We start from the raw sequence: 70,423 nt of genomic DNA, 5'->3' as shown, positions 1-70,423 counted from the left end.
TGACATAGGGCTCTGTTGACGTCTGCACACGGCCGGAAAGCGCCTTCTGCGCGGCAAGTTGGTGACCGTGGGGGTTGCCGAACAAGTCTCGAAGCTGTGTCTTAAGTGAATCCCAACTGGTGAGCTCATCTTCGTGCGTGCGATACCAAACTCGAGGTGTGCCGCCGAGGTAGAAGACTACGTTGGCGAGCATAATAGTAGGGTCCCTCCGGTTATTGCGGCTGACGCGTTCATACACGCTGATCCAGTCATCGACGTCTTCCCCATCTTTGCCCGAGAATACGCCAGGATCACGGGGAGCGGGGAGAGTGATGTAGGTCGTCGACGTGGCAGCAGGTGTCGGAGCCGGCGGGGTCGGGTTGTCATCGCCGCGAGCCATGAAGGAAGGCTTGACGTACCGTCCACTGCGAAGGTCCGTGACGAGGTACAGGTAACGTCCACCTCCACCAGATATGTTCTGTAGGAAGACGTAGACGAAAAGCTATGTACAAGTATATTTACAAGAAAATACGCTGCGCTTGGCGAAAAGGCAACAGCCCGCGCTAGCTTCTAATCGTCGTCGTCGTCTTCACACTGCTCGCATTTTCATGATCGCACATATTGTTCCGTAGCAATATTTATCTGCTGGGGGCAGTCTCGCACCGTTCCAAGGTGTTTACCGCCTCAACTGCGGCATTTAAGACCCTGGTTGGGACAGACCTCGTCACTGCCATGCTGCTGTCTGCCATTTGTGACACAACGAGGGCTGTTAAATGCGGACAATGCTGTTTTCCGTGTCCTAATTTGCGGCACGTTTCACAAGCGTAGACCTGCGCCTTGAACGGGTACACCCGTATTGTGAAATACTTGAGCTTGATTTTGTTTTGAAGGTGAGTCCCTTTAAACTTGACTACAGCTGGGCCTTTCTCGCCAATGAGGCGAGCGCTGATAATGTTGCATTCTCGGCAGTGCAGGTTCATCATAAGCTTCTCGGCAGTCATTCCTCCTGCATTGCGGATAATGCCCCGGATTTGATCCTTTTGTATGGCCTCGTATGCTTGAAATGCAGTTGGCTTGCCATTTATTCAAAACTAATAAAGTCAGAAAGGCATCTCGCGCGTCGCGATCATCGGTGTGAACCGCTTTTTGATTACTCCTGTCCAAGTATCTGATCTAAACGATCGGGTCAGCTTCCCTTTCCTGCCTTGAGGGAGCGCTGTGTATGTGATTACAGAATCTGCATGGCTCTTGAGGTTTTAGGATCACAATGTGATCGTTTGAATGGCATTGAACGCGCGCGTTCGCTTGTTTCTTCCCTGGATCGCGGCGTTTATATGTGACGGTCTTCCATGTTCCTTGTTCCCTGCAATCTTCGTGAGCAGCCGTCGAGTCCGAGTCATACGCGGTAAAGTCTGGCGTCACGTTGCCGCTGTAGCGAGAGATGCCATGACGAAACGCAGCTTTGGGTTGAGCTCCTGCAGCTGCAGCTATCACGGACAGTGTTCCGCGTGCGCGTTTCTGCCCATGCTTGGAGGTGGGTGCACTTAAGATTTGAGACGAGTAAATCATCGCACGTGCCTTTGCTTCCACTTTGTGGTTTAGGATCAGCAAGTGGATCCAACGGGTTCCCGTCTGGACGCAGCGGCGTCTTCCTTGAAGCGGTGGTGTCTACCATGGCGTCTGTCGAGGTGCTCGTTAGGGTTAGCGCATTATCTGGTGTGAGGTCATCTTCAAACTACTGTAACTCCATATCCTCGGGTAATGGAACGTTGAAAGCAGCCTCTTGGTCATCCATGGCTATGGTCGACGCCCCTTTTGGGCCCTAAGGCCCAAAGTAAGAGAAGGAAGGCAGTGACTGTCGGAGACGAAAAGGCGCACGTCCGTTCAGCTCCGCCACCTGGTGGCGAGCCCTCGGCTTCGTGTGTAAGGGTTCCTTCGACTGATCAGCGATGTCGCTGCTTTTCAGAGCCGAGAGACATTGCTTGGATGCTGAGCGAATACTGCTGTCTAAGAAATGTATGACTACGCACTTTTCGGCTTACGTCGGCTGCTACGGGTCATGCTCAGAAGAAGAAGAACAAAACTTTATTGGTAGAAAGGATTTCGTTGCCCCTAAAATGGGGTAATGCCGTGTGGTCGGGCCCCTATTCCAAGGCACTGCTGGCTCTCACCATCCTTTATGCCCTCCGGACCAGCCTGGGCTGATCCCCGAGGCCGGAGATGGATAGCAATGCCTCCCACCTAGTTTTCGTATTATTATTAGCTTGGCCGACTGTCGTTTGCGCCAATCGACTCCTCTGCGCTATGAGTTGGGCCTCAGCCAGCTCATGAAATGTATTGTGGAGGCCGAGTGCTAGAAGCGTCTCATTTGAAGTGTTGCGTGGCAAACTCAGGGCTGTCTTATATGCCATAGACATGGGCCTCCCTGTTCATGGTATGGTAAGGTAGGGAATACATTAGTCTGCTAATGAACAGGCTTTTCACCAGTCTGAGGGTGTCTTGTTCCCCCATTCCTGTCCGATTATGAGCCACACGGGTTATCATCTGGTTCATCTGTTGCGCTGTTTTTCTGATCGTGTTTAAATTGTGTAAAAATCTGACATTAGATTGCAGCCACATCCCCAACACTCGTACTATTGACCTCTCAGGAATGATTTTCCCTTCCAGCCTGATCTTGAGTTTGAGTTTGAGCGGAGGCGGTGCTGTTCAGACAATTGCAAACTGGTTCTTTACCCACCCCAGTATTAATGACTCATCTATACCCTAAATTATATGTGAGTGATGTGTGCCGCATGTGCCAGCGGGAGAGGGCCACCCTGACGCACATCCTATGGGATTGCACCAAGTTCCCCAATGAGGCTTCGACAAGTACAACGATTCCTCCGCGACTCGCGGCTGCGGCGGAATGCTACGACCACGAAAGCCAAACCTGGGCCGTCCAGCAGGTCTCGGCGGCTCTTGAAAGACAAAGGCCGAGCGAAACCGACGGAACGTTGCCCCACAGGGCGACCAACCGCGGGAGTAACACGCGCTGGAGTTGAGTAGAGACCACCCGCTGAGAAGACGTCAGGGCCCGCGTCACGGCACCATTTAGTCATGGTGTCGTTCTGCAGGCGACTACATGAAGTTGTCTCTCTCTCTCTCTCTCTCTCTCGGGTCAGTTCTCTGTTTTTTTTTTGTTTTTGTGAGGCGAATGAGTTCTGACTTCTCCGCCGAGCACTGGAGTCCTTTTTGTTGGATATAGTTTTCTATTATATTGGCTGCCCGTTGAAGCTTCTCCTCCTTCTCTCCCAAGTTGCCCTTGGTTATCCTTATCGTTATCTCATCCGCGAATAGGGAATGAGGGACGTCGGGGATTTCTTGGAGTTTTTTCGCTAGTCCAATCATGGCTATGTTGAAGAGTGTAGGCGAAATCACCGCAACCTGTGGTGTTCCTTTGTTGGCAGGATGGATGACTTCAGATTCATCGTTTCCTACTTTGATAACTGCTGTTCTCTGGTTGAGGAAGCTTCGGATGTACTGGCACGTCCTTTGACTGTAGCTGGTCTCTGCAAATATATCCAGTATCCCTTTGTGACTTACGTTGTCGAAGGCCCCTTTTATGTCGACAGCCATGACAATGTGTTCTCCTGCCTTGGGGACGTTCGTTAATACTTCCTCTTTTAAACGTAGGAGTACGTCCTGTGTTGAAAGATGTGGTCAACATATGTTGAAAGATATTGCCTGACACCAAACATGGTGTCAGGCAATAAGTTGTTTACTTCAAGATGACGTTGGAGTCTAGTGTTTACTAATCTTTCGAACACCTTTCCTAGACATGATGTAAGAGACATGGGCCTAAGGTAGTCTAAAGTAAATTTATTCCCTGGTTTTGGAATCATGATTATCTCAGCATGTTTCCATTGCCGTGGTATCGTTCCTTTGATCCAATCAGACGTAATAAACTCTTGCTACGCTACCACTATTTCGCAGAAAGTTAATTGTGTCATGAAGCAGACGCATTTACATTTTTCTTGTTTACTGTAACTAACCCACTAAGTTTTGGTCGCGAACGCTGGCAGTGTGCGAAGTCGATCCAGCACTCACCGAATGGCATGCTAATTTTGTAAAAGTACCCCACTAACTTTCTTCTTGCTATTCTGCATGAACGGTTTTGTGTTCATTAAGGTCTTCTTTTAATTTCAGAAAGGCAGGTCTCGTACGAGCGAGCATGTGAGTAATTCTGAAGACAGAACAGCTGCTCACTGGCGGTTTCTAAGCGCACAGCATCGTGGCTATATTTACTGGCAGCATTGTTTCTTTGTCACGTGTACGTTGGATGTCCTTCAAAGTTCTGCACCGGACGTTTCTCAAATGTTTGTTTATATCATTCTTTAAGTGCTTTCATTGACATTTTTCGCTGAATTTGACGCGGTATTTTGTGTATACTTCGAAATTTAACCACGAGCCTTTGCATACAAAAATCTTCATGCAGACTAACGCGCAGCGGTTGACGCTGCAGAGCTTCAACTTGCAGCCTTGCTTCTTTTTGATAACATTTTGTCTGTTTTGTAAAACTGCTTAGTTTGTTTTGCTACCCTGCGATTATCCCGATATCGGTATTGCAGTGCAATAAATAATAAAAATAAATACCTATTTTTGTAGTCCCGTTGCAACGAGAAAAATCTCCGTCCAGTGCAAAGTAAAAAAAAATTAAAGAAGACAGGAAAAGGAGCTCCCATGTTTCCACGCGAAAATTCGCTCGTACGGAGAAAAAATTCTACTCCGATCACACCGAATATAATGAACTCCCAACCGGGGGGCCGCTAGAGGATAGGCATTCTACACCCACCTGGAGCTATTTCCGTTTACAGTGTAATAGGCACGTCCTAGTGGCGGACGCGGAAAAATTCGCAGCCATTTCAATCTGTGAATGTGGGCCTCCAGCTGAATCGTAAAATAAATACACAAAGGTCACTGGGGGGGGGGGGCAGCGCCTCAACCGTGCTGTCACGTTCTGCCACGTCCCGAATGTTCGAAATAACCGATATGTCGTTTTCAAACCACAATCGCTCACACACGCGACAAATAAAACCAAACGTTTTGTCCACCAAGTCTCGGCGGAATCGCACATACATACATACATACATACATACATACATACATACATACATACATACATACATACATACATACATACATACATACATACATACATACATACATACATACATACATACATACATACACGCCGCATTATATCTCGCCTCTGTCATCTTCATCATTTCTACTATCACCAACGCACGAGACACGAAAAGTTGCAACCTCCGCACAGGACTTCTAGCCGCCTAAGCCATGACCATAGCATCGCACGCATCAACGGTCGCACCTTAGCTCTTAAGTCATCAATTTTCCGGACGCGATAGCACTACGGAATGGCCTGCCAAATACCATCGCAACATGCACTAACCGCAAATCATTTCGGGATAAACTAAACGACCATTTTTTATGAGGGCAAAAGATTCCTTTCATATTCAATTCGGCACTCTGAGCAGCTGATTATTTTTATTTTTACTTGTTTACCGCGTGATGCCTTTTTCACTGTATTTTTCTCGTGTATTAATTGAGTGTTTCATATATATATATCTTTTTTTTCTCGTGTTTCAATCCCGTGAATTTTACTTTGCATTGTATACGCGTGACAAGAACATTTAACTGTTACATACTCTTTTTTGTCATTGTTCTCTTTTGTCAATTTATTATTTCTCTTTGACCTTGCTTTCGCTCCCCCCTTATGTAATGCCTTCGGCCCTTTAAGGGAAAAAATAAATGAAATGATATGTATGTATGTATGTATGTATCTATGTATGTAATAATTAATATTTGGGGTTTTACGTGCCAAAACCACTTTCAGATTATGAGGCACGCCGTAGTGGAGGACTCCGGAAATTTTGACCACCTGGGGTTCTTTAACGTGCACCTAAATCTAAGCACACGGGTGTTTTCGCATTTCGCCCCCATCGAAATGCGGCCGCCGTGGCCGGGATTCGATCCCGCGACCTCGTGCTCAGCAGCCCAACACCATAGCCACTGAGCAACCACGGCGGGTGTATGTATGTATGTATGTATGTATGTATGTATGTATGTATGTATGTATGTATGTATGTATGTATGTATGTATGTATGTATGTATGTATGTATGTATGTATGTATGTATGTATGTATGTATGTATGTATGTATGTATGTATGTATGTATGTATGTATGTATGTATGTATGTATGTATGTATGTATGTATGTATGTATGTATGTATGTATGTATGTATGTATGTATGTATGTATGTATGTATGTATGTATGTATGTATGTATGTATGTATGTATGTATGTATGTATGTATGTATGTATGTATGTATGTATGTATGTATGTATGTATGTATGTATGTATGTATGTATGTATGTATGTATGTATGTATGTATGTATGTATGTATGTATGTATGTATGTATGTATGTATGTATGTATGTATGTATGTATGTATGTATGTATGTATGTATGTATGTATGTATGTATGTATGTATGTATGTATGTATGTATGTATGTATGAAACACTAACAGTAAAGGGGAAGAGAAATGCAGCCACGATGAAAAATGGATACAATAGGTAAGAGGTGCTGAGGGACATGTGGAAAGTGTAATGGTTCCAGGACTTATTTTTGGAAATGCGGTAGTCTGTTTGAAATCACGGGTACAATCAGGATTCGTTGGCAACCAAAGGTCAGTGGGACGCCACGCATTGGGCGCTCACCAAAAGACTACAAATGAAGCTATGCAGGTTATGACTGGACTAGTTTTGAAGCGAGGGAAGCTCACAGTAAAATTGCTTATGAAGCACAACTGTGGAATATGGAAGAAAGTAAATGGGCTGGGATGGTGTTGAGGTACCTGTACGCAGTAAAGCAACAAAGAACGTCAAGCCGAAAGTCAGAGAGGCTGAGATAATATCATGGGTGGTGCTAATGAAAAAGAAACCTGCCATGAGTAACTACTTAAGATGAAAAAAGTAAATCAGGAAAGAAACAATTCATGATAACTCAAAGGGAAGCTCATTACTTTTCGAAGCGTGATCAGGATGCCTTAGAACATGCACCTATAAAGCGAGATATAGGAAGGAAGAACAAGCATGCGCTTGCTGCGGTAAAGCTAGGGAAACAATCATGTTTATTAGAATGCGAACGTATTTGCCCAGCAGTCCATTTAGGCACCACTGGCCTCCTTGACGCCCCTGGGTTCAGCGAGAGCAGGGGGAATGTAAACATGTCAGCGATGGAGATTAGCAAGAGGCGATTGGAAGATTGGTGGAAGAAAAGTAGGGAAACGACAAAAAACGATAGAGGCGTACAAAAGCAAAGTTCACAATAGGGGTTCAGAAACTTTGGTTATGGGAATTCATCGTGGGTGTCTTCTTCCTTTTCTTCTTTAACATAGGTAGGACATTAGTCAGTGTATTAGCAGGAGCTTGGTGGCGCACTTGGCAGTGGCGACGGAACTGTGAACGTTGTGTTAATGTATCTGCTTCTGTACATGCTCACGTGCATTCGTTCACCGGTGACACCCAAGCGGCACAAGCTTGGACGCAAGGCTGGCGTGGAACAAGCCGCGCCAGCGTGCTACTACTGCCTCATACCACGTGACAAGCTACAGTCTACAAGGGGAGCATTCCCGTCAGCGGCTGCTTCACTTGGCAGTGGCGACGGAACTGCGAACGTCGTGTCAGTTTATCTGCTTCTGTACAGGTCAGTGTTTAGGCGAATTGCATTTCTTCTAGCGAATTTTTCTGTTAAGTGTTCCGCCGCTGCTGCCAAGCTGTCAGTGCTATTCTGTGTGTAGCCGCATCTATCTCTCATTTGCATACCTCGGTTTATAAAGTCTATACCTGATTTGTTATGGCAAAAATCAAAGAGAAAGTAAAGATTGAATGCCTGAAATTGAAAGAAAAAATACAGCAGTAGCTTAATATGTTCCGCGAGACTGTAGAAAGAGATTTCAGAAATGATATACGAGAATTGAAAACAGAGCAAAGAAACATGACGAAAAGTATCGACTATGCTCATGACACCATCGCGGACTTAAAAAAAAAAAAAAACTGGACGAAGCTGTCGCAAAAAACGTTCAACTCGAAACTCTAAATGCAACTCTGCGCCAAGAAAACGCGACCATAAAAAACTCTTTGAATGATCTAGAGCATCGAGTAACTAGCAGTGAGCAGTACTCTAGGAATGTGAATTTGGAGCTACAGGGTGTTGTCATTAAGAAGGAAAACGAATCTGTCGATGACCTACTGTGCAAACTTGGTGCAGCCATCGGTGAGCCGATTGCTAGAGGTGACATGGAAGCATGTCACCGCGTACTAAGTAGAATAGAGAACAAAAGCCACATTGTTGTTCAGTTCAAGTCTCGTGTACAGCGCGATAATGTACTGAGAGAAGCAAAAAAGGCACGCCTCACTAATGCAGACTTGGGCATAAGCAGCTGAACACCTTTTTCGCCACCTGTGTACGTCAATGAGTATCTTTGCCCGACGCTGAAAAGGCTGCTGTCACTTGCGGTGAAAAAGAAATATGAAATGAAATGGAAATCAGTGTGGTCCTTTAACGGAAAGTCATGTGCTCGACAGTCCGACGCAACACCTGTTGTGCACATACCAAGGGAGCGCGACATCGATAAGATTTTTGTAAGGCAGGGCGGTTGTTGGGCTATAGAGTAATGTGCTTGCCTGTATGTATAGTAACTTTTTTTCTTCTTGATATGGATTATCTGGAGCTTGCCCTTCCCCAATGCGTTAGCTCACATCACCAAACAAGTGACTCGGTTCTACATATTAATACAAGATCACTTAACCACAAGAAGGATGATGTCGCAATTCTTCTGGAGCAATTTCAGTTACCTTTTAGCGCTATCATGTTGACGGAAACTTGGGGAACAAATGATGATGATCAGGCACTCATTTTGGATGGTTACAATTTATTTTCCCTAAATCGTCCAAACAAGCGAGGTGGGGGTGTGGCCCTGCTCATTACAACAAAAAAGAATTGCCATATTGTCCCTCAATTAACTGTAGTAACTGATGATTATGAAATACTAACAATTCGTTGTAAGCTTGAGCTGTTTTCTGTACTGTATCGACCCCCAGGTGGAAGTATTGCCAATTTCTTGCAGTTCTTTGAAACTTCTTTTGGATATGTTTGCAATAACCGCTTACACCTGGTTTCTGCCGGAGATTTCAATATTTATATGATGGAAGAAACCAATGTCACCCGCGAACTAAACACCCTGTTATATTTAACTGAATTTACTAACTTAATTACGACGCAACCTCGTATTACATGATCCACAGCATCGACTTTAGATCTTATCGGGACAAATATTGACACTATTGTCTACAGCGCAGGTACTATTATATCTGATATCAGTGACCAGTGTCCTGTCTTTCTAAATTACGATATCGAGCCACTAAATAAAAATTTACGACAGGAGCAGCTGATTATTCAACAAATTGCAGCTGAGAGTATTGAATTATTCAAGAACGACATAATGAATCAAAGCTGGTCCACTGTAAAGGAGAACAAAACCGCAAATGACGCTTACGATGACTTCATTAAAATTTTTATTCGTATCTACGCGAAACATTTTCCTTTCAAAACTTTCAAACCTGTGATAAAGTCTAGAAACCTTGGGTCACCCGAGAGCACCTGAAAATGATAAAAAGTGAAAGTATATGTTATCATTCATTCTTGCGCACACGCTCTATAGAAGTGTTGAAAGAATTTAAGAAACATGGGAATGGACTAAATGCAGAACTCAGACGTGCTAAAGAAGCCTATTATCGTCGTATTTTTGAAAATGCTGGTCGACAAAGATTTAACGCCACTTGGAAGCTCATCAATAATACACTTGGGCGTGACAATAAACATGCTCTGCCAGAATCCTTAACACTTGGCGGTCGCGATTTAACTGGCACATCCCTCGCAAATCACTTCAACAACCACTTCTTAAACGCAGTAACTCCTTGTAATAAACATATGGAATTGGCTACAGGATGCGGTAATATGAAGCAAAGCATCTTTCTTGATCCAACAGATAAGAATGAAGTGTGTCACACATTTGTGTGCTTAAATATTGCTAAATAACTCGATGCCGATAATTTGCAGATCTTTCTTATAAAACACGTTATACATTTCATCGCAGAAGTTCTTGCACATATCTTTAACTTAATAATGGAATCTGGAGTTTTTCCAGAAGCTATGAAAAAAGCCAGAGTATCAGTCCTTTTTAAGGGAGGAGATCATAACATACAAAGTAATTACAGACCTATTTCTGTCCTTCCTGTCTTCTCTAAGTGCCTAGAAAAAATTACCTTTTTTCAAATTACGTGGTTCTTCAATAAATTTATTGTTCTAACAGACGCGCAGTATGGCTTTTGAAGCGGCAGGTCTACTGAAACTGCAGTGCTGACACTGGCAGAAGCTGTAGTTCATCGCATTGAAAAAAACTAATTGGCACACGGTATTTTTTTAGATTTCAGTAAGGCCTTTGATTCCCCCGACCACAGCATTCTTTTGCACAAACTAGAATCAAATGGCATTCGTGGTAGTTGCTTATCTTTACTAGAATCTTATCTTCAATATAGATTCCAGAGTGTACACATTAATAAATGTAGCTCGTCATTCTTACCTATCACTTGCGGTGTACCGCAAGGGAGTATTCTGGGTCCCCTGATGTTCAATGTTTATATCAACGATATCGTGAACATGGACACAACAGTTAAATACGTATTATACGCAGATGATTGAACGATACTTATCTATGACATTAACTTGTCTCATTTAATATCCAGAGCTAACGACGTACTCTTGGAGATTTCCTTGGGGTCAAAAATCAATAGACTAAAGATTAATCCAAATAAAACTAAAGCTGTGATATTTCATGCTAAACATATCATAGTGGCTACTCAGCAGCCGTTAATTCCTGATTTACAGAAAATAGATATTGTTGATAGGCATAAAATACATGGGGTTCACTTTTTATCAAACTTAAGTTGGGATGCTCACGTTAACTACCTATGTAGGAAAATCTCACATGTAACAGGAGTCATGTCTCGCTGCCGTAGTCTGATGCCACTCAAGGCCAAACTTCAAATATATCACGCATTATTTAACTCACATTTAAATTATTGTACGTTGATTTGGGGAACAACAACAAAAAGAAACATAAATAGAATGGTTGTTGTACAAAGAACCATAATTCGCCACGTTGGAAACATTGCACGTCTAGGAACCACATGCAAATAATTTGAAAGGTTCAGTATAGCTCGGGTGGACAACATTTACTCATACCGCTTGTTGAACACACTCTACTTTTCAAACAAAGAACTCTCTTACTTTTTTACAGCCTTATCATGTCTAGGGCGTCTAGGTATTACAGTACTTACAAGAAACACCCACATATGGTCTATACCTCGATTTCGTAAAACTTATAAGTATCAAACTATGGCATACAACGCCCCAACAACACTAAACACATGTGAAAACACAACCACTTGCAGTAAAAAACAGTTACGTTATTTCTTTTTTCATTATTGTTTGCTAGTAAAAGGTGCAGTATCTATAGATATCTACTATATATAATATATATGCTGCTTGCAAATCGGTTATTTAAAAAAATTAATTTTTTTCACTATTTTTTGCGTGTTTGTGTGAGTGGTAAATATGCGGTACTATGTGTCGAAATTTGCATATGCATTTTCATGTGCATCGTATTTCAAGTGTATTTGTGCGATTTATGAATGTTATATTATGCATTGCAATATGCATCTTTTTCATTTTTGCCTTTGTAACGGCGTATCTTAGTCCTTTTCCTCTGCACCTTGTATAGCTGCTGCCATGTAACGGTTACCTGGGCCCCCGTCAAGCCGTTTTTACGGCTTTTAGCCCAGCGGACCTTCCAGCATATTGTCTGGTAAATAAACTTGAATTTGAATTTGAACCCAGCGCCCCGCTCCAAAGGGGACGCTCATAACATCCATCCATTTATCCATCCATCCAGCCATTCATTCATTCGTCCATCCATCCATCCATGCATCCATACATACATCCATCCATCCATCCATCTGGGTGGTTTATTTCCCCTTGCTACGCCAGGTGTCACTTCATGCCTTACTGGTTCTGTTTGCCTTCTCATAGAGGGCGCCATAGTTTGGAGGCAAATTAAAATGTATGAGAGGATGGTCCATATAGAACTCCGCTTTCATAATTTTGGCCCGCTAGGATTCTTTCCCGTGCACTGGGTGCATGGTACATGGGCATATCTCCACTTCACCCTCGTTAAAATGCCGCCGCGGCATGGATTTCACCCGGGATCTTGGGCCTAGCACCGCAACGATAACGAAGCTCCCGGCAGGTTCGTGTACGGCGCGTTAAGTGCACTTTAAGAAAGTCCATACAGTAAAAATTATCCTGGAGGCCCCACTTGGACGTACCTCGTGATCAGACCGTTAGTTCGGCACATACAACCGAAAACGTAATTGCTTGCCACAACGATGCTTCTCGTGAGTTATGTATTCAGAATTCCCAAGCATCGCTTTTTCAGAGAGAACACTTTCATGGGAGAGCTTAGAATCAACAAAATGGCAAGTTTATGCTCGAATCAAATAGGCTGCGCAGATAGGGTGTGCAGAAATGCGCCAGGTTCGGGAAGCTCCTCGAAAGCGATAATTTGCATCCCCCGTGAGTCGGTTATCAAAACATTGATCGTTGTGGAAGAGAAAAAAATATTCATACTGTTGCTTTCAGAGGAACGCTGTACCAATCTGCGCCTCAAATGTCAGGAACACCTCCCTACACACTACAAACCATCCCCACACGACGAGAACGACGGAATCTGGTGAGAGTCAGTTCACGATCTTGACGCAAACATTTACCAGGGCGAAGAAAGCAAGACGAAGGTCGAGGAACACGAAGAGGCATAGTGTAGCGCTGACATTAAACTGCTTATTTTGAATGTCCAAACAATATTTATACCATAACTGTAACAAAAACCGAAGGAAACTTAACGGTCATCAATATCTGCAAAACTACAACGTTATAAAGGCTTAATAAAAATATCTACAAATTTTATCTCTTTATCGAGCAGCGACAGTGGCGGCGCAATGATGCATTTTTGCTTTACTTTAGAGTTTTAGTAGGCCTCTATAATCTCTCTCTCTCTGTAGTTTATCTGTGGCTCGCTTCCGGAGCTTAGTTTTTTCCAGCACTGGCGCACACTCGTATCTTTTACATTGTTCATCCCTGTGACCACCTATATTGCTGCGCACTCCAAGATTGTGCTCGAGGCTCTATCGTTCAAACATTCGCCCTGTCTGGCCAATGTAAGAAAGGCCGCAACTACGTGGAATCTCGTAAACTACGTCACGTGCAAAATCGTTGAAACATTTTACGCGCGTCTTAGAGCACTCCAGACGTGCTTCTTTCTTTGACAACAAAGGGCTCAACTTTTCCACCTTGCACGGCGCAGAAAGGAGCATGTTTACGTGATATCTTCCAGCAACCTTTTTTACATTTTGGGAGACGCGGTGAACGTGCAGGAATGCGCGATATTGTTAGTCCATTGGATGCCGCTTTGCACACATTAACAATTCTTGCCGGTCTAGATCGCCGGAGGCAAAGTTATCTATCTAGTTGTGCAGTAGGTGACATGCAGGAGCGAGAAACAATTCATACAGAATCACGTTCGTCGACTCCGTAACGTACTGCTGAAATATTCACGGCCCTGGCTCTTCGGCAGGATATTCAAATTTACATTGGGATGTTTATTTTTGTATACTATACCAAGAAAGGTGCAGAAGCTAAAGGTATGCCAGTACTTCACAGAATCCTCTGTACCGGCTCTATAAAAGAATATAGTACGTCAAATATAGAGTCATAAGGTCGCAACATGTAGCAGTTTTTTTAACAGAATATGAAAATGAAGATAAACAACTTCATAATGAAAATCTTAGTACATTCGCAAGTCGGTTTACTTGGAGGGGAAAAAAAGAACGCTACCTAACAACGCGACTTATGCGGAAGCACCCTGTAAGTAAGCACTCATCACCTTAAGTGAAAGATCTAGGCGCCCCGGAGGGTCATGTCGTAACTATCAGTGGTCATAGAATTGGCTACTACTCTCGGCAGGTTCTAATTGATGGCAGTTGTGTGCCTTAGGCGTAGCAAATTTCCGGACACGACAGAGCACTTTTGTAGTTTAATCAATTTTAACACGAAAAACAGGCGTGTTCATGATTTTAAGGTGCTCCCTGTAATGACAGTTGTTAAAACTGTTCCGTAAAATCGAGCAATAACGTATTCATGTGTTTTTTTTGCGAGGGGTGAACGATATGCGGTTGCTCAGTAGATAATTTCATCACGAGCTAATTAAGCCCTAACATAGACTGGCAAACCTGCATCCAAATGAGGAGTTAAGGTCTAATCAGCACATTGTTAGCTCAAAGGCATGTGCAACCTGCGCGTGGAGGCATAGGCTTGCAGAGACGCGCAGTACGCTTTGCTGCAACATCGGCTCAGCCGGAGCCAGGACAGCATGCTGACTTCCGCTGCTCAAATGAGCCGTGTGCATTCTTGGTGATGAGCTATGTGCTATGTAGCATACACTGGTATGAGCAGAATGGGCAGTAAACATTAAACTTATGTTTTAATTGGGCATCGGCAAAAGCGTCCGATATCCGTTGGTTTTGTCTCGTGCACCATCGAGGAGCGCTTCGTGTAAAGAGCGATTCGCACAGCCGTCATGCCGCCCGTCCCGTTACGATTAATGCGCTGGCGTTCGTTAGGAAAGAGTGTTTCTACGCTCATTACTGTTAAAAAAACACGAGGCGAAGCCGACGTCAAGAGTATCGGCAAAGGCCGCCGGCGTCCAGGTCTTCGCAAGCGGTGTCCAGATGCTTGCAGTTACTCGAGTTCTTAGCCTACATAGTTCCTGCAGACTTAATGGGAATTTCGGCGAGGTTCTTGGTGCAGCAGTATTACTTAGACGAAAAGATCGATCAAGAAATTCCGGTGACCAGCGTTCAGTATGGCAGAAGACATAGCCTCACGGTCACCGCGTATAACTTGGGTCTAGTGGCTTCGAGAAACAGATATTTACGTGGACCTCTCAAGAGGACACTGAAGTTCATTTCGTAAGGATGCCAAACGGATGGCCCATGCGACGATATCTGGCTTGCTCAATGCACTGCACTTCATTAAAGTTACGTCCACTGTAGACTTCCTGGTAATTTGCAATATAGGGCCTTCACATTTATAGTGTAGGGTTTAAGTCTAGAGGATTAAATGGAAAAACTGAAGAATAGGCAGATATCGAACCAATGGATGGCGTTGGCTGCTCGCAAACTGTTAGGGGCAATGATGGCAAGGGAGATACTACAACCAATTATTTAGGAAAACAGGATATTACACAGCATTGCCATATATATATATATATATATAATGCTGTGTAATATCCTGTTTTTTTAATCATTATTCTTTGTAAGTCCCTTGCCATTATTGCCCCCAACAGTTTGCGAGCAGTATATATATATATATATCCATACATACATACATACATGAACGAAAAGAAAGGGATCCGCGAGGTCCGATTTTCATTAATCATATCATCAGAAGCAAATAAAGCCACCAAGGACAACAGAGGGGAAATTCCTTGTACTTATTGGTTGAATTAAAGTTTTGATAAATTATTGCAAATAAATGTGGATGAAAAAGCAATTGTTCATTACCTTACGAGGGTCTCGAGTCCGGCAACATTGGTACCTTTATGTGGCATGTGTGGGTTTATTGACCAGTCGCTGTCACCCAAACAGTTCACGAACTCGTGACGTCTGAAGCAGCAAGGGTGTTCCACATCCGCCGCCCAGTTTTGTGAGTGGTGGCGCTGGCTAAAATTCCAAACGTTAGTTCTAATAGTAAAATATAAACACCCCTGAAAGGGGATCGGAAAACGGCTCCGCGGTAGATCCGTGCGTAAGAGCATCACATGCGTAATGCGAACAAGTGGGTTCGTACCCCACCGTCGGACAGTTGTTTTAATGAGAATTCTTTACTAACTGCGTCGAGCCGAGTTTCGCCGTCGCCAGCAATTTGACCTTCATTTGACGAAAGCTTAGCCGTAGCCTTGGCAACGCATCACGTGACTCGCCGCGCCGAGCTCCGCCTCCGCTGCCTGCTTCGCCAAGCGCCGTCTGACGATTCCGCGGATATCATCCGGCGAGCTGCTTCACTGGAGAAGGTCCGGAATGCATCAAGCGTTGCACCGTCCAACGATGTGTCTACCAAGCCTAATCACAGTCATGTCTAGCCACCCACCTAGGCACAGCCGTCATGCCTGGCTTAACGATGATTGTATAGTTAAGTATAATAGTTACAGGTAAATGAAAGCTTTACCAAGTAAAACCCAGACTTAACCAGACTAAACCAAGCGTTGCTTTGCATATCGAGGGTTAGCTGAGCTAAGCCGCAGCGATATTTTCATCCACGTTCATTTCGATTAATTTATCATTTCTTTAATTCATTTGGTAAGTACAAATATTTTCCCCTATGTTGTCCTTGGTGTCAAAGTTTTTTGCCTGCTTACGATATGTTTAATAAAATAGGGTCCCTAGGTTAACCCCCTTTATTCTCGTTTATTGCATAACGAGGGCCTCGTATCCGGCAACATTAATGCCTTCAAGTAGCATGCGTTGGTTTATTGACCAGTTGCCTTCATCCAAAAACATCACGTACTCGTGACGCCTGCGGCAGAAAGGATGCACCACAACCGCCGCCAAGGTTTTTCAGGAGTGGCGCTGGATAACACTCCCAGGCTTCTAGTAGGAAAAATAAATACTCAAGAAATTGGACGGCAATACGGCGCCGCGGTAGCTCAATTGGTAGAGCATCGCACGGGTAATGCGAAGACATGGGATCGTTCCCCACCTGCGGCAAGTTGTTTTAAAACGAAGCTTTCTTTGTCTCTACGACTTTCCCACAGCTGCTGCTGCTGTTGTGGGCTGCTGTCGCGCACACCACCTGGGGGATGGTTCAGAGCGCGTGTATAGATGACAAGCGCGAGTAAGAGAGGAACGGCGACGGCAGAAACTCGTTTTCACCCCACTACGTCAAATGTGCATAATGCCCTCTGAGGCTCCCTGGCCGTCCCCACGTTAGCCGCTTGACAGCTGTAATTATCCGTGGCTTCCCTCGGAAGCATTGCAGAAACTGCAGCGTTCCCTTAACGTGCGAGGACAGAGGGGACGCAGATAGAACTGTAGAACGGAGAAAAACGAGAGGGAGAAGAGGCCGTACCAATATAAGAGACGGGGGGAGGTGACAGAAGGCGAGGGAACCAGCGATTACTCTGGAACATTCGACAACTCTATCTATAAAAGCCGACGCGCTTGACACGGCGAATAGATGTTCGACGTTCGCTGACTGTGTTCTGTTTTGTGGGCACAGGTTCGCCCGATAAAACGCTAGCTTCAATAATCAGTTTTTCTGCCTTCTTCACCGTCACTACCAAGCCACACCTGGTGGAGGTGCTTTGCGTTCATGTAACGGACGCCCCCACAAAGCTGTGATCCAAGCCCGCACGCTCAAGACAACACCAACGTCGCCAACAGCCAGCGAGGTAGCCGCAGGCTGCAAGGACTGCCCCCGGAGCGCGGAGTTTTGCGTGAGACGACCAGGAAGATCGACACCAAGTCCACCACAATCACAGCCCCTGCGTCGCCCATCGTGCTGCCGCAGCCCAGGGATCCTCGGACGTTCCGCGGTTCAACTTTCGAGGACTCAGAAAGCTGGCTTGAGACGTATGAGAAAGTCGCTACATTTAACAGCTCGGACAGCGACGACAAACTGCGACATGTCTTCTTCGCATTGGAAGACGCTGCCTGGATGTGGGTCGAGAACCGAGAAGCCACCTTAACAACCTGGGACCTGTTCCGAAGCGTCTTCCTGCAGACATTCGCAAGCGTCGTACGCCGAGAACGAGCCCAAGCGCTATTAAAAACCCGGGTGCAGCTACCTAATGGGACAACCGGGATGTTCACGGAGGAATCAGCCGTCTATTCCGCCACGCCGAACCTGAAATGCGCGAGGAGAAGAAAGTCCGCCTACTCATGCGTGGTGTGAAGGGGGAACTTTTTACCGGAACGGTACGAAGGCCACCGAAGATCATCGACGAGTTTCTTCGCGAGGCCACCAGCATCGAGAAAACATTCCACATGCGAAACCGGCAATTCAACCGCGGCACAAACTCGACAAACTACGCCGGAGTTCAGAGACTGGCCACCGACGACCTGCGGGAGACTATCCGAGTGGTCGTGCGGGAGGAGCTACAGAAGCTATTCCCATCATTACAGACTCAAGTGGCTTCGATTGCCGACGCCGGACGTCCGCAGATCCAAGAGCAACTTGGAGCAGCCCCTGAATCGCCACAGCCTCAGCCACAAGCGATGACATACGCCGCTGTAGCTCGCCGTCACGTTCCCCCTCCACGCCCAAGGCAGGACCCAGTGACGACACAGTTCCGTCGTCTACCACCACTCCCGCCGCCAGCACGCCAACCGGTCACCTTACGCGGCGTTCCAAGGAAGACTGACGTTTGGCGCGCCCCCGACCGCCGTCTACTTTGCTATCACTGCAGAGAAGCAGGGCACATCTACCGTCGATGCCCATACCGGGAGATGGGATTCCGAGGGTTCGCCGTTATTGCGCCGTGGCCACAGCTTGGCGAACGACCTCGCGATATCGCAGACTACCTCCCCGCCACACAGTGGAGCCCTCGACTACCGTCCCGTTCGTCGTCACCATGCCGCTACCTGTCACCGCAGCGCCGACCATACACTGGCCCAGCCCGGGGCCGCTCTGCGAGCTCATATTCGGAAAACTAAAAGCAGCAACCGATGGAGGTGCGGTTGCTGTTCGTCGAACTGACGAAGATCCTCCACCCCTACGAAGACACCGAAGAAACTACCTCGACGACATAACGGCACGCCGCTGTCCCGACGAAGTGTGGAAGCAAAGAATACGACGACGAAAGACGACCGGACGACGTCACATACCAGCCACAGGTCAACGCGACGCAGCCGTGATCCAACGCCAAGACCGAACTGGAATGCAAGACAAAGAACCACCGACGTCGACGTGCTTCTCGACGGCCACGTAGTCGCCGCCTTAGTCGACAGAGGCGCTGATTACTCCGTCACGAGTGGACACATCACCGCCCAGTTGAAGGAAGTTAAGACTACATGGGAAGGCCCTCAAATTCGGACCACTGGAGGACACCTCATAACGCCCACTGGAATGTGCACGGCAAGAATTACCATTCACGACCGGACTTACACTGCCGCCTTCGTTATCCTCCAAGAGTGTTCACGAGACGTCATTCTCGGCATGGACTACCTGAACCAACACGGCGCAATCACCGGCCGGATGTCGAAGTCAATAACGCTGTGGGAAGATCAAGCCATACAGCCGGAGAGCCTTCCTAGTCACCGCGCCTTGAGTGTGCTCGAAGATAAAGTGAGCATCCCCCCTCGCTCCAGCATTGTTATTTCGGTCGGCACCGAAACATCTGCTGACGTAGAAGGGCTCATCGAAGGCGACCAACGTCTACTGCTCGATCGCGAAATTTGCGTAGCAAGAGGAATCGCTCTACTGCACGGAGGAAACACAAAACTGTTGCTGTCAAACTTCTGCCAGGAGTTCAAGCACATCAACAAGTGCACGACGATCGCATACAACGAGGACATTCTGGAAACCAGCAATACATTTGTCCTCTCGGATTCTGCCGCATCTACCCCGACGACCGTACGTCCTGAACCATACTTCGACATAAATCCAAGTCTCCCCATGATTAAGCAACAACAGCTCAGAAGTTTCCTTCGACGATAGAAAGAGTGCTTTTCGACGTCATCAAGGATTCGACAAACGCCAGTTGCAAAACATCACATAATAAAGGAAGAGTGTGCTCGACCACTCCGCCAGAGCCCTAATCTAGTTTTTACGCGAGAACGTGAGGCTATAAGGCACCTAGTTGACGAAATGCTGCGCGACGACATAACCCAGCCGTCAAAAAGCCCGTGGGCATCTCCTGTAGTATTGGTGAAGAAAAAGGACGGAACCTTACGATTTTGTGCCGAATATCGTCACCTGAACAAGATCACGAAGAAGGACGTATACCCCCTCCCACAAACAGACGACGCATTGGATCGGCTCTGCAACGCTAAATAATTCTTGTTGATGGACCTCAAGTCTGGCTATTCGCAAATAGAAGTCGACGAAACAGATCGCCAGAAGACTGCCTTCATCAACCCAGGCGGCCTCCGCGAGTTCAAGGTTATGCCATTCGGACTGTGCTCGGCGCCTGCAACGTTCCAACGCGTGATGGACACGGTTTTAGCAGGATTGAAGTAGCAGACCTGCCTCGTATACCTGGATGACGTTGACGCCTTCGCCGGAAATTTTGGCGATCACATTAGGCGGCCCGCAACAGTACTAGAGGCCATCAGGCCATCAGGGCTTACTCGGAAGCCAGAATAGTGCCGCTTTGCTTACGACCAGAGTCTGTTTCTAAGCCACATAATCAGCAAATCTGGTGTCGCCCCCAACCCGCAAAAGACAGCTGCCACCGCAAAGTTCCCGCAGCTCGTCGACAAGAAGGCAGTGCGTAGATTCTATGGCATGTGTGCCTACTACAGGCGCTTGGTCAAGGACTTGTTACTCATCGCGGAGCAGCTAAGACATCTAACCAAATGTGATGTCGAGTTCAAGTGGGAAACGCCGCAGGCGGATGCATTTTAAGAACTCAAACGACGCATGCAGTCGCCGCCGGTATTTGCACACTTCGACGAGGACGCTGATACCGAAATCCACACTGACGCCAGTAGCCTAGGCATCGGTGCCGTCCTAGTCCAAAGACGGACTTGAACGGGTGATATCTTATGCTACCCGGTCGCTCTCAAAAGCGGAAGGCAATTATTCTACGACTGAAAAGGAATGCCTGGCCATCATTTGGGCGGCAAAATTCCGCCCTTACCGATATGGGAGGCCATTCAAAGTGGTCAGCGACCATCACGCCTTGTCTTGGCTAGCTAACCTAATGGACCCTTCAGGACGTCTGGTGGGGTGGAGCCTCAGACTGCAGGAATATGACGTCATGGTAATATACAAGTCCGGAAGAAAACACTCAGATACCGATTGCCTATCACGCGCCCCGATGGACCCGCCGCAGCAAGATGACGTGGATGATGGCGCCTTCCTTGGAATAATAAGCGCGGAAGACTTCGCCGAACAGCAGCGAGCAGACCCGGAGCTAAAAGGCCTCGTCGAATATTTGGAAGGGCATACCGACGTTGTCCCTAGCGCATTTAAACGCGCATTGTCTTCGTTGACGCTTCAAAACAACCTGCTCGTGAAGAAGAACTTCTCACCAGTCCGCACCAGCTACCTTCTTGTTGTTCCGTCGGCGCTGCGTCCAGAAATATTGCACGCCCTACATAACAATTCGACCACCGGGCACCTCGGCTTCTCCCGGACGCTATCGAGGATACAGGAAAGGTATTACTGGCCGCGCCTAACCACCGATGTCGCCCGTTACGTCAAAACATGTCGAGACTGTCAGCGACGCAAGACACCGCCGACAAGGCCAGCGAAATATCTACAGCCGATCAAGCCTCCATACCGACCATTTCTGCAGAACGGGATGGACTTACGGGGACCGTTTCCGACATTAGCTTGCGGAAATAAGTGGATATTCGTGGCGACGAAGATCCACTTATTCCGACGAAGATCCAACTAAAGCTCTAACGAAAAACAGCGCAACCGAAGTGGCGAAATTTTTCGTCGAGAACATCCTGCTGCGACATGGTGCTCCAGAAGTCATCACCGACAAAGGAACGGCTTTTACAGCAGAGCTCACGCAAGCCATTCTGCAATATAGCCAGACAAGTCACAGGAGGACAACTGCCTACCATCCGCACAAGAATGGTCTCACGGAGCGCTTGAACAAGACCTTCGCCGACATGCTAGCAATGTACGTAAACGTCAAGCAAAAGACGTGGGATGCGGTCCTGCCGTACGTAACATTCCCTTACAACACGGCGGTGCAAGAAACAACACAGATCACGCCATTTAAGCTGGTTTACGGCAGGAATCCGACGACGACACTCGACGCCATGCTGCCGCATGTGACCGATGAAGAGAATCTCTACGTCGCTACCTATCTCCAGCGCGCCGAAGCCCGACAGCTTACCCGCCTACGGATAAGAACCAGCAGCGTACCGACTGCCGACAATACAACCTCCGACGACGCTGCGTTCAGTACCACCCTGGCGACCGTGTTGGGGTTTGGACCCCAATACGTCGACGAGGACTCAATGAGAAACTATTGCGACGCTATTTCGGATCCTACATGGTCACCCGACGTGTTAGCGAACTGGACTATGAGGTCGTGCCAGGCGGCATTTCGCCTTCACATAGGCGCTGCTCACGACCTCAAGTAGTTCATGTTGTGCGTCTTAAGCCGTTTCACCAGCGCTAATGAACTCTGGGGACGTCGCATAGCTGAACTTTTGATTCTTTCTTTTTTGGACTGTGTCACCTTGAACTTTGTTTCTTTGTTACTTTGTTTAACAAGTGTCCTTTTGTGTTTTACTCTCTTGTTATGTTTGCAGCACCGGGACGATGCCTTTTTGGAGGGGGAATTGACACGTGAACTCGTTTCTTTTACGGGTGAGCGCTTTTACCGTCCACCAAATGTTATCGCTCAGCGCAGGACGCATCTAAATGTATCGGAAGTTTCTAGAATGTTATCAATGCTTCTATCCGCTGTCTGTCGTCACCGAACCTTGTGTAATCTGATTGCATGCATGCGTGACGCGAATGGCGTAGTACTTTGTGGAAGGCACGCGGGTCCCAACGATTACTCTGGAACATTCGACGACTAATCTATAACAGCCGACGCGCTTGACCCGCTGATCAGATTTTCGACGATCGCCGACTGTGTGCGGCGCTGTCGTTGTGCTTAAATGTAGCCTCTTTTGTGGGCACAGGTTCGCCCAATAAAAGCTAGTTTTGTCTTTCACAATTTTGCTACTGTGTTCTTTAACGTCACTACGACGTGACAATATTAGGCGGATAATGAATACCTTCTTCCGCAAGCGGGATAGCCGAAAGTGGACGTGAACGAGCCCGAATTGCAAGACTAAAAATGAAATACTCTGCGCTAACCCTGGCATCATACAAGATGCGGACGTGCTCGGCAAGGTGCGCTGCAGTGACCACAGGCTGGTAAGAACACGAATTAGCCGCGACTTGAGCAGGGAAGGGAAGAAACTGGTAGATAAAAACCGATCAAAGAGTTAGCGGTAAGAGGGAAAATAGAGGAATCCCGGATCAAGCTACACAACAGGTATGCGACTTTAACTCAGGAAGAGGATCTTACACTCTAAGAACAGTTTACACCCTTTGGCTTGCCCCTTCTGCCACACAAAAATAATCGTCATCTGCCTTGATGCGTTTCCTTTCTTTATCGCTGCGAGCCCAGAACTTTCCAGTAACGAATGGCACGCGCGTTATCAGCATAGAACAGTTTACACCATTTGGAGTGCCCCTTCTGATAACGCGCGTGCCGTTCGTCACTGGAAAGTTCCGGGCATGCAGCGATAAAGAAAGGAAACGCATCAAGGCAGATGACGATTATTCTTGTGTGGCAGAAGGGGCAAGCCAAAGGGTGTAAACTGTTCTTAGAGTGTAGTGTTGAAGCAATGAACGACAATCTTGTGGGCATCATTAAAGAGTGTGCAATAGAAGTCGGTGGTAACTCCTTTAGAAAGGATGCCAGTAAGCTGTCGCAGGAGACGAAATATCTGATCAGGAAACGCCAATGTATGAAAGAATCTAACCCTACAGCTAGAATAGAAATGGCAGAACTTTCCAAGTTATTAACCGCAGTAAACAGCTGACATAAGTAAGAATAATATGGATAGAATTGAACATGCCCTCAGGAACGGAGGAAGCCTAAAATCAGCGAAGAATAAACGAGGAATAGGCAAGAATCAGATGTATGCGTCAAGAGACAAAGCCGGCAATATCATTACCTATATGGATGAGATAGCTCAAGTGGCTGAGAAGTTCTATAGAGATTTATACAGTACCACTGGCAGGCACGACCGTAATGGAAGAGAGAATAGTCTAGAGGAATTTGACATCCCGCAAGTGACGCCGGAAGAAGCAAAGACAGCCTAGGAGTCATGCAAAGGGGAAGATCAGGTAACAGCACATTTGTTGTAGGATGGTTAGCAGATTGTTCTACAAGAACTGGCCACACTGTATACGCTATGCCTCATGACTTCGAGCGTGCTGGAATCTTGGAAGCACGCTAACATAATCCTAATCCATAATCCATAAGCCATAAGAAAGTGGACGCCAAAGAGTTGGAAAATTATAGACCCATCAGCTTACTGTCCGTTGCCTGCCATATCCAGCTTTAGTGGACACGTACCAACTAGCGCCGCAAGCGGCCCCGGCTCGAAGCTAGCGCGTTTTCAATGGAACGAGCGAGTTTCTCGCGAATAACAAAAGCTGCAGGTTGATTATCGAAAAAGGCAGGTGACAGACTTGTTCTGGAAGACCATCCACAGGAGCCAAATGGAGTGATCATTCTATGGCACGTAAGAATTTTGTTCCTACAGCGGTTAAAGATTTAGCAATGGAAGCCTATGGAAACGACGAAAATTGTACTTGATTTTCGAGGCGAGAACGGTGCCTGTGTCGAAACTACTGCGTCTATCGTAATACCCCGTGCAGCGTATGTAGTCCCGAGACTCAGCTTTCGATTGATGCCTATCTCGACTCTCCACACATGGCGTAACACTGTTCCCAAAAGCGTTTTTGTAACACTGTCGTGAAAATTGACGTGGTATCTATAAAAGGATGAGCGTACCAGTGGGCGAAGCCTCGGAAGCCGTGGCCACGTGGTAGAATCGCGCGCACCTTTAATCCCGCTTCGCGGTGGCCGTGGTTCGATTCCCTCTTCGCACTTCCTTTTGAAGCCGCATAGGACCTAGTTTTGTAGTCTTTCACTAGATGGCAGAAACACAAAACCCAACATTTGCTGTCGGTTCTGGTTTTCAGCGGCGCAGTTTTTTAAAGCCGCATAGGACTTAGTTTTATAGTCTCACACCAGATTGCAGAAACACAAAACTCATGATTTGCTTTCGGTTCCGGTTTTCCAGTGGTTCTCTTGAAATATTGTGTTTTCTATTTTTCCTTCCTAAAGCATAGCAGTGTCGTGTTCCTTTGTTAAGTCATCGCATTTATGAAGACTTAATTCATTGGACATCATAGCTAGAAGCTTGCGCATACCTTTGTATTATGCAAAAAAAACTTTCGTGCTTTCTAGCGTGGCACCTGGGAGAAACAAAATGGCTATTCTTATTGCGTTCCTCTAGAAGGTCCGTTTTCTTCGACTTCCACCTGTCCTTAATGGCACATACTCCGAGCGAATCAGGTCCACCCGGTGGCTAGTACCATTCCTATGCAACATTCGTGCAGAACAAAGAATCCGCTAAGCTGAGTCGCTACCCGAACGTTAAATATTTCTAAAGATTCATCCAAATAAGAAATGCACCAACTAGAAGAAGATGTGCAGTGTGTCGATTAATAGCTGCTGTTAATGTGTTCCCTTAGGTGTCGTAGGTGTCGCCGTAAAAAAACATTTGAATAAATGTCCTGTGATGTGTCTCCCCGCTCGCTCTACAGAGAAGCTAGCTTGGCTAGCCGTCAGTATTTAGGATCAACATCTGGCGTCGCTCGTTCGGTGCAGTTGCTTTTAAGGCGCAGCATTCTTTGGCGAGTAGCGCAGCAATTTGGAAAGAAAATCGTGTATGTAACGCCAAAAAACTTGACGCATTTCCCACATAAATACATAGGTCTTTATAAAAAGGGTTGGGGTGGCCAACATAAAATTGGAAGTGGCATCAGTAAACTTTGGGTGTGATACAGGGATGGGCCAAGTTGAATTTGGTAGTGATATGGGAGTGGCCCATCCTAAATTTGGGGTGAAATGGTAATGAGCCAAGCTGAATTTTAGGCTGATATGGGGGTGGGTAAGCCTAAGTTTGGCGGAATATGGGGGGTGGGCCAGCCTGGATTCGGGGATGATACGGGGGTGGGAGAACCTAAATATGGGGGGAATATGGGGTGTGGGCCATCCTAACTACGGGGTTGATATGGGGCTGGGCGAAGCTGAATCGGGGGTGATATGGGGATGAGCTAACCTAAATGTGGGAGTGATTTGCAGTGGGCCATCCTAAATTTGAGGTGATAGAGGGGTGGGCGAGGCTAAGTTTGGGACTGATATGGGGATGTGCCAACCTGTATTTGGGGATGATATGGGGGTGGGCTAACCTAACTATGGGGGGGATGTGCGGCTCGGCCAAGCTGAATTGGGGGGGTGATATATGGGTGGACTAACCTTAATTGGTGGCTGATTTGCGGTGGGCCATCCTAAATTTGAGGTGATCGAGCTGTGGGCCAGCGTTAGATTGGGGCGGATATGGGGGTGGGCCAACGTCGATTTGGAGGTGGTATTGGGGTGGGCCAACTGAAATTTGGTGGTGTTGCGGATGGCGGGCCAATCTGTATTTGGGGATGATATGGGGTTGGTGCTACCTACTGCTAGTAACAGCGCAAAATGTAGACAAGGGACGAGACAAGAAGACACCACAAGCGCTGACTTTCAACGACGTTTATTCTGAAAGAAACACGGCTTCTTATAAACATTGCCCTCACGTGTCGCAGTCACGTGATCTCACATAATGTAAAACAAGCACTGTTTTTCTTTTATACACTCAAGATAGCGGTTGCACGTGCAAAAGCTCAAGTTATTTTTTTTTTGTCAGTAACAAGGACGGCGTGCTAACGCATTGGTCGCGAAGTCTGATAATCTCGGCCGCTTCAATTATCTCCCGGACCAGCTGGTCATTGTGCTTCTTCAGCACTTTACAGCGTCTAAATTCTGCGGCGCAATCTTTTGAGGGGCAATCCCTGATATGTATGCCTAGGTTCCTGTTAGCCTGCTCGACGCTAAGTTTGTGTTCCTTCAGTCTCTCATTTGTGCATCTAGAAGTTTGCCCTACATACCTTTTTCCACATTTCAGAGGTATTGAGTACACAACGGCTTCCGTGCACTCCACAAAACGATTCTGGTGATTAGTCGTGCACCCTTCCTGGTTTGTCGGCTCTTTAGCATTGACGCGTCGGCAGAGGCTTTTTAGTTTTTTCGGGGCAGTAAGCACTACATTAACACCAGCTTTGCGCCCAATCTTTTTCAGGCGGTGAGATACGTTGTGCACGTAGGGCACGGCCACAGTCCGTCGTTTTTCTTTTGGCTTCTCGCTACCTGGCTCGCCATGGGCACGCTTGAGTTTTAGGTTCTTGCTCATTTTTTCCGCAACGGACACAAGAAGGTGCGACGGGTAACCAGCCCTAGTAAGCCGGTCAACGTGCCGTCGAAAACTTTGTTCCATTGCGTGAATGAACGATTTTTTGAGCGCATTTGTTAGACAAAGGCTTGCAATTGCTCTCTTCACTATTTTTGAATGCGCTGATTCGAATGGCAGTGGCGCCTTGTCGCCTCTGGGTTCATAGGCCCAGCAGACCTTCCCTTTGGAGAACTCGAGTCGGAGATCAAGGAATCTCAAAGACCCTTGCGTGGGGACCTCGTGGGTAACAGCAAGCGGCTGAAGCGCATGACTAAAGCATGTTAGTGCCTCTGAAACTGCGTCATCTGAATTCGTGCCAGAGCCATCACATAGAACCAAGTAATCGTCAACATACCGAAAGACTCCCCGGACGTTTGTTCTGGTTAGAGCGTTCTGAAGTAATGTATCTTTCTGGGCAAGAAACAAATCGCTAAGTACTGGCGCAATACATGACCCTATACAGACGCCGCGTTTCTGGAGGTACACATTCCCTTCCCACGTAACATAAGTGGATTTCAATATACAGAAAGGAGTTCCAGGAACCCACCAGTTGAAACCCCGGAGGCGTTCTGAAAAGCGACAGCACCGTGTGCATCTATACATTCTTCCACGCACTCCAAAATTTCATGTTGGGGGATCGAATAATATAAATCTTTAACATCTATTGAGCATGCTGCAAAGGGAAGGTCTGCTGGGCCTATGAACCCAGAGGCGACAAGGCGCCACTCCCATTCGAATCAGCGCATTCAAAAATAGTGAAGAGAGCAATTGCAGACCTTTGTCTAACAAATGCGCTCAAAAAATCGTGCATCCACGCAATGGAACAAAGTTTTCGACGGCAGGTTGACCGGCTTACTAGGGCTGGTTACGCGTCGCACCTTCTTGTTTCCGTTGCGGAAAAAATGAGCAAGAACCTAAAACTCAAGCGTGCCCATGGCGAGCCAGGTAGCGAGAAGCCAAAAGAAAAACGACGGACCGTGGCCCTGCCATACGTGCACAATGTATCTCACCGCCTGAAAAAGATTGGGCGCAAAGCTGGTGTTAATGTAGTGCTTACTGCCCCGAAAAAACTAAAAAGCCTCTGCCGACGCGTCAATGCTGAAGAGCCGACAAACCAGGAAGGGTGCACGACTAATCACCAGAATCGTTTTGTGGAGTGCACGGAAGCCTTTGTGTATTCAATACCTCTCGAATGTGGAAAAAGGTATGTAGGGCAAACTTCTAGATGCACAAATGAGAGACTGAAGGAACACAAACTAAGCGTCGAGCAGGCTAACAGGAATCTAGGCATACATATCAGGGATTGCCCCTGAAAAGATTGCGCCGCAGAATTTAGACGCTGTAAAGTGCTGAAGAAGCACAATGACCAGCTGGTTCGGGAGATAATTGAGGCGGCCGAGATTATCAGACTTCGTGACCAATGCGTTAGCACGCCGTCCTTGTTACTGACAAAAAAAGAACTTGAGCTTTTGCACGTGCAACCGCTATCTTGAGTGTATAAAAGAAAAAAAGTGCTTGTTTCACATTATGTGAGATCACGTGACTGCGACACTTGAGGGCAATGTTTATAAGAAGCCGTGTTTCTTTCAGAATAAACGTTGTTGAAAGTCAGCGCTTGTGGTGTCTTCTTGTCTCGTCCCTTGGCTACATTTTGCGCTGTTACTAGCAGGATGGAAAACCAACAAGCCCAAGCTGCTATTCTAGTGGTGCTACCTAAATGTGGGGGAAATCTTGGGGTCGGCCAATCTGTATTTGGGGGCGTTATGGGGGTGGTCCACCCTAAATTTTTCGGTGCCTCGACTCGAAATTTGGACGACGATTTATGAAAATTCGTGCGTGGACCAACTTGAAAGTTAGGGGTGGCCCAATTGAAATTTGGGATTGGGCCAACTTGAAGGTTAAGGCTGGGCGAAAAGAAAATCGGGCGTGACCGACTTTAAATTTGAGGGTGGGCCAATTTAAATTTGAGGGTATGCCAATTGAAATTTGGGGGTGGGCCTACTTAATGTTTGGGGTGCGCAAATTAAAATTTGGGGGCCTGTTTACGAATAGTTAGACAACACCAGTGGTGTTTCTGCATATTTTTCATCGTCGCAAAGTACGTATATTAATAATTGTTACCCAATACCCCTCAAGGTGAGCTACCACTCGAGCCTTCCCAGCCCACATAGCTAGTAATGTCACAGGAGTGCTCTCATCGTGACGACTGCGACGTTCAATGTGGAGATCTACATGAACAAATCGCAGACCGAGCTGACCGTTTTCACACCAACGTCATCGCTAATACTACCTGCTCTTGCTAGACGCAACACAAGCTTACAACGATCATAATCCAACTTTCGATCGCACGCTAGTCGACACGGTCTCAGTGCACAATTTCGTCAATCATCTGGATAGGAATCTTGCTGGAAGTTTTACTGTTATGTTGCGTCGTTTTTCACGAAAGCCTTCTCCCGCAAAGAGAATACATTATTGAGATTGACGAGGCAAGCTAGTATATATCTCAGACGAAGCATATGTATAAATGGTTATAATGATATTTCAAAACATATGTATAAGTAAATGAGATTTCATATGGTATTGTTTCGACGGGCATGACAACGATTTCTTCCCGCCTGTCACAGTGCTTTGACCGAAAACCTAATCATTTTGCTCAAACGTGTTGCCCCAATACTACTGTGTAGTATTGTAGTACTACTACTGTTGCCCCAGTACTGTGTACTGTTGTTGATATTGTAGCAATGTGAAGTTTTCCTCTTCTAAGAGGACGAAAAGAAAAAAAATATTGCAGATAGTAACTAAGCGCAAAGTACATTGGAAGATCTGATACCAGCGATTATTTTTCATTTGCGGCTTGGTCTTCTCCGCTGGTAGATCGCTGTCCAATCACTTCAACGAATTTTGTTTGTGTGCAACTGCAGCAAAAACAAAGACACTACCATTTCATTTCCAGGACATTTATGCCCTCCATACATACAAGAAGGGCACCAGATAATTGACACTATCAGTTTATAATCTCATATTGTTTTGCTAAGTTCAGTGTAACGTGGTGTCTGCGAACTGAGTATTTTCTTATTATCAGTCCAGTGTTAGCAGTGAGCACTTCGGTCTACCATCCCCATGAGGGTATACTAGCCATTGTAGCGCTTTACTCTAGGACTAGTGCTAAAAACTTGGTGTGCTTTGTCCTTTCCGCAGGTCGTCCATCCATTCTGTTATGGTGACCATCAAAGTTGTGTCCGTCAGGCCTCCTCCTCATTTTAGCTTCTCCATCGCGAGAGCGGACAGAGAAAGGAAGCTTTCTTCACAATCAGCCTCAGCGGATTCCACCACTCGTAACTGCTGAAATTTGCATTCAGTGACTGGGCATGCTAAGTATATCCTTAGTTTCACAATGGCTAGAGCACGCAGAAAAAGTAGAGCTTTGGTCGCTATCACTACCACGAACACATGTCAATGCAGGTATAAGTACCTGCAGGGGCTGGGCATGCGAACTTCTGCGCTACCACCTGCCGCCGCCACCTCAAATTTTCTATGCATACCTGCTTCTTGTTTTCATCGCAGACGCATGCAGAACAAACGCGGATAAGTAATTGGATTGGATTGGGAAAACGTTTATTAAACCTGCAGTTAAGCGCGAAGGCGCGCTTCTGACGTGGCCTACGTCGTCATCGTGGCGGGTGCTCTGCGAGGATCCCCGCTCGCCGTTTCCGGCTCGCCAGGCTCATGCCTAGCCAACACCTCGATGACCTACTGGACGGCCTGGAGTTGTTTTTCTTCGTCGTCGCTCCGCGTTCCTTCCTCAAACTTCGGCGGTATACGTCCCGAGTTAGCTTCGTTTGGATGTTTGGAGCAATCCCATAGCATGTGCTCGAATGGGGCCGTCTCCCAGCAGCACGCTCTGCACTTGTCATGAGGGTGCGATTCTGGGTACATCCTACGCAATAGCGCCGAGCTTGGAAGCGTTCTCGTTTGTAGTTGCCTCAATAGCACGGCCTGCGACCTGCTCAGCCCTTGGCAGGGCGGCGGGAGAAGTCTGCAGGCCAGCCGAAAGCCTTGGTCAGTTCGTTATAGCTGGTCATGCGGTCTTTGGCGCTGAACCACAGCGGGCAGCCGTTGCCTTGGGCGCGGTCGGTTAGTCCTCGAGCTCGGGCGTGTGCCGTTTCGTTGCAATTGGCATGCTTCTCCGACGCTTGTCCTGCGTGCGCCGGGAACCACTTGATTCGAGTCCTCTTGTCGCGGTCTGCCTGTCGGAGAAGGACGCGTGCCGCCGTTGGGGCATTTCTTCCTTTGGCGTAGTTCCTCACCGCCTGTCTGGAGTCGCTGAAGATCATGTGGCATTCTCGGTCTACGATGGCCGCGGCGATGGCTATTTCTTCTGCTTCCTCCACTTGCTTGCTCCATGTGCTGGTGGTCGCCCGCACATTGCCTCAGGAGTCGACCACCGCGATTGCGAAGCCGTTGCGGCCGGCATATTCGGCTGCATCCATGTATCTGGCGCCGGTGTCTTCCGCGTGCAGGTCCATCAGTGTCTTGGCTCTAGCGTGTCTTCTGCCTTCGTTGAATTCCGGGTGCATATTCCTCGGCAAGGGGTCAATCCGCACGTTCCGTCGTACGTGGTCGGGGACGGGGCATTTTGGTCCTTGCTGTTGGTGATAACCGATTCTTAGACTGCACAGGATCTTTAGCCAGCCTTTGTTGATGACAGTATTTCCAACTGAGCGGCTCTTTGCGCTTCGGCGATCTCGTCGAGCGTGTTGTGTATGCCCAGCTGGAAGAGACGTTTCATGTTGGTAGTTTCGGGTAGACCGAGTGGTGTCTTGTGAGCCCTCCGGATTAGGATGTCTAGCTTGTTGTTTTCGCTTTTCACCCACTTGTGGAAGGCTGCCACGTACCCTATGTGGCAGAGTACGAAGGAGTGTATAAGTCTGATGAAGTTTTCCTCCTTCATTACTCCCTTTTTGGTGGTAACGTGCTTGAGCAGTCCGGTGGCGTTGGCCGCCTTATCATTATGCGGGTGATGGTGTCTTAGTTCATGCCGAGCGCTTCGATAGTCATGCCGAGGACTCAGATCTTGCTGACTGTCGGTATTGTGTTACCATCCCTGGTGCGGATCTTGATCTTTTCGTGTTTTCCTTGCTTCTTGATTCGGTGCGTTTTGATCGGTTGGTAAAGCAGGAGGTGCGACTTAGTTGGGGAGCAACGAGGTCCCGTACCTTCCAGGCTTTCTTAGATCGTGTCGAAGGCCGTCTTTAGTGTGGATTTTATGCGGGCATTACAGCCCCCTTTGCACCCACAGCGTAATGTCGTCCGCGTATATCGTGTGCTTCAGTCCTTCAAGCTGGCATAGTCTTTTGGCAACTTGAATCATAACAAGGTTAAATAGCATGTGTGAGATGACGGAGCCTTGGGGAGTGCCCTGGCTCCCTAATGTCTTCTCGTCCGTCTTCAGGTCGGCGGCTCTGAGCTCCGCCGTTCAGCCGGTGAGGAAGTCTTTGAAATATTTGTACGACCACTCGCCTAGGTTTAGATGGGACACCTGCGCGAGGATGGCACAGTGCGTAACTTTGGCGAAGGCGCTTTCTAGGTCGAGCCCAAGGATGGCTTTCGTGTCCCTGGTTCCGCCGTCGATGACCTGATGTTTGATAAGTAAGAAATCTGAGTGCCCTCCCACTCTGTGAAAAAAGATGACCAGCAGAGCTGTGTATGTGGGCCCCTCAATGGCGAACTGCATCTCCGCCGTATGTCGGCCCCGCATTCCACTGTCTTCGGCATCGGCCCACGTGTGGGGAGTGCTTCATGCCTGCTTAACCTCTGCCGCAGGTCGGCCTGGCGTGGCGTTACATTCCGGATCAGCCCAAGTATGGGGAGAGCTGAAGGCTTGCTTCACCTGCGCTGTTGGTCAGACCGGTATTACGCTATCTTCGAGATTTTGCTCCACACGCGGACGCGATAGTGGGGAAAGTAGCCCTTAAGAGGAACCTTTAGTTCTGGTAGTACTATCTAAATACATGTAAAAGGAGAATTCATTTTTCTCCACAACCACTGCATCAAATTTTACAAGGTTTGTTGCACTTAAAAGAAAAACTTAAAATCTAGTGAATGTTGGTTTAGCATTTTGGATTTAGGTCATCATTTGTTTATTCAAAATTTGCAAAAATCGGAAATATTCGGAAAACGAAACCATCAAGTTCACAACTCGGTCTTTCGGCAATGAAAACTATCACAATTCTGTACATTGTATCTAACAGCACACCCAAAGCGGTCAAAATTGATATATTACGCATGAATATAAAGAAGTTAGTAATGTGGAAATACAGCTTTTCCACAACCCTTGTTGACAACGTAACGGATTCACTTATATAAATCGGCATATTGGATTTGTCCGCTTTGAATTGTCTAAAGGATGCTGTTTACAGAACCGCGATACCTGTTCTTGATGCGGGGTTATTAATTTGTAAACTTCGCGCTTCTGTATTTTTCGCGCTTTCGAATTTTTGAAAATCTTTTACCAGAATGAAAGCTTTAAATAGAAATTCCGCTTCCAATAGTCACTGGAATTTACCTTTCTCTCCCGAATCCAGCAAATTTCATTAAAATCGGCCCAGGGATTATCTCAGAAAAGTGTTTCGGCGTTTTACATACATTTGAATAGGCCGCGTCGGAGTTGGGCCCGAGTTAAAGCTTACTATTAACGACTTCGTTGTAAAAAAAAATGGCTGTGGCTTAGCTAAGGTTAAGCCCAGGATGCGAAGCATACTAGCCTTTATTTTAGTTGTTGAACCACTGTTTAGCCTGGTGAACTGCTGTTGCTTGGCTATATTTGGTTCGGCTAGACGAAGAAACAACTCATGCGTTACTCTGCTTCGCCTTCAAGAGTGGAACGCGACAGCGTTCCCGTCGACCCGCCAAGGGGTGTAAGACAATGGGCTACGGCGCAGCGACTACGCGCCCCGCATTGGACGCGGTGAGCGTCGAGCAACGCAGCGTCCGGCGCGGCAACGAAATGTGCGCCTTAGCAAGCGACGCATGCCTGAGCCTTAGAAACAGCTCGTTTCTAAGGCAACACCGCATTCACTAGAGGCACTTTTGTACCGCTTTGAAGCATCGTACTCGTGGCTCAGTGGTAGCGTCTCCGTCTCACACTCCGGAGACCCTGGTTCGATTCCCACCCAGCCCATCTTGCAAGAGTTGAGCCAAAGCCACCTAGAAACAAGCGCAGCTGCTTATATACCGCCGCGACGCCGCGAGCGACGGCGCGAGTTGGAGCCCCGTTTCTCCTCCGTCGTGACGTCACGGTGTCACGTGGTCAGCCTTGAAGGCGACACCGCCGCGCCTGAGGAGCTGGGTTGAGCTCTAGTAATATGCTTCGCATAAAAAAGGAATAAAAGAAAGAAAACGCCTCAGCCTTCAATATCGCCGCCTCAGGTTTCGTCATGATGATACCGCCACCATCGGCACGGCTCCGGGAGCAGCTGCCAAGCTGTTCACTTTCGTTATCTTCCTTCCCTCGGCTGCAGCGCATTGTCTTGTTGCCAGCGAGGCGCTAAATCTGCACCATCATTCCGTCATGCATCGCTTCTGCGACGAAGCAAGCTTTCGGCGGCACACGTTCACTGCCGTATTGACACTAAACCTTTAAAATGCTTGCATTCGAGATGGAACGCGGCCATGGGGAACATGTTCACGGGGCCATACTATAGATGACAGCATCACAAAAGGCTAGATGTGGACAGGTTGACTTTACAGGTTTGGAAGGAGTGACCGACGCGCTAGGTGCTTCATATCACACAAAGAACAGCGCTTAAAGCTAGCGCAATTTGTGTGTGGTTCCTCCTTTGTGTCCCGTCGTGAAGTGCTGTTCTTTCTGTGACTTTACAGATGTTCTTTTTCATAGCTCCGTCTTCCAAGAGTGTTGGAAAATTTTTGTTCGCATGGGTCTTACAGAAGCATGTTTAGTCGAAATTTTTTCGCTTGGCTGCATAATCTCGAAGACGGGCTCCAAACTGCTCATTTTCTTTAGCCACGTAAGAACCATTACATAAAATTTATTTACCGTAGCTTCGTTAATTACGCAAACAACTTCTCAACTTACTCCGCATCTAGAGGTTACCAATCTTAAAACTCGAATGATAAAATGATGTTAACATTGTTTGTATCGTCTCAATACTTTTGTTTCGTGCAGTTCAAAGCGGCCGGCACATTGATGGTGCTGTTGACTTCTTATAAAGTAAGTGTGAAAGCTTGGACAGGTTATGAATAAAGGGAAAATGAGACATCCACCCGTTCGTAGCAATTGCTACAAAGGAAAACCATACGGGTTCCTCGAAAGAAAAGCCTCAAAGTTGAAGAAAAATTCGTCCTGGTCCGGGACTCGAACCCGGGACCATCGCCTTTCCGGGGCAGCCGCTCTACCATCTGAGCTAACCAGGCGGCTAGCAGATGGCAGAGCGAAGTCGAATTTGTCGAAAACACGAAGCAAAGGCAAGAGTTTGACGTAGTAGTTCTGCGGAAACCCTCAAGGTGGAGAGAAGTAATGAATAAAGGGAAAATGAGACATCCACCCGTTCGCAGCAATTGCTACAAAGAAAACCCATACGGGTTCCTCGAAAGAAAAGCCTCATAGTTGAAGAAAAATTCGTCCTGGTCCGGGACTCGAACCCGGGACCACTGCCTTTCCGGGGCAGCCGCTCTACCATCTGAGCTAACCAGGCGGCTAGCAGATGGCAGAGCGAAGTTGAATTTGTCGAAAACACGAAGCAAAGGCAAGAGTTTGACGTAGTAGTTCTGCGGAAACCCGCAAGGTGGAGAGCAGTAATGAATAAAGCGAAAATGAGACATCCACCCGTTCGTAGCAATTGCTACAAAGGAAACCCATACGGGTTCCTCGAAAGAAAAGCCTCATAGTTGAAGAAAAATTCGTCCTGGTCCGGGACTCGAACCCGGGACCACCGCATTTCCGGGGAAGCCGCTCTACCATCTGAGCTAACCAGGCGGCTAGCAGATGGCACAGCGAAGTCGAATTTGTCGTCAACACGAAGCAAAGGCAAGAGTTTGACGTAGTAGTTCTGCGGAAACCCGCAAGGTGGAGAGAAGTAATGAATAAAAGGAAAGGAGACATCCACCCGTTCGTAGCAATTGCTACAAAGGAAACCCATACGGGTTCCTCGAAACAAAAGCCTCATAGTTGAAGAAAAATTCGTCCTGGTTCGGGACTCGAGCCCGGGACCACCGCCTTTGCGGGGCAGCCGCTATACCATCTGAGCTAACCAGGCGGCTAGCAGATGGCAGAGCGAAGTCGAATTTGTCGACAACACGAAGCAAAGGCAAGAGTTTGACGTAGCAGTTCTGCGTAAACCCGCAAGGTGGAGAGAAGTAATGAATAAAGGGAAAATGAGACATCCACCCGTTCGTAGCAGTTGCTACAAAGGAAACCCATACGGGTTCCTCGAAAGAAAAGCCTTATAGTTGAAGAAATATTCGTCCTGGTCCGGGACTCGAACCCGGGACCACCGCCTTTCCGGGGCAGCCGCTCTACCATCTGAGCTAACCAGGCGGCTAGCAGATGGCAGAGCGAAGTCGAATTTGTCGACAACACGAAGCAAAGGCAAGAGTTTGACGTAGTAGTTCTGCGGAAACCCGCAAGGTGGAGAGAAGTAATGAATAAAGGGAAAATTCCACCCGTTCGTAGCAATTGCTACAAAGGAAACCCATACGGGTTCCCCGAAAGAAAAGCCTCATAGTTGAAGAAAAATTCGCCCTGGTCCGGGACTCGATCCCGGGACCACTGCCTTTCCGGGGCAGCCGCTCTAGCATCTGAGCTAACCAGGCGGCTAGCATTTGGCAGAGCGAAGTCGAATTTGTCGACAACACGAAGCAAAGGCAAGAGTTTGACGTAGTAGTTCTGCGGAAACCCGCAAGGTGGAGAGAAGTAATGAATAAAGGGCAAATGAGTCATCCACCCCTTCGCAGCAATTGCTACGAAGGAAACCCATACGGGTTCCTCGAAAGAAAAGCCTCGTAGTTGAAGAAAAATTCGTCCTGTTCCGGGACTCGAACCCGGGACCATCGCCTTTCCGGGGCAGCCGCTCTACCATCTGAGCTAACCAGGCGGCTAGCAGATGGCAGAGCGAAGTCGAATTTGTCGACAACACGAAGCAAAGGCAAGAGTTTGACGTAGTAGTTCTGCGGAAACCCGCAAGGTGGAGAGAAGTAATGAATAAAGGGAAAATGAGACATCCACCCGTTCGTAGCAATTGCTACAAAGCAAACCCATGCGGGTTCCTCGAAAGAAAAGCCTCATAGTTGAAGAAAAATTCGTCCTGGTCCGGGACTCGAACCAGGGACCATCGCCTTTCCGGGGCAGCCGCTCTACCATCTGAGCTAGCCAGGCGGCTAGCAGATGGCAGAGCGAAGTCGAATTTGTCGACAACACGAAGCAAAGGCAACAGTTTGACGTAGTAGTTCTGCGGAAACCCGCAAGGTGGAGAGAAGTAATGAATAAAGGGAAAATGAGACATCCACCCGTTCGTAGCAGTTGCTACAAAGGAAACCCATACGGGTTCCTCGAAAGAAAAGCCTTATAGTTGAAGAAAAATTCGTCCTGGTCCTGGACACGAACCCGGGACCACCGCCTTTCCGGGGCAGCCGCTCTACTATCTGAGCTAACCAGGTGGCTAGCAGATGGCAGAGCGAAGTAGAATTTGTCGACAACACGAAGCAAAGGCAGGACTTTGACGTAGTAGTTCTGCAGAAACCCGCAAGGTGGAGAGAAGTAATGAATAAAAGGAAAATGAGACATCCACCCGTTCGTAGCAATTGCTACAAAGGAAACGCATACGGGTTCCTCGAAACAAAAGCCTCATAGTTGAAGAAAAATTCGTCCTGGTCCGGGACTCGAGCCCGGGACCACCGCCTTTGCGGGGCAGCCGCTATACCATCTGAGCTAACCAGGCGGCTAGCAGATGGCAGAGCGAAGTCGAATTTGTCGACAACACGAAGCAAACGCAAGAGTTTGACGTAGTAGTTCTGCGGAAACCCGCAAGGTGGAGAGAAATAATGAATAAAAGGAAAATTCCACCCGTTCGTAGCAATTGCTACAAAGGAAACCCATACGGGTTCCCCGAAAGAAAAGCCTCATAGTTGCAGAAAAATTCGTCCTGGTCCGGGACTCGATCCCGGGACCACCGCCTTTCCGGGGCAGCCGCTCTACCATCTGAGCTAACCAGGCGGCTAGCAGATGGCAGAGCGAAGTCGAATTTGTCGACAACACGAAGCAAAGGCAAGAGTTTGACGTAGTAGTTCTGCGGAAACACGCAAGGTGGAGAGAAGTAATGAATAAAGGGAAAATGAGACATCCACCCGTTCGTAGCTATTGCTACAAAGGAAACCCATACGGGTTCCTCGAAAGAAAAGCCTCATAGTTGAAGAAAAATTCGTCCTGGTCCGGGACTCGAACCCGGGACCACCGCCTTTCCGGGGCAGCCGCTCTACCATCTGAGCTAACCTGGCGGCTAGCAGATGGCAGAGCGAAGTCGAATTTGTCGTCAACACGAAGCAAAGGCAAGAGTTTGACGTAGTAGTTCTGCGGAAACCCGCAAGGTGGAGAGAAGTAATGAATAAATGGAAAATGAAACATCCACCCGTTCGTAGCAATTGCTACAAAGGAAACTCATACGGGTTCCTCGAAAGAAAAGCCTCATAGTTGAAGAAAAATTCATCCTGGTCCGGGACCCGAACCGGGGACCACCGCCTCTCCAGGGCAGCCGCACTACCATCTGAGCTAACCAGGCGGCTAGCAGATGGCAGAGCGAAGTCGAATTTGTCGACAACACGAAGCAAAGGCAAGAGTTTGACGTAGCAGTTCTGCGTAAACCCGCAAGGTGGAGAGAAGTAATGAATAAAGGGAAAATGAGACATCCACCCGTTCGTAGCAGTTGCTACAAAGGAAACCCATACGGGTTCCTCGAAAGAAAAGCCTTATAGTTGAAGAAAAATTCGTCCTGGTCCTGGACACGAACCCGGGACCACCGCCTTTCCGTGGCAGCCGCTCTACCATCTGAGCTAACCAGGCGGCTAGCAGATGGCAGAGCGAAGTCGAATTTGTCGACAACACGAAGCAAACGGAAGAGTTTGACGTAGTAGTTCTGCGGAAACCCGCAAGGTGGAGAGAAGTAATGAATAAAGGGAAAATGAGACATCCACCCGTTCGTAGCAATTGCTACAAAGGAAAACCATACGGGTTGCTCGAAACAAAAGCCTCATAGTTGAAGAAAAATTCGTCCTGGTCCTGGACACGAACCCGGGACCACCACCTTTCCGGGGCAGCCGCTCTACCATCTGAGCTAACCAGGCGGCTAGCAGATGGCAGAGCGAAGTAGAATTTGTCGACAACACGAAGCAAAGGCAGGACTTTGACGTAGTAGTTCTGCGGAAACCCGCAAGGTGGAGAGAAGTAATGAATAAAAGGAAAATGAGACATCCACCCGTTCGTAGCAATTGCTACAAAGGAAACCCATACGGGTTCCTCGAAACAAAAGCCTCATAGTTGAAGAAAAATTCGTCCTGGTCCGGGACTCGAGCCCGGGACCACCGCCTTTGCGGGGCAGCCGCTATACCATCTGAGCTAACCAGGCGGCTAGCAGATGGCAGAGCGAAGTCGAATTTGTCGACAACACGAATCAAAGGCAAGAGTTTGACGTAGCAGTTCTGCGTAAACCCGCAAGGTGGAGAGAAGTAATGAATAAAGGGAAAATGAGACATCCACCCGTTCGTAGCAGTTGCTACAAAGGAAACCCATACGGGTTCCTCGAAAGAAAAGCCTTATAGTTGAAGAAATATTCGTCCTGGTCCGGGACTCGAACCCGGGACCACCGCCTTTCCGGGGCAGCCGCTCTACCATCTGAGCTAACCAGGCGGCTAGCAGATGGCAGAGCGAAGTCGAATTTGTCGACAACACGAAGCAAACGGAAGAGTTTGACGTAGTAGTTCTGCGGAAACCCGCAAGGTGGAGAGAAGTAATGAATAAAGGGAAAATGAGACATCCACCCGTTCGTAGCAATTGCTACAAAGGAAACCCATACGGGTTGCTCGAAACGAAAGCCTTATAGTTGAAGAAAAATTCGTCCTGGTCCTGGACACGAACCCGGGACCACCGCCTTTCCGGGGCAGCCGCTCTACCATCTGAGCTAACCAGGCGGCTAGCAGATGGCAGAGCGAAGTAGAATTTGTCGACAACACCAAGCAAAGGCAGGACTTTGACGTAGTAGTTCTGCGGAAACCCGCAAGGTGGAGAGAAGTAATGAATAAAAGTAAAATTCCACCCGTTCGTAGCAATTGCTACAAAGGAAACCCATACGGGTTCCCCGAAAGAAAAGCCTCATAGTTGCAGAAAAATTCGTCCTGGTCCGGGACTCGATCCCGGGACCACCGCCTTTCCGGGGCAGCCGCTCTACCATCTGAGCTAACCAGGCGGCTAGCAGATGGCAGAGCGAAGTCGAATTTGGCGACAACACGAAGCAAAGGCAAGAGTTTGACGTAGTAGTTCTGCGGAAACACGCAAGGTGGAGAGAAGTAATGAATAAAGGGAAAATGAGACATCCACCCGTTCGTAGCTATTGCTACAAAGGAAACCCATACGGGTTCCTCGAAAGAAAAGCCTCATAGTTGAAGAAAAATTCGTCCTGGTCCGGGACTCGAACCCGGGACCACCGCCTTTCCGGGGCAGCCGCTCTACCATCTGAGCTAACCAGGCGGCTAGCAGATGGCAGAGCGAAGTCGAATTTGTCGTCAACACGAAGCAAAGGCAAGAGTTTGACGTAGTAGTTCTGCGGAAACCCGCAAGGTGGAGAGAAGTAATGAATAAATGGAAAATGAAACATCCACCCGTTCGTAGCAATTGCTACAAAGGAAACTCATACGGGTTCCTCGAAAGAAAAGCCTCATAGTTGAAGAAAAATTCACCCTGGTCCGGGACCCGAACCCGGGACCACCGCCTCTCCGGGGCAGCCGCACTACCATCTGAGCTAACCAGGCGGCTAGCAGATGGCAGAGCGAAGTCGAATTTGTCGACAACACGAAGCAAAGGCAAGAGTTTGACGTAGCAGTTCTGCGTAAACCCGCAAGGTGGAGAGAAGTAATGAATAAAGGGAAAATGAGACATCCACCCGTTCGTAGCAGTTGCTACAAAGGAAACCCATACGGGTTCCTCGAAAGAAAAGCCTTATAGTTGAAGAAAAATTCGTCCTGGTCCTGGACACGAACCCGAGACCACCGCCTTTCCGGGGCAGCCGCTCTACCATCTGAGCTAACCAGGCGGCTAGCAGATGGCAGAGCGAAGTCGAATTTGTCGACAACACGAAGCAAACGGAAGAGTTTGACGTAGTAGTTCTGCGGAAACCCGCAAGGTGGAGAGAAGTAATGAATAAAGGGAAAATGAGACATCCACCCGTTCGTAGCAATTGCTACAAAGGAAACCCATACGGGTTGCTCGAAACAAAAGCCTCATAGTTGAAGAAAAATTCGTCCTGGTCCGGGACTCGAGCCCGGGACCACCGCCTTTGCGGGGCAGCCGCTATACCATCTGAGCTAACCAGGCGGCTAGCAGATGGCAGAGCGAAGTCGAATTTGTCGACAACACGAAGCAAACGCAAGAGTTTGACGTAGTAGTTCTGCGGAAACCCGCAAGGTGGAGAGAAGTAATGAACAAAGGGAAAATGAGACATCCACCCGTTCGTAGCAATTGCTACAAAGGAAACCCATACGGGTTCCTCGAAAGAAAAGCCTCATAGTTGAAGAAAAATTCGTCCTGGTCCGGGACTCGAACCCGGGACCACCGCCTTTCCGGGGCAGCCGCTCTACCATCTGAGCTAACCTGGCGGCTAGCAGATGGCAGAGCGAAGTCGAATTTGTCGTCAACACGAAGCAAAGGCAAGAGTTTGACGTAGTAGTTCTGCGGAAACCCGCAAGGTGGAGAGAAGTAATGAATAAATGGAAAATGAAACATCCACCCGTTCGTAGCAATTGCTACAAAGGAAACTCATACGGGTTCCTCGAAAGAAAAGCCTCATAGTTGAAGAAAAATTCATCCTGGTCCGGGACCCGAACCGGGGACCACCGCCTCTCCAGGGCAGCCGCACTACCATCTGAGCTAACCAGGCGGCTAGCAGATGGCAGAGCGAAGTCGAATTTGTCGACAACACGAAGCAAAGGCAAGAGTTTGACGTAGCAGTTCTGCGTAAACCCGCAAGGTGGAGAGAAGTAATGAATAAAGGGAAAATGAGACATCCACCCGTTCGTAGCAGTTGCTACAAAGGAAACCCATACGGGTTCCTCGAAAGAAAAGCCTTATAGTTGAAGAAAAATTCGTCCTGGTCCTGGACACGAACCCGGGACCACCGCCTTTCCGTGGCAGCCGCTCTACCATCTGAGCTAACCAGGCGGCTAGCAGATGGCAGAGCGAAGTCGAATTTGTCGACAACACGAAGCAAACGGAAGAGTTTGACGTAGTAGTTCTGCGGAAACCCGCAAGGTGGAGAGAAGTAATGAATAAAGGGAAAATGAGACATCCACCCGTTCGTAGCAATTGCTACAAAGGAAAGCCATACGGGTTGCTCGAAACAAAAGCCTCATAGTTGAAGAAAAATTCGTCCTGGTCCTGGACACGAACCCGGGACCACCACCTTTCCGGGGCAGCCGCTCTACCATCTGAGCTAACCAGGCGGCTAGCAGATGGCAGAGCGAAGTAGAATTTGTCGACAACACGAAGCAAAGGCAGGACTTTGACGTAGTAGTTCTGCGGAAACCCGCAAGGTGGAGAGAAGTAATGAATAAAAGGAAAATGAGACATCCACCCGTTCGTAGCAATTGCTACAAAGGAAACCCATACGGGTTCCTCGAAACAAAAGCCTCATAGTTGAAGAAAAATTCGTCCTGGTCCGGGACTCGAGCCCGGGACCACCGCCTTTGCGGGGCAGCCGCTATACCATCTGAGCTAACCAGGCGGCTAGCAGATGGCAGAGCGAAGTCGAATTTGTCGACAACACGAATCAAAGGCAAGAGTTTGACGTAGCAGTTCTGCGGAAACACGCAAGGTGGAGAGAAGTAATGAATAAAGGGAAAATGAGACATCCACCCGTTCGTAGCAATTGCTACAAAGGAAACCCATACGGGTTGCTCGAAACGAAAGCCTTATAGTTGAAGAAAAATTCGTCCTGGTCCTGGACACGAACCCGGGACCACCGCCTTTCCGGGGCAGCCGCTCTACCATCTGAGCTAACCAGGCGGCTAGCAGATGGCAGAGCGAAGTAGAATTTGTCGACAACACCAAGCAAAGGCAGGACTTTGACGTAGTAGTTCTGCGGAAACCCGCAAGGTGGAGAGAAGTAATGAATAAAAGTAAAATTCCACCCGTTCGTAGCAATTGCTACAAAGGAAACCCATACGGGTTCCCCGAAAGAAAAGCCTCATAGTTGCAGAAAAATTCGTCCTGGTCCGGGACTCGATCCCGGGACCACCGCCTTTCCGGGGCAGCCGCTCTACCATCTGAGCTAACCAGGCGGCTAGCAGATGGCAGAGCGAAGTCGAATTTGGCGACAACACGAAGCAAAGGCAAGAGTTTGACGTAGTAGTTCTGCGGAAACACGCAAGGTGGAGAGAAGTAATGAATAAAGGGAAAATGAGACATCCACCCGTTCGTAGCTATTGCTACAAAGGAAACCCATACGGGTTCCTCGAAAGAAAAGCCTCATAGTTGAAGAAAAATTCGTCCTGGTCCGGGACTCGAACCCGGGACCACCGCCTTTCCGGGGCAGCCGCTCTACCATCTGAGCTAACCAGGCGGCTAGCAGATGGCAGAGCGAAGTCGAATTTGTCGTCAACACGAAGCAAAGGCAAGAGTTTGACGTAGTAGTTCTGCGGAAACCCGCAAGGTGGAGAGAAGTAATGAATAAATGGAAAATGAAACATCCACCCGTTCGTAGCAATTGCTACAAAGGAAACTCATACGGGTTCCTCGAAAGAAAAGCCTCATAGTTGAAGAAAAATTCACCCTGGTCCGGGACCCGAACCCGGGACCACCGCCTCTCCGGGGCAGCCGCACTACCATCTGAGCTAACCAGGCGGCTAGCAGATGGCAGAGCGAAGTCGAATTTGTCGACAACACGAAGCAAAGGCAAGAGTTTGACGTAGCAGTTCTGCGTAAACCCGCAAGGTGGAGAGAAGTAATGAATAAAGGGAAAATGAGACATCCACCCGTTCGTAGCAGTTGCTACAAAGGAAACCCATACGGGTTCCTCGAAAGAAAAGCCTTATAGTTGAAGAAAAATTCGTCCTGGTCCTGGACACGAACCCGAGACCACCGCCTTTCCGGGGCAGCCGCTCTACCATCTGAGCTAACCAGGCGGCTAGCAGATGGCAGAGCGAAGTCGAATTTGTCGACAACACGAAGCAAACGGAAGAGTTTGACGTAGTAGTTCTGCGGAAACCCGCAAGGTGGAGAGAAGTAATGAATAAAGGGAAAATGAGACATCCACCCGTTCGTAGCAATTGCTACAAAGGAAACCCATACGGGTTGCTCGAAACAAAAGCCTCATAGTTGAAGAAAAATTCGTCCTGGTCCGGGACTCGAGCCCGGGACCACCGCCTTTGCGGGGCAGCCGCTATACCATCTGAGCTAACCAGGCGGCTAGCAGATGGCAGAGCGAAGTCGAATTTGTCGACAACACGAAGCAAACGCAAGAGTTTGACGTAGTAGTTCTGCGGAAACCCGCAAGGTGGAGAGAAGTAATGAACAAAGGGAAAATGAGACATCCACCCGTTCGTAGCAATTGCTACAAAGGAAACCCATACGGGTTCCTCGAAAGAAAAGCCTCATAGTTCAAGAAAAATTCGTCCTGGTCCGGGACTCGAACCCGGGACCACCGCCTTTCCGGGACAGCCGCTCTACCATCTGAGCTAACCAGGCGGCTAGCAGATGGCAGAGCGAAGTCGAATTTGTCGACAACACGAAGCAAAGGCAAGAGTTTGACGTAGCAATTCTGCGTAAACCCGCAAGGTGGAGAGAAGTAATGAATAAAGGGAAAATGAGACATCCACCCGTTCGTAGCAGTTGCTACAAAGGAAACCCATACGGGTTCCTCGAAAGAAAAGCCTTATAGTTGAAGAAATATTCGTCCTGGTCCGGGACTCGAACCCGGGACCACCGCCTTTCCGGGGCAGCCGCTCTACCATCTGAGCTAACCAGGCGGCTAGCAGATGGCAGAGCGAAGTCGAATTTGTCGACAACACGAAGCAAAGGCAAGAGTTTGACGTAGCAGTTCTGCGTAAACCCGCAAGGTGGAGAGAAGTAATGAATAAAGGGAAAATGAGACATCCACCCGTTCGTAGCAGTTGCTACAATGGAAACCCATACGGGTTCCTCGAAAGAAAAGCCTTATAGTTGAAGAAATATTCGTCCTGGTCCGGGACTCGAACCCGGGACCACCGCCTTTGCGGGGCAGCCGCTATACCATCTGAGCTAACCAGGCGGCTAGCAGATGGCAGAGCGAAGTCGAATTTGTCGACAACACGAAGCAAAGGCAAGAGTTTGACGTAGCAGTTCTGAGTAAACCCGCAAGGTGGAGAGAAGTAATGAATAAAGGGAAAATGAGACATCCACCCGTTCGTAGCAGTTGCTACAAAGGAAACCCATACGGGTTCCTCGAAAGAAAAGCCTTATAGTTGAAGAAATATTCGTCCTGGTCCGGGACTCAAACCCGGGACCACCGCCTTTCCGGGGCAGCCGCTCTACCATCTGAGCTAACCAGGCGGCTAGCAGATGGCAGAGCGAAGTCGAATTTGTCGACAACACGAAGCAAAGGCAAGAGTTTGACGTAGTAGTTCTGCGGAAACCCGCAAGGTGGAGAGAAATAATGAATAAAGGGAAAATTCCACCCGTTCGTAGCAATTGCTACAAAGGAAACCCATACGGGTTCCCCGAAAGAAAAGCCTCATAGTTGAAGACAAATTCGCCCTGGTCCGGGACTCGATCCCGGGACCACTGCCTTTCCGGGGCAGCCGCTCTACCATCTGAGCTAACGAGGCGGCTAGCATATGGCAGAGCGAAGTCGAATTTGTCGACAACACGAAGCAAAGGCAAGAGTTTGACGTAGTAGTTCTGCGGAAACCCGCAAGGTGGAGAGAAGTAATGAATAAAGGGAAAATGAGACATCCACCCCTTCGCAGCAATTGCTACAAAGGAAACCCATACGGGTTCCTCGAAAGAAAAGCCTCGTAGTTGAAGAAAAATTCGTCCTGTTCCGGGACTCGAACCCGGGACCATCGCCTTTCCGGGGCAGCCGCTCTACCATCTGAGCTAACCAGGCGGCTAGCAGATGGCAGAGCGAAGTCGAATTTGTCGACAACACGAAGCAAAGGCAAGAGTTTGACGTAGTAGTTCTGCGGAAACCCGCAAGGTGGAGAGAAGTAATGAATAAAGGGAAAATGAGACATCCACCCGTTCGTAGCAATTGCTACAAAGGAAACCCATACGGGTTCCTCGAAAGAAAAGCCTCATAGTTGAAGAAAAATTCGTCCTGGTCCGGGACTCGAACCAGGGACCATCGCCTTTCCGGGGCAGCCGCTCTACCATCTGAGCTAGCCAGGCGGCTAGCAGATGGCAGAGCGAAGTCGACTTTGTCGACAACACGAAGCAAAGACAAGGGTTTGACGTAGTAGTTCTGCGGAAACCCGCAAGGTGGAGAGAAGTAATGAATAAAAGGAAAATGAGACATCCACCCGTTCGTAGCAAATGCTACAAAGGAAACCCATACGGCTTCCTCGAAACAAAAGCCTCATAGTTGAAGAAAAATTCGTCCTTGTCCGGGACTCGAGCCCGGGACCACCGCCTTTGCGGGGCAGCCGCTATACCATCTGAGCTAACCAGGCGGCTAGCAGATGGCAGAGCGAAGTCGAATTTGTCGACAACACGAAGCAAACGCAAGAGTTTGACGTAGTAGTTCTGCGGAAACCCGCACGGTGGAGAGAAGTAATGAACAAAGGGAAAATGAGCCATCCACCCATTCGTAGCAGTTGCTACAAAGGAAACCCATACGGGTTCCTCGAAAGAAAAGCCTTATAGTTGAAGAAAAATTCGTCCTGGTCCTGGACACGAACCCGGGACCACCGCCTTTCCGGGGCAGCCGCTCTACCATCTGAGCTAACCAGGCGGCTAGCAGATGGCAGAGCGAAGTAGAATTTGTCGACAACACGAAGCAAAGGCAGGACTTTGACGTAGTAGTTCTGCGGAAACCCGCAAGGTGGAGAGAAGTAATGAATAAAAGGAAAATTCCACCCGTTCGTAGCAATTGCTACAAAGGAAACCCATACGGGTTCCCCGAAAGAAAAACCTCATAGTTGCAGAAAAATTCGTCGTGGTCCGGGACTCGATCCCGGGACCACCGCCTTTCCGGGGCAGCCGCTCTACCATTTGAGCTATCCAGGTGGCTAGCAGATGGCAGAGCGAAGTCGAATTAGTCGACAACACGAAGCAAAGGCAAGAGTTTGACGTAGTAGTTCTGCGGAAACCCGCAAGGTGGAGAGAAGTAATGAATAAAGGGAAAATGAGACATCCACCCGTTCGTAGCAATTGCTACAAAGGAAACCCATACGGGTTGCTCGAAAGAAAATCCTCATAGATGAAGAAAAATTCGTCCTGGTCCGGGACCATCGCCTTTCCGGGGCAGCCGTTCTACCATCTGAGCTAACCAGGCGGCTAGCAGATGGCAGAGCGAAGTCGAATTTGTCGACAACACGAAGCAAAGGGAAGAGTTTGACGTAGTAGTTCTGCGGAAACCCGCAAGGTGGAGAGAAGTAATGAATAAAGGGAAAATGAGACATCCACCCGTTCGTAGCAATTGCTACAAAGGAAACCCATACGGGTTCCTCGAAAGAAAAGCCTCATAGTTGAAGAAAAATTCGTCCTGGTCCGGGACCATCGCCTTTCCGGGGCAGCCGTTCTACCATCTGAGCTAACCAGGCGGCTAGCAGATGGCAGAGCGAAGTCGAATTTGTCGACAACACGAAGCAAAGGCAAGAGTTTGACGTAGTAGTTCTGCGGAAACACGCAAGGTGGAGAGAAGTAATGAATAAAGGGAAAATGAGACATCCACCCGTTCGTAGCAATTGCTACAAAGGAAACCCATACGGGTTCCTCGAAAGAAAAGCCTCATAGTTGAAGAAAAATTCGTCCTGGTCCGGGACTCGAACCCGGGACCACCGCCTTTCCGGGGCAGCCGCTCTACCATCTGAGCTAACCAGGCGGCTAGCAGATGGCAGAGCGAAGTCGAATTTGTCGTCAACACGAAGCAAAGGCAAGAGTTTGACGTAGTAGTTCTGCGGAAACCGGCAAGGTGGAGAGAAGTAATGAATAAATGGAAAATGAAACATCCACCCGTACGTAGCAATTGGTACAAAGGAAACTCATACGGGTTCCTCGAAAGAAAAGCCTCATAGTTGAAGAAAAATTCATCCTGGTCCGGGACTCGAACCCGGGACCACCGCCTCTCCGGGGCAGCCGCTCTACCATCTGAGCTAACCAGGCGGCTAGCAGATGGCAGAGCGAAGTCGAATTTGTCGACAACACGAAGCAAAGGCAAGAGTTTGACGTAGTAGTTCTGCGGAAACCCGCAAGGTGGAGAGAAGTAATGAATAAAGGGGAAATTCCACCCGTTCGTAGCAATTGCTACAAAGGAAACCCATACGGGTTCCCCGAAAGAAAAGCCTCATAGTTGAAGAAAAATTCGCCCTGGTCCGGGACTCGATCCCGGGACCACCGCCTTTCCGGGGCAGCCGCTCTACCATCTGAGCTAACCAGGCGGCTAGCAGATGGCAGAGCGAAGTCGAATTTGTCGACAACACGAAGCAAAGGCAAGAGTTTGACGTAGTAGTTCTGCGGAAACCCGCAAGGTGGAGAGAAGTAATGAATAAAGGGAAAATGAGACATCCACCCGTTCGTAGCAATTGCTACAAAGGAAACCCATACGGGTTGCTCGAAAGAAAATCCTCATAGATGAAGAAAAATTCGTCCTGGTCCGGGACCATCGCCTTTCCGGGGCAGCCGCTCTACCATCTGAGCTAACCAGGCGGCTAGCAGATGGCAGAGCGAAGTCGAATTTGTCGACAACACGAAGCAAAGGCAGGACTTTGACGTAGTAGTTCTGCGGAAACCCGCAAGGTGGAGAGAAGTAATGAATAAAAGGAAAATGAGACATCCACCCGTTCGTAGCAATTGCTACAAAGGAAACCCATACGGGTTCCTCGAAACAAAAGCCTCATAGTTGAAGAAAAATTCGTCCTTGTCCGGGACTCGAGCCCGGGACCACCGCCTTTGCGGGGCAGCCGCTATACCATCTGAGCTAACCAGGCGGCTAGCAGATGGCAGAGCGAAGTCGAATTTGTCGACAACACGAAGCAAACGCAAGAGTTTGATGTAGTAGTTCTGCGGAAACCCGCACGGTGGAGAGAAGTAATGAACAAAGGGAAAATGAGCCATCCACCCATTCGTAGCAGTTGCTACAAAGGAAACCCATACGGGTTCCTCGAAAGAAAAGCCTTATAGTTGAAGAAAAATTCGTCCTGGTCCTGGACACGAACCCGGGACCACCGCCTTTCCGGGGCAGCCGCTCTACCATCTGAGCTAACCAGGCGGCTAGCAGATGGGAGAGCGAAGTAGAATTTGTCGACAACACGAAGCAAAGGCAGGACTTTGACGTAGTAGTTCTGCGGAAACCCGCAAGGTGGAGAGAAGTAATGAATAAAAGGAAAATTCCACCCGTTCGTAGCAATTGCTACAAAGGAAACCCATACGGGTTCCCCGAAAGAAAAGCCTCATAGTTGCAGAAAAATTCGTCGTGGTCCGGGACTCGATCCCGGGACCACCGCCTTTCCGGGGCAGCCGCTCTACCATTTGAGCTATCCAGGCGGCTAGCAGATGGCAGAGCGAAGTCGAATTAGTCGACAACACGAAGCAAAGGCAAGAGTTTGACGTAGTAGTTCTGCGGAAACCCGCAATGTGGAGAGAAGTAATGAATAAAGGGAAAATGGGACATCCACCCGTTCGTAGCAATTGCTACAAAGGAAACCCATACGGGTTGTTCGAAAGAAAATCCTCATAGATGAAGAAAAATTCGTCCTGGTCCGGGACCATCGCCTTTCCGGGGCAGCCGTTCTACCATCTGAGCTAACCAGGCGGCTAGCAGATGGCAGAGCGAAGTCGAATTTGTCGACAACACGAAGCAAAGGCAAGAGTTTGACGTAGTAGTTCTGCGGAAACCCGCAAGGTGGAGAGAAGTAATGAATAAAGGGAAAATGAGACATCCACCCGTTCGTAGCAATTGCTACAAAGGAAACCCATACGGGTTCCTCGAAAGAAAAGCCTCATAGTTGAAGAAAAATTCGTCCTGGTCCGGGACCATCGCCTTTCCGGGGCAGCCGTTCTACCATCTGAGCTAACCAGGCGGCTAGCAGATGGCAGAGCGAAGTCCAATTTGTCGACAACACGAAGCAAAGGCAAGAGTTTGACGTAGTAGTTCTGCGGAAACACGCAAGGTGGAGTGAAGTAATGAATAAAGGGAAAATGAGACATCCACCCGTTCGTAGCAATTGCTACAAAGGAAACCCATACGGGTTCCTCGAAAGAAAAGCCTCATAGTTGAAGAAAAATTCGTCCTGGTCCGGGACTCGAACCCGGGACCACCGCCTTTCCGGGGCAGCCGCTCTACCATCTGAGCTAACCAGGCGGCTAGCAGATGGCAGAGCGAAGTCGAATTTGTCGTCAACACGAAGCAAAGGCAAGAGTTTGACGTAGTAGTTCTGCGGAAACCCGCAAGGTGGAGAGAAGTAATGAATAAATGGAAAATGAAACATCCACCCGTACGTAGCAATTGGTACAAAGGAAACTCATACGGGTTCCTCGAAAGAAAAGCCTCATAGTTGAAGAAAAATTCATCCTGGTCCGGGACTCGAACCCGGGACCACCGCCTCTCCGGGGCAGCCGCTCTACCATCTGAGCTAACCAGGCGGCTAGCAGATGGCAGAGCGAAGTCGAATTTGTCGACAACACGAAGCAAAGGCAGGAGTTTGACGTAGTAGTTCTGCGGAAACCCGCAAGGTGGAGAGAAGTAATGAATAAAGGGAAAATTCCACCCGTTCGTAGCAATTGCTACAAAGGAAACCCATACGGGTTCCCCGAAAGAAAAGCCTCATAGTTGAAGAAAAATTCGCCCTGGTCCGGGACTCGATCCCGGGACCACCGCCTTTCCGGGGCAGCCGCTCTACCATCTGAGCTAACCAGGCGGCTAGCAGATGGCAGAGCGAAGTCGAATTTGTCGACAACACGAAGCAAAGGCAAGAGTTTGACGTAGTAGTTCTGCGGAAACCCGCAAGGTGGAGAGAAGTAATGAATAAAGGGAAAATGAGACATCCACCCGTTCGTAGCAATTGCTACAAAGGAAACCCATACGGGTTGCTCGAAAGAAAATCCTCATAGATGAAGAAAAATTCGTCCTGGTCCGGGACCATCGCCTTTCCGGGGCAGCCGCTCTACCATCTGAGCTAACCAGGCGGCTAGCAGATGGCAGAGCGAAGTCGAATTTGTCGACAACACGAAGCAAAGGCAAGAGTTTGACGTAGTAGTTCTGCGGAAACCCGCAAGGTGGAGAGAAGTAATGAATAAAGGGCAAATGAGACATCCACCCCTTCGTAGCAATTGCTACAAAGGAAACCCATACGGGTTCCTCGAAAGAAAAGCCTCGTAGTTGAAGAAAAATTCGTCCTGGTCCGGGACTCGAACCCGGGACCATCGCCTTTCCGGGGCAGCCGCTCTACCATCTGAGCTAACCAGGCGGCTAGCAGATGGCAGAGCGAAGTCGAATTTGTCGACAACACGAAGCAAAGGCAAGAGTTTGACGTAGTAGTTCTGCGGAAACCCGCAAGGCGGAGAGAAGTAATGAATAAAGGGAAAATGGGACATCCACCCGTTCGTAGCAATTGCTACAAAGGAAACCCATACGGGTTCCTCGAAAGAAAAGCCTCATAGTTGAAGAAAAATTCGTCCTGGTCCGGGACTCGAACCCGGGACCACCGCCTTTCCGGGGCAGCCGCTCTACCATCTGAGCTAACCAGGTGGCTAGCAGATGGCAGAGCGAAGTAGAATTTGTCGACAACACGAAGCAAAGGCAGGACTTTGACGTAGTAGTTCTGCGGAAACCCGCAAGGTGGAGAGAAGTAATGAATAAAAGGAAAATTAGACATCCACCCGTTCGTAGCAATTGCTACAAAGGAAACCCATACGGGTTCCTCGAAACAAAAGCCTCATTGTTGAAGAAAAATTCGTCCTGGTCCGGGACTCGAGCCCGGGACCACCGCCTTTGCGGGGCAGCCGCTATACCATCTGAGCTAACCAGGCGGCTAGCAGATGGCAGAGCGAAGTCGAATTTGTCGACAACACGAAGCAAAGGCAAGAGTTTGACGTAGCAGTTCTGCGTAAACCCGCAAGGTGGAGAGAAGTAATGAATAAAGGGAAAATGAGACATCCACCCGTTCGTAGCAGTTGCTACAAAGGAAACCCATACGGGTTCCTCGAAAGAAAAGCCTTATAGTTGAAGAAATATTCGTCCTGGTCCGGGACTCGAACCCGGGACCACCGCCTTTCCGGGGCAGCCGCTCTACCATCTGAGCTAACCAGGCGGCTAGCAGATGGCAGAGCGAAGTCGAATTTGTCGACAACACGAAGCAAAGGCAAGAGTTTGACGTAGTAGTTCTGCGGAAACCGGCAAGGTGGAGAGAAGTAATGAATAAAGGAAAATTCCACCCGTTCGTAGCAATTGCTACAAAGGAAACCCATACGGGTTCCCCGAAAGAAAAGCCTCATAGTTGAAGAAAAATTCGCCCTGGTCCGGGACTCGATCCCGGGACCACTGCCTTTCCGGGGCAGCCGCTCTACCATCTGAGCTAACCAGGCGGCTAGCATATGGCAGAGCGAAGTCGAATTTGTCGACAACACGAAGCAAAGGTAAGAGTTTGACGTAGTAGTTCTGCGGAAACCCGCAAGGTGGAGAGAAGTAATGAATAAAGGGAAAATGAGACATCCACCCGTTCGTAGCAATTGCTACAAAGGAAACCCATGCGGGTTGCTCGAAAGAAAATCCTCATAGATGAAGAAAAATTCGTCCTGGTCCGGGACCATCGCCTTTCCGGGGCAGCCGCTCTACCATCTGAGCTAACCAGGCGGCTAGCAGATGGCAGAGCGAAGTCGAATTTGTCGACAACACGAAGCAAAGGCAAGAGTTTGACGTAGTAGTTCTGCGGAAACCCGCAAGGCGGAGAGAAGTAATGAATAAAGGGAAAATGGGACATCCACCCGTTCGTAGCAATTGCTACAAAGGAAACCCATACGGGTTCCTCGAAAGAAAAGCCTCATAGTGGAAGAAAAATTCGTCATGGTCCGGGACTCGAACCCGGGACCACCGCCTTTCCGGGGCAGCCGCTCTACCATCTGAGCTAACCAGGTGGCTAGCAGATGGCAGAGCGAAGTAGAACTTGTCGACAACACGAAGCAAAGGCAGGACTTTGACGTAGTAGTTCTGCGGAAACCCGCAAGGTGGAGAGAAGTAATGAATAAAAGGAAAATGAGACATCCACCCATTCGTAGCAATTGCTACAAAGGAAACCCATACGGGTTCCTCGAAACAAAAGCCTCATTGTTGAAGAAAAATCCGTCCTGGTCCGGGACTCGAGCCCGGGACCACCGCCTTTGCGGGGCAGTGCTATACCATCTGAGCTAACCAGGCGGATAGCAGATGGCAGAGCGAAGTCGAATTTGTCGACAACACGAAGCAAAGGCAAGAGTTTGACGTAGCAGTTCTGCGTAAACCCGCAAGGTGGAGAGAAGTAATGAATAAAGGGAAAATGAGACATCCACCCGTTCGTAGCAGTTGCTACAAAGGAAACCCATACGGGTTCCTCGAAAGAAAAGCCTTATAGTTGAAGAAATATTCGTCCTGGTCCAGGACTCGAACCCGGGACCACCGCCTTTCCGGGGCAGCCGCTCTACCATCTGAGCTAACCAGGCGGCTAGCAGATGGCAGAGCGAAGTCGAATTTGTCGACAACACGAAGCAAAGGCAAGAGTTTGACGTAGTAGTTCTGCGGAAACCCGCAAGGTGGAGAGAAGTAATGAATAAAGGGAAAATGAGACATCCACCCGTTCGTAGCAATTGCTACAAAGGAAACCCATGCGGGTTGCTCGAAAGAAAATCCTCATAGATGAAGAAAAATTCGTCCTGGTCCGGGACCATCGCCTTTCCGGGGCAGCCGCTCTACCATCTGAGCTAACCAGGCGGCTAGCAGATGGCAGAGCGAAGTCGAATTTGTCGACAACACGAAGCAAAGGCAAGAGTTTGACGTAGTAGTTCTGCGGAAACCCGCAAGGCGGAGAGAAGTAATGAATAAAGGGAAAATGAGACATCCACCCGTTCGTAGCAATTGCTACAAAGGAAACCCATACGGGTTCCTCGAAAGAAAAGCCTCATAGTTGAAGAAAAATTCGTCCTGGTCCGGGACTCGAACCCGGGACCACCGCCTTTCCGGGGCAGCCGCTCTACCATCTGAGCTAACCAGGTGGCTAGCAGATGGCAGAGCGAAGTAGAATTTGTCGACAACACGAAGCAAAGGCAGGACTTTGACGTAGTAGTTCTGCGGAAACCCGCAAGGTGGAGAGAAGTAATGAATAAAAGGAAAATGAGACATCCACCCGTTCGTAGCAATTGCTACAAAGGAAACCCATACGGGTTCCTCGAAACAAAAGCCTCATTGTTGAAGAAAAATTCGTCCTGGTCCGGGACTCGAGCCCGGGACCACCGCCTTTGCGGGGCAGCCGCTATACCATCTGAGCTAACCAGGCGGCTAGCAGATGGCAGAGCGAAGTCGAATTTGTCGACAACACGAAGCAAAGGCAAGAGTTTGACGTAGCAGTTCTGCGTAAACCCGCAAGGTGGAGAGAAGTAATGAATGAAGGGAAAATGAGACATCCACCCGTTCGTAGCAGTTGCTACAAAGGAAACCCATACGGGTTCCTCGAAAGAAAAGCCTTATAGTTGAAGAAATATTCGTCCTGGTCCGGGACTCGAACCCGGGACCACCGCCTTTCCGGGGCAGCCGCTCTACCATCTGAGCTAACCAGGCGGCTAGCAGATGGCAGAGCGAAGTCGAATTTGTCGACAACACGAAGCAAAGGCAAGAGTTTGACGTAGTTGTTCTGCGGAAACCCGCAAGGTGGAGAGAAGTAATGAATAAAGGAAAATTCCACCCGTTCGTAGCAATTGCTACAAAGGAAACCCATACGGGTTCCCCGAAAGAAAAGCCTCATAGTTGAAGAAAAATTCGCCCTGGTCCGGGACTCGATCCCGGGACCACTGCCTTTCCGGGGCAGCCGCTCTACCATCTGAGCTAACCAGGCGGCTAGCATATGGCAGAGCGAAGTCGAATTTGTCGACAACACGAAGCAAAGGCAAGAGTTTGACGTAGTAGTTCTGCGGAAACCCGCAAGGTGGAGAGAAGTAATGAATAAAGGGAAAATGAGACATCCACCCGTTCGTAGCAATTGCTACAAAGGAAACCCATGCGGGTTGCTCGAAAGAAAATCCTCATAGATGAAGAAAAATTCGTCCTGGTCCGGGACCATCGCCTTTCCGGGGCAGCCGCTCTACCATCTGAGCTAACCAGGCGGCTAGCAGATGGCAGAGCGAAGTCGAATTTGTCGACAACACGAAGCAAAGGCAAGAGTTTGACGTAGTAGTTCTGCGGAAACCCGCAAGGTGGAGAGAAGTAATGAATAAAGGGAAAATGAGACATCCACCCGTTCGTAGCAATTGCTACAAAGGAAACCCATACGGGTTCCTCGAAAGAAAAGCCTCATAGTTGAAGAAAAATTCGTCCTGGTCCGGGACTCGAACCAGGGACCATCGCCTTTCCGGGGCAGCCGCTCTACCATCTGAGCTAGCCAGGCGGCTAGCAGATGGCAGAGCGAAGTCGAATTTGTCGACAACACGAAGCAAAGGCAAGAGTTTGACGTAGTAGTTCTGCGGAAACCCGCAAGGTGGAGAGAAGTAATGAATAAAGGGAAAATGAGACATCCACCCGTTCGTAGCAGTTGCTACAAAGGAAACCCATACGGGTTCCTCGAAAGAAAAGCCTTATAGTTGAAGAAAAATTCGTCCTGGTCCTGGACACGAACCCGGGACCACCGCCTTTCCGGGGCAGCCGCTCTACCATCTGAGCTAACCAGGTGGCTAGCAGATGGCAGAGCGAAGTAGAATTTGTCGACAACACGAAGCAAAGGCAGGACTTTGACGTAGTAGTTCTGCGGAAACCCGCAAGGTGGAGAGAAGTAATGAATAAAAGGAAAATGAGACATCCACCCGTTCGTAGCAATTGCTACAAAGGAAACCCATACGGGTTCCTCGAAACAAAAGCCTCGTAGTTGAAGAAAAATTCGTCCTGGTCCGGGACTCGAACCCGGGACCATCGCCTTTGCGGGGCAGCCGCTATACCATCTGAGCTAACCAGGCGGCTAGCAGATGGCAGAGCGAAGTCGAATTTGTCGACAACACGAAGCAAAGGCAAGAGTTTGACGTAGTAGTTCTGCGGAAACCCGCAAGGCGGAGAGAAGTAATGAATAAAGGGAAAATGAGACATCCACCCGTTCGTAGCAATTGCTACAAAGGAAACCCATACGGGTTCCTCGAAAGAAAAGCCTCATAGTTGAAGAAAAATTCGTCCTGGTCCGGGACTCGAACCCGGGACCACCGCCTTTCCGGGGCAGCCGCTCTACCATCTGAGCTAACCAGGCGGCTAGCAGATGGCAGAGCGAAGTCGAATTTGTCGACAACACGAAGCAAAGGCAAGAGTTTGACGTAGTTGTTCTGCGGAAACCCGCAAGGTGGAGAGAAGTAATGAATAAAGGAAAATTCCACCCGTTCGTAGCAATTGCTACAAAGGAAACCCATACGGGTTCCCCGAAAGAAAAGCCTCATAGTTGAAGAAAAATTTGCCCTGGTCCGGGACTCGATCCCGGGACCACTGCCTTTCCGGGGCAGCCGCTCTACCATCTGAGCTAACAAGGCGGCTAGCATATGGCAGAGCGAAGTCGAATTTGTCGACAACACGAAGCAAAGGCAAGAGTTTGACGTAGTAGTTCTGCGGAAACCCGCAAGGTGGAGAGAAGTAATGAATAAAGGGAAAATGAGAAATCCACCCGTTCGTAGCAATTGCTACAAAGGAAACCCATGCGGGTTGCTCGAAAGAAAATCCTCATAGATGAAGAAAAATTCGTCCTGGTCCGGGACCATCGCCTTTCCGGGGCAGCCGCTCTACCATCTGAGCTAACCAGGCGGCTAGCAGATGGCAGAGCGAAGTCGAATTTGTCGACAACACGAAGCAAAGGCAAGAGTTTGACGTAGTAGTTCTGCGGAAACCCGCAAGGTGGAGAGAAGTAATGAATAAAGGGAAAATGAGACATCCACCCGTTCGTAGCAATTGCTACAAAGGAAACCCATACGGGTTCCTCGAAAGAAAAGCCTCATAGTTGAAGAAAAATTCGTCCTGGTCCGGGACTCGAACCAGGGACCATCGCCTTTCCGGGGCAGCCGCTCTACCATCTGAGCTAGCCAGGCGGCTAGCAGATGGCAGAGCGAAGTCGAATTTGTCGACAACACGAAGCAAAGGCAAGAGTTTGACGTAGTAGTTCTGCGGAAACCCGCAAGGTGGAGAGAAGTAAAGAATAAAGGGAAAATGAGACATCCACCCGTTCGTAGCAGTTGCTACAAAGGAAACCCATACGGGTTCCTCGAAAGAAAAGCCTTATAGTTGAAGAAAAATTCGTCCTGGTCCTGGACACGAACCCGGGACCACCGCCTTTCCGGGGCAGCCGCTCTACCATCTGAGCTAACCAGGTGGCTAGCAGATGGCAGAGCGAAGAAGAATTTGTCGACAACACGAAGCAAAGGCAGGACTTTGACGTAGTAGTTCTGCGGAAACCCGCAAGGTGGAGAGAAGTAATGAATAAAAGGAAAATGAGACATCCACCCGTTCGTAGCAATTGCTACAAAGGAAACCCATACGGGTTCCTCGAAACAAAAGCCTCGTAGTTGAAGAAAAATTCGTCCTGGTCCGGGACTCGAACCCGGGACCATCGCCTTTGCGGGGCAGCCGCTATACCATCTGAGCTAACCAGGCGGCTAGCAGATGGCAGAGCGAAGTCGAATTTGTCGACAACACGAAGCAAAGGCAAGAGTTTGACGTAGTAGTTCTGCGGAAACCCGCAAGGCGGAGAGAAGTAATGAATAAAGGGAAAATGAGACATCCACCCGTTCGTAGCAATTGCTACAAAGGAAACCCATACGGGTTCCTCGAAAGAAAAGCCTCATAGTTGAAGAAAAATTCGTCCTGGTCCGGGACTCGAACCCGGGACCACCGCCTTTCCGGGGCAGCCGCTCTACCATCTGAGCTAACCAGGTGGCTAGCAGATGGCAGAGCGAAGTAGAATTTGTCGACAACACGAAGCAAAGGCAAGAGTTTGACGTAGTAGTTCTGCGGAAACCCGCAAGGTGGAGAGAAGTAATGAATAAAGGGAAAATGAGACATCCACCCGTTCGTAGCAATTGCTACAAAGGAAACCCATGCGGGTTGCTCGAAAGAAAATCCTCATAGATGAAGAAAAATTCGTCCTGGTCCGGGACCATCGCCTTTCCGGGGCAGCCGCTCTACCATCTGAGCTAACCAGGCGGCTAGCAGATGGCAGAGCGAAGTCGAATTTGTCGACAACACGAAGCAAAGGCAAGAGTTTGACGTAGTAGTTCTGCGGAAACCCGCAAGGTGGAGAGAAGTAATGAATAAAGGGAAAATGAGACATCCACCCGTTCGTAGCAATTGCTACAAAGGAAACCCATACGGGTTCCTCGAAAGAAAAGCCTCATAGTTGAAGAAAAATTCGTCCTGGTCCGGGACTCGAACCCGGGACCACCGCCTTTCCGGGGCAGCCGCTCTACCATCTGAGCTAACCAGGCGGCTAGCAGATGGCAGAGCGAAGTCGAATTTGTCGACAACACGAAGCAAAGGCAAGAGTTTGACGTAGTTGTTCTGCGGAAACCCGCAAGGTGGAGAGAAGTAATGAATAAAGGAAAATTCCACCCGTTCGTAGCAATTGCTACAAAGGAAACCCATACGGGTTCCCCGAAAGAAAAGCCTCATAGTTGAAGAAAAATTTGCCCTGGTCCGGGACTCGATCCCGGGACCACTGCCTTTCCGGGGCAGCCGCTCTACCATCTGAGCTAACAAGGCGGCTAGCATATGGCAGAGCGAAGTCGAATTTGTCGACAACACGAAGCAAAGGCAAGAGTTTGACGTAGTAGTTCTGCGGAAACCCGCAAGGTGGAGAGAAGTAATGAATAAAGGGAAAATGAGAAATCCACCCGTTCGTAGCAATTGCTACAAAGGAAACCCATGCGGGTTGCTCGAAAGAAAATCCTCATAGATGAAGAAAAATTCGTCCTGGTCCGGGACCATCGCCTTTCCGGGGCAGCCGCTCTACCATCTGAGCTAACCAGGCGGCTAGCAGATGGCAGAGCGAAGTCGAATTTGTCGACAACACGAAGCAAAGGCAAGAGTTTGACGTAGTAGTTCTGCGGAAACCCGCAAGGTGGAGAGAAGTAATGAATAAAGGGAAAATGAGACATCCACCCGTTCGTAGCAATTGCTACAAAGGAAACCCATACGGGTTCCTCGAAAGAAAAGCCTCATAGTTGAAGAAAAATTCGTCCTGGTCCGGGACTCGAACCAGGGACCATCGCCTTTCCGGGGCAGCCGCTCTACCATCTGAGCTAGCCAGGCGGCTAGCAGATGGCAGAGCGAAGTCGAATTTGTCGACAACACGAAGCAAAGGCAAGAGTTTGACGTAGTAGTTCTGCGGAAACCCGCAAGGTGGAGAGAAGTAAAGAATAAAGGGAAAATGAGACATCCACCCGTTCGTAGCAGTTGCTACAAAGGAAACCCATACGGGTTCCTCGAAAGAAAAGCCTTATAGTTGAAGAAAAATTCGTCCTGGTCCTGGACACGAACCCGGGACCACCGCCTTTCCGGGGCAGCCGCTCTACCATCTGAGCTAACCAGGTGGCTAGCAGATGGCAGAGCGAAGAAGAATTTGTCGACAACACGAAGCAAAGGCAGGACTTTGACGTAGTAGTTCTGCGGAAACCCGCAAGGTGGAGAGAAGTAATGAATAAAAGGAAAATGAGACATCCACCCGTTCGTAGCAATTGCTACAAAGGAAACCCATACGGGTTCCTCGAAACAAAAGCCTCGTAGTTGAAGAAAAATTCGTCCTGGTCCGGGACTCGAACCCGGGACCATCGCCTTTGCGGGGCAGCCGCTATACCATCTGAGCTAACCAGGCGGCTAGCAGATGGCAGAGCGAAGTCGAATTTGTCGACAACACGAAGCAAAGGCAAGAGTTTGACGTAGTAGTTCTGCGGAAACCCGCAAGGCGGAGAGAAGTAATGAATAAAGGGAAAATGAGACATCCACCCGTTCGTAGCAATTGCTACAAAGGAAACCCATACGGGTTCCTCGAAAGAAAAGCCTCATAGTTGAAGAAAAATTCGTCCTGGTCCGGGACTCGAACCCGGGACCACCGCCTTTCCGGGGCAGCCGCTCTACCATCTGAGCTAACCAGGTGGCTAGCAGATGGCAGAGCGAAGTAGAATTTGTCGACAACACGAAGCAAAGGCAAGAGTTTGACGTAGTAGTTCTGCGGAAACCCGCAAGGTGGAGAGAAGTAATGAATAAAGGGAAAATGAGACATCCACCCGTTCGTAGCAATTGCTACAAAGGAAACCCATGCGGGTTGCTCGAAAGAAAATCCTCATAGATGAAGAAAAATTCGTCCTGGTCCGGGACCATCGCCTTTCCGGGGCAGCCGCTCTACCATCTGAGCTAACCAGGCGGCTAGCAGATGGCAGAGCGAAGTCGAATTTGTCGACAACACGAAGCAAAGGCAAGAGTTTGACGTAGTAGTTCTGCGGAAACCCGCAAGGTGGAGAGAAGTAATGAATAAAGGGAAAATGAGACATCCACCCGTTCGTAGCAATTGCTACAAAGGAAACCCATACGGGTTCCTCGAAAGAAAAGCCTCATAGTTGAAGAAAAATTCGTCCTGGTCCGGGACTCGAACCAGGGACCATCGCCTTTCCGGGGCAGCCGCTCTACCATCTGAGCTAGCCAGGCGGCTAGCAGATGGCAGAGCGAAGTCGAATTTGTCGACAACACGAAGCAAAGGCAAGAGTTTGACGTAGTAGTTCTGCGGAAACCCGCAAGGTGGAGAGAAGTAATGAATAAAGGGAAAATGAGGCATCCACCCGTTCGTAGCAGTTGCTACAAAGGAAACCCATACGGGTTCCTCGAAAGAAAAGCCTTATAGTTGAAGAAAAATTCGTCCTGGTCCTGGACACGAACCCGGGACCACCGCCTTTCCGGGGCAGCCGCTCTACCATCTGAGCTAACCAGGTGGCTAGCAGATGGCAGAGCGAAGTAGAATTTGTCGACAACACGAAGCAAAGGCAGGACTTTGACGTAGTAGTTCTGCGGAAACCCGCAAGGTGGAGAGAAGTAATGAATAAAAGGAAAATGAGACATCCACCCGTTTGTAGCAATTGCTACAAAGGAAACCCATACGGGTTCCTCGAAACAAAAGCCTCATAGTTGAAGAAAAATTCGTCCTGGTCCGGGACTCGAGCCCGGGACCACCGCCTTTGCGGGGCAGCCGCTATACCATCTGAGCTAACCAGGCGGCTAGCAGATGGCAGAGCGAAGTCGAATTTGTCGACAACACGAAGCAAACGCAAGAGTTTGACGTAGTAGTTCTGCGGAAACCCGCACGGTGGAGAGAAGTAATGAACAAAGGGAAAATGAGCCATCCACCCGTTCGTAGCAGTTGCTACAAAGGAAACCCATACGGGTTCCTCGAAAGAAAAGCCTTATAGTTGAAGAAAAATTCGTCCTGGTGCTGGACACGAACCCGGGACCACCGCCTTTCCGGGGCAGCCGCTCTACCATCTGAGCTAACCAGGCGGCTAGCAGATGGCAGAGCGAAGTCGAATTTGTCGTCAACACGAAGCAAAGGCAAGAGTTTGACGTAGTAGTTCTGCGGAAACCCGCAAGGTGGAGAGAAGTAATGAATAAATGGAAAATGAAACATCCACCCGTTCGTAGCAATTGCTACAAAGGAAACTCATACGGTTTCCTCGAAAGGAAAGCCTCATAGTTGAAGAAAAATTCATCCTGGTCCGGGACTCGAACCCGGGACCACCGCCTCTCCGGGGCAGCCGCTCTACCATCTGAGCTAACCAGGCGGCTAGCAGATGGCAGAGCGAAGTCGAATTTGTCGACAACACGAAGCAAAGGCAAGAGTTTGACGTAGCAGTTCTGCGTAAACCCGCAAGGTGGAGAGAAGTAATGAATAAAGGGAAAATGAGACATCCACCCGTTCGTAGCAGTTGCTACAAAGGAAACCCATACGGGTTCCTCGAAAGAAAAGCCTTATAGTTGAAGAAAAATTCGTCCTGGTCCTGGACACGAACCCGGGACCACCGCCTTTCCGGGGCAGCCGCTCTACCATCTGAGCTAACCAGGCGGCTAGCAGATGGCAGAGCGAAGTCGAATTTGTCGACAACACGAAGCAAACGCAAGAGTTTGACGTAGTAGTTCTGCGGAAACCCGCAAGGTGGAGAGAAGTAATGAATAAAGGGAAAATGAGCCATCCACCCGTTCGTAGCAATTGCTACAAAGGAAACCCATACGGGTTGCTCGAAACAAAAGCCTCATAGTTGAAGGAAAATTCGTCCTGGTCCGGGACTCGAGCCCGGGACCACCACCTTTGCGGGGCAGCCGCTATACCATCTGAGCTAACCAGGCGGCTAGCAGATGGCAGAGCGAAGTCGAATTTGTCGACAACACGAAGCAAAGGCAAGAGTTTGACGTAGTAGTTCTGCGGAAACCCGCAAGGTGGAGAGAAGTAATGAATAAAGGGAAAATGAGACATCCACCCGTTCGTAGCAATTGCTACAAAGGAAACCCATACGGGTTGCTCGAAAGAAAATCCTCATAGATGAAGAAAAATTCGTCCTGGTCCGGGACCATCGCCTTTCCGGGGCAGCCGCTCTACCATCTGAGCTAACCAGGCGGCTAGCAGATGGCAGAGCGAAGTCGAATTTGTCGACAACACGAAGCAAAGGCAAGAGTTTGACGTAGTAGTTCTGCGGAAACACGCAAGGTGGAGAGAAGTAATGAATAAAGGGAAAATGAGACATCCACCCGTTCGTAGCAATTGCTACAAAGGAAACCCATACGGGTTGCTCGAAACAAAAGCCTCATAGTTGAAGGAAAATTCGTCGTGGTCCGGGACTCGAGCCCGGGACCACCGCCTTTGCGGGGCAGCCTCTATACCATCTGAGCTAACCAGGCGGCTAGCAGATGGCAGAGCGAAGTCGAATTTGTCGACAACACGAAGCAAACGCAAGAGTTTGACGTAGTAGTTCTGCGGAAACCCGCAAGGTGGAGAGAAGTAATGAACAAAGGGAAAATGAGACATCCACCCGTTCGTAGCAATTGCTACAAAGGAAACCCATACGGGTTCCTCGAAAGAAAAGCCTCTAAGTTCAAGAAAAATTCGTCCTGGTCCGGGACTCGAACCCGGGACCACCGCCTTTCCGGGACAGCCGCTCTACCATCTGAGCTAACCAGGCGGCTAGCAGATGGCAGAGCGAAGTCGAATTTGTCGACAACACGAAGCAAAGGCAAGAGTTTGACGTAGCAGTTCTGCGTAAACCCGCAAGGTGGAGAGAAGTAATGAATAAAGGGAAAATGAGACATCCACCCGTTCGTAGCAGTTGCTACAAAGGAAACCCATACGGGTTCCTCGAAAGAAAAGCCTTATAGTTGAAGAAAAATTCGTCCTGGTCCTGGACACGAACCCGGGACCACCGCCTTTCCGGGGCAGCCGCTCTACCATCTGAGCTAACCAGGTGGCTAGCAGATGGCAGTGCGAAGTAGAATTTGTCGACAACACGAAGCAAAGGCAGGACTTTGACGTAGTAGTTCTGCGGAAACCCGCAAGGTGGAGAGAAGTAATGAATAAAAGGAAAATGAGACATCCACCCGTTCGTAGCAATTGCTACAAAGGAAACCCATACGGGTTCCTCGAAAGAAAAGCCTCATAGTTGAAGAAATATTCGTCCTGGTCCGGGACTCGAACCTGGGACCACCGCCTTTCCGGGGCAGCCGCTCTACCATCTGAGCTAACCAGGCGGCTAGCAGATGGCAGAGCGAAGTCGAATTTGTCGACAACACGAAGCAAAGGTAAGAGTTTGACGTAGTAGTTCTGCGGAAACCCGCAAGGTCGAGAGAAGTAATGAATAAAGGGAAAATTCCACCCGTTCGTAGCAATTGCTACAAAGGAAACCCATACGGGTTCCCCGAAAGAAAAGCCTCATAGTTGAAGAAAAATTCGCCCTGGTCCGGGACTCGATCCCGGGACCACCGCCTTTCCGGGGCAGCCGCTCTACCATCTGAGCTAACCAGGCGGCTAGCAGATGGCAGAGCGAAGTCGAATTTGTCGACAACACGAAGGAAAGGCAAGAGTTTGACGTAGTAGTTCTGCGGAAACCCGCAAGGTGGAGAGAAGTAATGAATAAAGGGAAAATGAGACATCCACCCGTTCGTAGCAATTGCTACAAAGGAAACCCATACGGGTTGCTCGAAAGAAAATACTCATAGATGAAGAAAAATTCGTCCTGGTCCGGGACCATCGCCTTTCCGGGGCAGCCGCTCTACCATCTGAGCTAACCAGGCGGCTAGCAGATGGCAGAGCGAAGTCGAATTTGTCGACAACACGAAGCAAAGGCAAGAGTTTGACGTAGTAGTTCTGCGGAAACCCGCAAGGTGGAGAGAAGTAATGAATAAAGGGCAAAAGAGACATCCACCCCTTCGTAGCAATTGCTACAAAGGAAACCCATACGGGTTCCTCGAAAGAAAAGCCTCGTAGTTGAAGTAAAATTCGTCCTGGTCCGGGACTCGAACCCGGGACCATCGCCTTTCCGGGGCAGCCGCTCTACCATCTCAGCTAACCAGGCGGCTAGCAGATGGCAGAGCGAAGTCGAATTTGTCGACAACACGAAGCAAAGGCAAGAGTTTGAGGTAGTAGTTCTGCGGAAACCCGCAAGGTGGAGAGAAGTAATGAATAAAGGGAAAATGAGCATCCACCCGTTCGTAGCAATTGCTACAAAGGAAACCCATACGGGTTCCTCGAAAGAAAAGCCTCATAGTTGAAGAAAAATTCGTCCTGGTCCGGGACTGGAACCCGGGACCATCGCCTTTCCGGGGCAGCCGCTCTACCATCTGAGCTAGCCAGGCGGATAGCAGATGGCAGAGCGAAGTCGAATTTGTCGACAACACGAAGGAAACGCAAGAGTTTGACGTAGTAGTTCTGCGGAAACCCGCAAGGTGCAGAGAAGTAATGAACAAAGGGAAAATGAGACATCCACCCGTTCGTAGCAATTGCTACAAAGGAAACCCATACGGGTTCCTCGAAAGAAAAGCCTCATAGTTCAAGAAAAATTCGTCCTGGTCTGGGACTCGAACCCGGGACCACCGCCTTTCCGGGGCAGCCGCTCTACCATCTGAGCTAACCAGGCGGCTAGCAGATGGCAGAGCGAAGTCGAATTTGTCGACAACACGAAGCAAAGGCAAGAGTTTGACGTAGCAGTTCTGCGTAAACCCGCAAGGTGGAGAGAAGTAATGAATAAAGGGAAAATGAGACATCCACCCGTTCGTAGCAGTTGCTACAAAGGAAACCCATACGGGTTCCTCGAAAGAAAAGCCTTATAGTTGAAGAAAAATTCGTCCTGGTCCTGGACACGAACCCGGGACCACCGCCTTTCCGGGGCAGCCGCTCTACCATCTGAGCTAACCAGGCGGCTAGCAGATGGCAGAGCGAAGTAGAATTTGTCGACAACACGAAGCAAAGGCAGGACTTTGACGTAGTAGTTCTGCGGAAACCCGCAAGGTGGAGAGAAGTAATGAATAAAAGGAAAATTCCACCCGTTCGTAGCAATTGCTACAAAGGAAACCCATACGGGTTCCCCGAAAGAAAAGCCTCATAGTTGAAGAAAAATTCGTCCTTTTCCGGGACTCGATCCCGGGACCACCGCCTTTCCGGGGCAGCCGCTCTACCATCTGAGCTAACCAGGCGGCTAGCAGATGGCAGAGCGAAGTCGAATTTGTCGACAACACGAAGCAAAGGCAAGAGTTTGACGTAGTAGTTCTGCGGAAACCCGCAAGGTGGAGAGAAGTAATGAATAAAGGGAAATTGAGACATCCACCCGTTCGTAGCAATTGCTACAAAGGAAACCCATACGGGTTCCTCGAAAGAAAAGCCTTATAGTTGAAGAAAAATTCGTCCTGGTCCGGGACTCGAGCCCGGGACCACCGCCTTTGCAGGGCAGCCGCTATACCATCTGAGCTAACCAGGCGGCTAGCAGATGGCAGAGCGAAGTCGAATTTGTCGACAACACGAAGCAAAGGCAAGAGTTTGACGTAGCAGTTCTGCGTAAACCCGCAAGGTGGAGAGAAGTAATGAATAAAGGGAAAATGAGACATCCACCCGTTCGTAGCAGTTGCTACAAAGGAAATCCATACGGGTTCCTCGAAAGAAAAGCCTTATAGTTGAAGAAAAATTCGTCCTGGTCCTGGACACGAACCCGGGACCACCACCTTTCCGGGGCAGCCGCTCTACCATCTGAGCTAACCAGGCGGCTAGCAGATGGCAGAGCGAAGTAGAATTTGTCGACAACACGAAGCAAAGGCAGGACTTTGACGTAGTAGTTCTGCGGAAACCCGCAAGGTGGAGAGAAGTAATGAATAAAAGGAAAATTCCACCCGTTCGTAGCAATTGCTACAAAGGAAACCCATACGGGTTCCCCGAAAGAAAAGCCTCATAGTTGAAGAAAAATTCGTCCTTTTCCGGGACTCGATCCCGGGACCACCGCCTTTCCGGGGCAGCCGCTCTACCATCTGAGCTAACCAGGCGGCTAGCAGATGGCAGAGCGAAGTCGAATTTGTCGACAACACGAAGCAAAGGCAAGAGTTTGACGTAGTAGTTCTGCGGAAACCCGCAAGGTGGAGAGAAGTAATGAATAAAGGGAAAATGAGACATCCACCCGTTCGTAGCAATTGCTACAAAGGAAACCCATACGGGTTCCTCGAAAGAAAAGCCTTATAGTTGAAGAAAAATTCGTCCTGGTCCGGGACTCGAGCCCGGGACCACCGCCTTTGCAGGGCAGCCGCTATACCATCTGAGCTAACCAGGCGGCTATCAGATGGCAGAGCGAAGTCGAATTTGTCGACAACACGAAGGAAACGCAAGAGTTTGACGTAGTAGTTCTGCGGAAACCCGCAAGATGCAGAGAAGTAATGAACAAAGGGAAAATGAGACATCCACCCGTTCGTAGCAATTGCTACAAACGAAACCCATACGGGTTCCTCGAAAGAAAAGCCTCATAGTTCAAGAAAAATTCGTCCTGGTCTGGGACTCGAACCCGGGACCACCGCCTTTCCGGGGCAGCCGCTCTACCATCTGAGCTAACCAGGCGGCTAGCAGATGGCAGAGCGAAGTCGAATTTGTCGACAACACGAAGCAAAGGCAAGAGTTTGACGTAGCAGTTCTGCGTAAACCCGCAAGGTGGAGAGAAGTAATGAATAAAGGGAAAATGAGACATCCACCCGTTCGTAGCAGTTGCTACAAAGGAAACCCATACGGGTTCCTCGAAAGAAAAGCCTTATAGTAGAAGAAAAATTCGTCCTGGTCCTGGACACGAACCCGGGACCACCGCCTTTCCGGGGCAGCCGCTCTACCATCTGAGCTAACCAGGCGGCTAGCAGATGGCAGAGCGAAGTCGAATTTGTCGACAACACGAAGCAAAGGCAAGAGTTTGACGTAGCAGTTCTGCGTAAACCCGCAAGGTGGAGAGAAGTAATGAATAAAGGGAAAATGAGATTTCCACCCGTTCGTAGCAGTTGCTACAAAGGAAACCCATACGGGTTCCTCGAAAGAAAAGCCTTATAGTTGAAGAAAAATTCGTCCTGGTCCTGGACACGAACCCGGGACCACCGCCTTTCCGGGGCAGCCGCTCTACCATCTGAGCTAACCAGGCGGCTAGCAGATGGCAGAGCGAAGTAGAATTTGTCGACAACACGAAGCAAAGGCAGGACTTTGACGTAGTAGTTCTGCGGAAACCCGCAAGGTGGAGAGAAGTAATGAATAAAAGGAAAATTCCACCCGTTCGTAGCAATTGCTACAAAGGAAACCCATACGGGTTCCCCGAAAGAAAAGCCTCAAAGTTGAAGAAAAATTCGTCCTTTTCCGGGACTCGATCCCGGGACCACCGCCTTTCCGGGGCAGCCGCTCTACCATCTGAGCTAACCAGGCGGCTAGCAGATGGCAGAGCGAAGTCGAATTTGTCGACAACACGAAGCAAAGGCAAGAGTTTGACGTAGTAGTTCTGCGGAAACCCGCAAGGTGGAGAGAAGTAATGAATAAAGGGAAAATGAGACATCCACCCGTTCGTAGCAATTGCTACAAAGGAAACCCATACGGGTTCCTCGAAAGAAAAGCCTTATAGTTGAAGAAAAATTCGTCCTGGTCCGGGACTCGAGCCCGGGACCACCGCCTTTGCAGGGCAGCCGCTATACCATCTGAGCTAACCAGGCGGCTAGCAGATGGCAGAGCGAAGTCGAATTTGTCGACAACACGAAGCAAAGGCAAGAGTTTGACGTAGCAGTTCTGCGTAAACCCGCAAGGTGGAGAGAAGTAATGAATAAAGGGAAAATGAGACATCCACCCGTTCGTAGCAGTTGCTACAAAGGAAACCCATACGGGTTCCTCGAAAGAAAAGCCTTATAGTTGAAGAAAAATTCGTCCTGGTCCTGGACACGAACCCGGGACCACCGCCTTTCCGGGGCAGCCGCTCTACCATCTGAGCTAACCAGGCGGCTAGCAGATGGCAGAGCGAAGTAGAATTTGTCGACAACACGAAGCAAAGGCAGGACTTTGACGTAGTAGTTCTGCGGAAACCCGCAAGGTGGAGAGAAGTAATGAATAAAAGGAAAATTCCACCCGTTCGTAGCAATTGCTACAAAGGAAACCCATACGGGTTCCCCGAAAGAAAAGCCTCATAGTTGAAGAAAAATTCGTCCTTTTCCGGGACTCGATCCCGGGACCACCGCCTTTCCGGGGCAGCCGCTCTACCATCTGAGCTAACCAGGCGGCTAGCAGATGGCAGAGCGAAGTCGAATTTGTCGACAACACGAAGCAAAGGCAAGAGTTTGACGTAGTAGTTCTGCGGAAACCCGCAAGGTGGAGAGAAGTAATGAATAAAGGGAAAATGAGACATCCACCCGTTCGTAGCAATTGCTACAAAGGAAACCCATACGGGTTCCTCGAAAGAAAAGCCTTATAGTTGAAGAAAAATTCGTCCTGGTCCGGGACTCGAGCCCGGGACCACCGCCTTTGCAGGGCAGCCGCTATACCATCTGAGCTAACCAGGCGGCTAGCAGATGGCAGAGCGAAGTCGAATTTGTCGACAACACGAAGGAAACGCAAGAGTTTGACGTAGTAGTTCTGCGGAAACCCGCAAGATGCAGAGAAGTAATGAACAAAGGGAAAATGAGACATCCACCCGTTCGTAGCAATTGCTACAAAGGAAACCCATACGGGTTCCTCGAAAGAAAAGCCTCATAGTTCAAGAAAAATTCGT

The 70,423-nt window shown here is 48.8% G+C and overlaps 15 non-coding genes across 15 annotated transcripts; 1 reads left to right on the top strand and 14 right to left on the bottom strand.

The window, feature by feature from the left end:
* Positions 1–16,914: 16,914 nt before the first annotated feature.
* TRNAT-GGU (transfer RNA threonine (anticodon GGU)) lies at positions 16,915–16,986 on the top strand. The gene has a single exon. It is a non-coding gene; the product is annotated as a tRNA-Thr (tRNA).
* Positions 16,987–36,167: 19,181 nt separating this feature from the next.
* Positions 36,168–36,242, bottom strand: TRNAS-GGA (transfer RNA serine (anticodon GGA)). Its single transcript has one exon. It is a non-coding gene; the product is annotated as a tRNA-Ser (tRNA).
* Positions 36,243–37,009: 767 nt separating this feature from the next.
* Positions 37,010–37,084, bottom strand: TRNAS-GGA (transfer RNA serine (anticodon GGA)). Its single transcript has one exon. It is a non-coding gene; the product is annotated as a tRNA-Ser (tRNA).
* Positions 37,085–40,369: 3,285 nt separating this feature from the next.
* On the bottom strand, positions 40,370–40,444 carry TRNAS-GGA (transfer RNA serine (anticodon GGA)). Its single transcript has one exon. It is a non-coding gene; the product is annotated as a tRNA-Ser (tRNA).
* A 762-nt stretch (positions 40,445–41,206) lies between these two features.
* TRNAS-GGA (transfer RNA serine (anticodon GGA)) lies at positions 41,207–41,281 on the bottom strand. Its single transcript has one exon. It is a non-coding gene; the product is annotated as a tRNA-Ser (tRNA).
* A 3,010-nt stretch (positions 41,282–44,291) lies between these two features.
* Positions 44,292–44,366, bottom strand: TRNAS-GGA (transfer RNA serine (anticodon GGA)). Its single transcript has one exon. It is a non-coding gene; the product is annotated as a tRNA-Ser (tRNA).
* A 1,330-nt stretch (positions 44,367–45,696) lies between these two features.
* Positions 45,697–45,771, bottom strand: TRNAS-GGA (transfer RNA serine (anticodon GGA)). The gene has a single exon. It is a non-coding gene; the product is annotated as a tRNA-Ser (tRNA).
* A 2,978-nt stretch (positions 45,772–48,749) lies between these two features.
* Positions 48,750–48,824, bottom strand: TRNAS-GGA (transfer RNA serine (anticodon GGA)). Its single transcript has one exon. It is a non-coding gene; the product is annotated as a tRNA-Ser (tRNA).
* Positions 48,825–51,227: 2,403 nt separating this feature from the next.
* TRNAS-GGA (transfer RNA serine (anticodon GGA)) lies at positions 51,228–51,302 on the bottom strand. Its single transcript has one exon. It is a non-coding gene; the product is annotated as a tRNA-Ser (tRNA).
* A 1,873-nt stretch (positions 51,303–53,175) lies between these two features.
* Positions 53,176–53,250, bottom strand: TRNAS-GGA (transfer RNA serine (anticodon GGA)). Its single transcript has one exon. It is a non-coding gene; the product is annotated as a tRNA-Ser (tRNA).
* A 2,420-nt stretch (positions 53,251–55,670) lies between these two features.
* Positions 55,671–55,745, bottom strand: TRNAS-GGA (transfer RNA serine (anticodon GGA)). Its single transcript has one exon. It is a non-coding gene; the product is annotated as a tRNA-Ser (tRNA).
* A 1,591-nt stretch (positions 55,746–57,336) lies between these two features.
* TRNAS-GGA (transfer RNA serine (anticodon GGA)) lies at positions 57,337–57,411 on the bottom strand. Its single transcript has one exon. It is a non-coding gene; the product is annotated as a tRNA-Ser (tRNA).
* A 199-nt stretch (positions 57,412–57,610) lies between these two features.
* Positions 57,611–57,685, bottom strand: TRNAS-GGA (transfer RNA serine (anticodon GGA)). The gene has a single exon. It is a non-coding gene; the product is annotated as a tRNA-Ser (tRNA).
* Positions 57,686–59,551: 1,866 nt separating this feature from the next.
* On the bottom strand, positions 59,552–59,626 carry TRNAS-GGA (transfer RNA serine (anticodon GGA)). Its single transcript has one exon. It is a non-coding gene; the product is annotated as a tRNA-Ser (tRNA).
* Positions 59,627–59,825: 199 nt separating this feature from the next.
* Positions 59,826–59,900, bottom strand: TRNAS-GGA (transfer RNA serine (anticodon GGA)). The gene has a single exon. It is a non-coding gene; the product is annotated as a tRNA-Ser (tRNA).
* Positions 59,901–70,423: the final 10,523 nt, after the last annotated feature.

Source organism: Dermacentor variabilis, chromosome 8 (genome assembly GCF_050947875.1).
Source record: "Dermacentor variabilis isolate Ectoservices chromosome 8, ASM5094787v1, whole genome shotgun sequence".
NCBI lineage: Eukaryota > Metazoa > Arthropoda > Arachnida > Ixodida > Ixodidae > Dermacentor > Dermacentor variabilis.
This window is presented reverse-complemented; position numbering and strand designations above follow the sequence as displayed.